The sequence below is a fragment of the Parasteatoda tepidariorum genome, chromosome 2 (genome assembly GCF_043381705.1).
Source record: "Parasteatoda tepidariorum isolate YZ-2023 chromosome 2, CAS_Ptep_4.0, whole genome shotgun sequence".
NCBI lineage: Eukaryota > Metazoa > Arthropoda > Arachnida > Araneae > Theridiidae > Parasteatoda > Parasteatoda tepidariorum.
In genome coordinates, this window is record NC_092205.1 from 47,927,575 (window position 1) to 47,999,663 (window position 72,089).

Below are 72,089 nucleotides of genomic sequence, written 5' to 3' on the forward strand. Positions count from 1 at the left end.
AAGGGGAAAAAAGAAAAATAATAAAAATAATAAGAAACCGGAAAGAAAATCCGAGAAAAGGAAAAATGAATAAACATTTTGTTTTGGTTATATTGATACAATATTAGAAAGCACTCATTTCTGCGGATATAATCATGTGAGCTGATGAAAAGTTTATATCTTTTATTTTCCGGATTTTTCATAATTTTTTTTCCGGTTTCTTATTATTTTTAATTTTATTATTATTTTTCTTTCTCCCCCTTTTCTCGTTCTTTACAATTATTTTTTATAAAAATACTATGAGATTTTACTAGAGTTTTCTAGTTTATTAGCTAGAGTTTCTTAAATTTTAATATTATTTTAAAGTTTGAATTTTTATTTTTTTTTTAAATTTATGCAATATATNACAGCCGACCCAATTTCATGGGTTTACGACTACTTACGTTCAACTCCGTAGCCTTGTAATTTTGAACCAATCCAGAAGACAAGGAAACTCTTGTATCAGTATCCCCAGAGGTGTTGATTTGTTATAGGAACAGGGAGGACTTTGCGACTCGACAGATTTAATGTGCATCAGTCACTATTTACTACACTAAGAGTTTTCAGGGATCGAACCCTCTGAACTCTTGGACACGGGCCTAGTACCCTACAAACCAGGCTATCCCGGTCTCAAAAGTTTGAAATTATGAATTATAAATTAATCATGTTTTTTTTAAATAATTCTTTAGGATTTAAACTTATATTTCTGTTTAAAACTTAATGTTTCTTTCGCACTGCAGAATTTTTTTAGATAAAATGACTGGGAAAAATCCTGCCATCCTGAGTGCAGCACGCTTAAAATCCATTTTTATCGTTAAACTTTATACTGCAGGTAGTTTTCATGGCAATATTTATTAAATTTCAATGATTTAGTACGGAATTGTGATGTATCCGATTTTTTTAGTTCCGTGAAATTTTACGCTAAAACTTTAATTTACGGTAGACAGTAAAGTCATTCAGGGTGCCTGTGCTTTTTACAGTAATTTTATCCAGAATTCCTTACAGTGTAATGATGAAAATAGTGTGAGATTATTTGCTTTTGAAACAAATGATACATTGACAATTCATTTTGCTTGCGAAGGTGTGCAGATTTCTTGTATAATGAGTTGATTTAGAAGAGCGAAACTATTCAAGCAAAACATTAACGAGCTGAAGAATTCTATTTTAAACTAAGAATGATGTACCATTGTTGTTCTTTCAGAAATGGGAAACGGTATCAAAGGATAAAATAAGGATTAACGCGAATAAATTGAAATCTGAGAAACTTTTCAACAGAAGAGCTTAACAAATCGGAATACTTGTCTTTAAAATGCAAAAGTAAATGTTTGGGGGATTTTCAGTGTTAGAAATAATTAGTTAGCTAAAATAAATTCTTGAATAGTTAGCAGGATTTTTTTCTTACTAAGATGTTAAATAAAACAACTCATTTATTCCTTATTCTTGATTAAATGTTTAGAAATGTCATGCATATTGCGTATTTCTTATTGTATATTTATGTTCGTATATACAAACTTGTTAAGAGTATAATAAAATACAATTTTATTTTGAATATGTCTCACTCCAAATAAATAAATAAATAAAAGAAAAAAAAGAAAACAATTCATTTTGACAGATACATGAAAGTGTTTAACACTGTTATCGAGAACAAAAAATTGTAGGTTCGCATAAACATGCATTCACTGTTCTTTACTTTTAAGAAACCCAAACTAAAATTAAAAAACATAGTTAACGAAACATAAAAATTGGTTAACAAAATTATTTTGTTCTTAAAATTTTATATAACCTTTTAAATCCTTTTCAAATAGTACTTCTAGCTAGTTGCGAAAGCTTTATAGGGAACTGAGATTGTTTTGTATTAACTGTACTGTTCAGAATATACCTGCAAACATCTAAGTGAAGTAATAGTTGAAATTCACCATTAATAACTCTCTTTTTATCATCGTAACATTGCGCAATTTTTGTCACATCGACATTTTTTGTCAAATCAACATTCATACTTTTTATTTCACATTACTTAAGGTTAACTATAAATTTGCGAAATTAACAGTTTCGCGCTATTTTAATGTCATTCCAAGCATACACTACACCTATATTTGGGTTTTTAATTATTTTACAATGGTTTGCATTCGCAAAAATATATTTGCGGTTCACTGTTGGTATAAGTAGATTTTGATTGTTAACTATTTACTGATTATTGTCATAACAATAATATATTGACTTTAATTGCTTAATTTATTTCACTTGTGCACAATACGTACTATATATTTTGTTTAGAATCTAGCGTTACTAAAACACAAGAATAATCTAATGTTGTAAAAATTTTAAAAAATTATTTAAACTTTTATTGTAAAATATTTAACTGGATTAGGAGGAAAAGTCTATATTAAAGTGTTAATTTATAATTTGAAAATTACTAAAAGAGATAAATTTATATTTTTTCTCTCAAATTAAACATTATGCTTACTGTAAAATCATTTTCAAAGAAAAAAAAAGCATTTTTTAAGAGATTGATCAGATTGAAAAGCTCTGGAAATTATTTTTATTATTATTTTTTTTTTCAATGACGGGCACTTGGTCAATGGAACAATGTCCCATTGCCAGAACTGCTACTGGAAATGCCATAAATGCCAGAACTGCTACTCTTTTCTCGTTACCCAGTGGGCACCTGTGGTGAGGCCACGGCGGTGGAGCAGCGTCGCCCACGTCACACAACCACAAACCCGTTTATAGGGCAGATCACATTCACACAATCACACACAAAGGAGGAAGGACATAGAACACAGAGAGAAAGTAACATCCATGCCCTGACCAGGATTCGAACCCTCGACCAGCGGCTCCGCAGTCAGGCACGCTAACCACTCCGCCACTAGGTCGGCGCTCTGGAAATTATTGAAATTCGTACTCTAAATTTCACACACTATAACAGATGAGCGTTTGTTATAAGTGTGTGAATTGAGGCCTAGATTGAGAGATCAAACATGTAAATATTTGTTTGAGTTAAAAGCATAGAAAATACACTCTATAACAAAAAAATCGACGCACCAAGAAGGAGTTGTCTGATTGAAACGAAAATTGGTGGATAGGAGCACAATGTACAGAATAGTAAATGATTAAAATTTCAGAACACTTGAATAATTTATTGTAGAGTTACAGTAACAAGTTCAATAAGGTGTTGACCCGCCTCTAGCCTGGATACAAGCTGCCACACGGCGTGGCATAGACCGATAAAGCTCCCGGATGATCTCTTTGCGGTATTTCCTGCCAAATTCGATCCAATTGTCGAACGAGGTCATCATTTGTGGTTTAGCTCGAGATCAAACAATGTAATGAATATTTGCGAGCCTTAAAAACATATAAATGCAAGTATGTGAATTGTGGTCTAGGTCAAGATCCAACAATATAATGAATATTTGTGAGCATTAAAAACATAGAAAAACAAGTACTCGAATTGTGGTCTAGATCAAGATCTAAGAATGTAATAAATATTTAAGAGTATTAGGAAAACAAGTACATGACTTGCGGTCTTGATCAAGATACAATTAGGTAATGAATATGTGTGAACTTTAAAAATGGAGGAACAGTAAAACTTTTAACACAAAGTATGGCCGCTTGCGAAATAGTGAGACTGTTTTTCTTAAACTTTTGGGCAAAACATTGAAAGGCAAATTAGCACAAGAAATTACAGTTGAGGTTGTATGAAAGATTTAGAGTGTTCCAATTAATAGCAATGACAAACGAAAAACAAAAAATAATTCCTGAAATTATACTACTCAGTTATTATTTCAAAATATTATTTCGAGAGCAATCGATTTTGCAAGACGATTTCAGAATCGTCATAAAATATTCATAGAAACTGGCTTTAGTCAACATTTTAATTAAAGAATTTAATAAAATTTTTGATTTTTCGTCAAGTTAATTCATTGCACCTTTGAACAAACTTAAATTTGTGCTTTTTTTTAAATATTCTATAAAACCATATACGTTGTATTTATTTAACTATTTCCAAACATTAAGCATTTTGCATATGTTTTGTCTCATTGCTCTCTGTATTCAAGGTTTGGACTATCAAGTAAATTAATTATCAATTCTTAGCGAAAAAAATAAATCCCGTCTTGTGAAATGACTGTTGTTTACAGCAAGTAAGGCATTCTACAATAAGCGTGTTGACTCAGACATTAATCAGACAGAGAAAAACAAACATAGAAGTAACTGTTTTCGTAATTGTTTACATGGAATAAAAGTGTCGACAACTTTTATCCAGTCAGCATTCATTGCTTTTTTTTGGCAATACAATTTAAAGATGACTTTTCATTACATCACATGTTTTTCGGAGAAATGATTGAAAATTAAATAATGTGCAATGAAACACAGATAAAAAAGTCCAAAGCAATGTGCCTTACTTCTTAATTTTCTTGAGTACTTGATTTTCAATACAAATCTTCTTGATTTTCGTGTACTTGATTTTCAGTGCGAATCATAAAACTTTTCTTTAAAATCTATTTGTAAAAATGTTTCTACAAACATATACAATGTACAAATTATAATTCTGCTCACCAAACCACGTGGTTGCTTCCAATTGGTTACTTGCTATTCGCAAAGAAGACGATCATTGATACACAGACACGTGACCTATGACCACAGTACCAGCTGATCGTTTATAAACAAGATGGCGTGTTCAAATCGAGATAAGTCTTTCCACACAAGTTAAAATCTTCACTAACGTGATATTAATAAAATACAACGCTGTATCGCACATGTGAGGGGATTCAATTATCGACTATGTCAACCTTCATCTATCAAAAGGTACCTCAAAATGGAATCAAGTTAACATGTCATATATACTAGTGAATTGGTATTTAATATTTATAGTGGTAGTTACACCACATTACTCCCCTTCCAGAATTTTAAATGTGATAAAATTCGATGAATGAATACCACTAGTTGATTCATGCTATTTAGTTATTTATACCAATTTTGCTCATTATATTTTTGCTTCCAATGAATAATTAATGATCCAACTTGTGAATTGGTATTTAATATTTATAGTAGTAGTTACGCCACACATGTAACAACTATAATTAATTCTTTCTTATATCCGTCTTTTATTTAACTTAAATTTAGTATTTGTTTATGTATTTTAGTTAGCCGTCATAAATTTTTGTTTCGTGTACCTGGCAACTTCGATGCATAATTAGTTTGTCTAGGTTTTACATAGCTTCGTACCTGTCGTTGTGTTAAGTAAGAAATATATGGTGAAAGAATTAAAATCTCTGTGAAAAAAATAGTGTGTCGGGTACTTACTCAGTAAAATCGGGTACTTGCACTTCAAGAAGAAGAAGATCACGAATATCTACACATGTGACCTATAATGTCAGCACCAGCTGATCGCTTATAAGAAAAATGGTGTGTTAAAGTTGAGATCAGTCTCTTCATATAAATTTGAAAGTAAATTAACGTAAAGTTAATTTAATATAGCACTGTATGGCTTACAAATTTGTTGCATTATAATTCTTTCTTATCTGCGTCTTTACTTAACTTAGATTTATTATTTGTTTATGTAGTTTATTACAAAAATGATATATTACAGTTTTATGTACCTGGCAACTTCGGTGCATAGTTAGTTTATGCTCCACATTGCTTCATGCCTGTTTTTGGGCTATGTAAGAAATATATAATAAAAAAATAGAAATCTTTGTGAAAAAATATAGAGTGTGTCACTTAAGAGAATTGATACTTGGCTGGCTAGGCTTACTCTAAATAGAACGAAAAGAAAGTTTTTAACGTAAACAAATGCCACATTTCAACAATCAATCAGTATTGAGATACCCACACTACATCACTTGCAGGTATCTTGCAGATGCTTGATGGGCTTGGCTTACTTGAAATAGAATGGAAAGAACAGTTGATAAAGTAAACGAATGCCACATTTCCACTACCAATAAGGATCAAAATACTCTTACTATGTCACTTGCAGGCATCCCATTCATCAGTGTTTTTTTCTACTCAAAAATGTTTTTTTAAAGATTATTATATATACAATTATTATAAATACAATTATTATAGTTTAAAGTAAGAACAATTTGTGAAAATGTTGAACATAATTAAATGAAAAATTACATGGATTTTAAAAATAAACAACTGTATTGGAGAAAAAAAAACTTAGTCACAATAAGAAGAAATGAATGAGAAATAATTGTAATAGTTAAGAATATGTAAAAAATGTTATAATAAGCTTATATCATACAACAGTTTAAATGGGATATGGTTTAAATGCACTAAAACTACCAGATCAAACTACCAGACAAACAGTCAAAACTACTAGATTATGGTAGTTTGACTGTATGGTAGTTTTGACCAGATAACTACCAGTACAATTTACAGAGTTTCTGGCACCATTGGAAAATCAAAAATCTCGGTAATTTTTGCCGAAACGTTTTAGTAATAATTTTGGTTGAATTAAGAATGAAATACGCTTTTATAAAATTGGATAAAATTTGATAAGTGTGATAAAATTTAGTAATTTTATCATGATACCTCAGAGCATGGCATGAAATTCATTTATACCATATAGACGGAAAAAGTTTCAAGTGAATAGTTCATATATCGTATATTTTAGTTTTATTATTGGAATTACAATTTTCTTTTTTACCAGAAATGTTATTGCTTTACAATACAGTAATTTTACCAGAATTGTTTTTATTGCTTTAATTTTTATCTCAAGTTCAGAAAAAAAATGAGAACACTTTTTTTAAACTCATAAAATCTTGACTTTTAAATGATAAAATCCCTTCTTGTTTAATTCAAAATCTTCACAAATGTAATCTATTTTTTTCAAGATTTAGCACGTATACTGATTTAGCACGCATTTAAGAAATACCATTTTTCTGATGCTTAAAATTAATTGAAAACTCTAAAAGTTTTCGAATGTTTTGAGAAGAAATATTTTAAATTTTATTTCTAATTTCAAAGGAATCTTATTTGAATCTTAAGCTCTGGTATTTTCATTTCTACACTTGGCGTAAAAAATTAAAATGATGTTAAAGATTATCGAAGAAACTTAATACTCTTCTAAATCAGGCTCTAGATTCTTTTTGAAATTTGTAAAGACATTAACGCAAAAATTAGAAAAAAAGGAACGAAACCATTAAGTATTCCAAGTTTTTATGTTAATGTGTCTTGATATTCTTATCTAAGAATAAAAGAACATTGATCAGAAAAAACTAAGAAAAAGGAAGGAAATTCTTGGGATAACGGCAGCGTGAACATTTGGAAAATAGGAAGCCGCGTCGAATTCTTCCACCATTCTAAGACGTAAAGCCGTTACCTGGGATACGGAATTGGTCTAAGAACAATTTCTGTAGTTTTTTTATTTTGTCTACTCAGACTTTTATTTTCTAATAATTTATAATCTATTTCATGAATTTAAATAAAAACGGACCAAAAGTCTTAAGCTTATATATATATATATATATATATATATATTGATAATGAAACTTTTATCTAAAAAAAACAAACAAATTTAATTGTAAGAGAGTTCATATTTTTGTATAAAGATCTTGATCATTTGTACAGAGCGTAATATAAAAAAACGGACAGCTCTAAGTAACTTTTGATCTAATGATCGGATCTTCACGTTCTAGGATTCAGACTCAAATATTCAAAGAAGTGAGTTTAAGATAAAGAACTTTTTTGTGTGTCTTATTTCGTAATTCAAAATATCGTCTGCACTAATTAATTAGCGTATTTGAGGTCACTCAGTTGAACCATTAAGATTGAGTCCTAGATTGTGAAAATCCGATCATTAGATAAAAAGTTATATAGAATAGTCCGTTCTTTGGAATCTGTACCTTGCAGGTTTTACTTGATTTTCCAATTCTTTATTGTATAAAGTTATTTTAAAACAATTTTATTTGAATCTTTAGCTCTGTTATTTCAATTTCCGCCGGATGTAATTTGTATAGATTTTGGCGAACTTATAAACTTGTAAAGATAATCGCAAACAAAAATAATAATAATGAAAGAAGGAAATCATTAAGTATTTAAAGGTTTTTAAACTAATGGCTTTTGATATTAATATGGGAAAATAAAAGAACTTTGACCTGAAAGAACTAAGTAAGATAGAGAATTTTCTAGGATAACAGCTGCGTGAAATTTGGAAAATTAGAAGACGCGGCAAATTCTTTCATCATTCAAAGATAAAAGCCGTTGCCTGGGATACGAAATTGGTTTGAGAAATTTTTTTTTTGTTTTTTATTAATTGCTACTCATACTTTCATTTTCAAATAATTTATAAATTATTTTATGAACTTGAATGAAAGCATGAAGTTAGTAGATCATAAAGAAAAGTATATTTCTTTTAATTTTTATAATGATTTGCTTATTTGTATAGTTTTATTTCAATTCTTTGTCATTCACTTAAAGTTTAATTTAAATATTTAGTAATTGATTCTTTATGGAAATGTTCTAAAAATCGGACATTCTAGTATACTCTTGAATGTATAGAACAAATTCTAGTAAACTAAAAATTGTACATTCTTTTATAGTTTCCAAAATGTGACATTTTAGTAAATTATTTTGTCAAAACTATACTGCTATTATATTAAAAATAACTGAAATATTTAATTGATGTCTAGTTCATTTAACGATATAAAGACCTGAGCTTCAAAATAAAATTATAGAAGTGTTTTTTGAAATTTGTGAAAACGGAAGTAACAAATTTAAACAACTGGTTTTCAATTTTTTATGTACTTATTCATTTAAACATTTTTTTAAAGTTATGATCTTGTTTTTTAAAAGTGATTCCTATTGTTTTGACAAAAAAAGTAATAAAGAAACATTTTTGTTTCTAATTAATAGCAAAAAGGAAAAAAAACATTTTTAGTATTTTCTAATTAATATATTTATTAAAAACTTTAACTGTTTTCAGTTTATAATATAATCTGGGTTCAACTTGTTATACTTCAATACAGAAATCCCCATTTTGTATACAGTAACAAAAAATATTTCTAATAAAATTTTACATTTTTCTTCATTAAAATGGTGTGCGTGTGTAAGATTTTAAGAAATGATTTTTAAAAACTAATGACTAAATTTCAAAACACCAGTTTTGAGTCGTTTAACGAGGAAATAATTGTTGAAATGATTTTCTGAACACAGCGAATCAAATTCTGGCAAAATTTCCGTACTGAATTGTAATGACATTTCTGGTAAATAACATAAACATAAAACATAATTATGGTCATGAAAACCAAAATATACAATATTTCAACGATTCATTTGTTGACTTTTCTGTTCATATGGTAACAGTTCCTCGGAAATTTTTACTTTTTAAATTATAGTTCTTATTAGCACTCATTTAATAAAAAACATGCAAAACTGAGAAGCAAATTCATCCGAATAAATGGTTTTTGTGCCATGCTTTCCGGTATCACGATGACGCTACCTAATTAAAATTTTTTATCACTTATTACCGAGTGTTTTGGTGTTCCCATAGAGCCAGAAACGCGATAAATTTTACTATACTACTTCTATAGATATTTTACTTCTGGTAGTTTTAACTAGGCCTTTTTTTCCTCAGTGTAGGACTTGGCGAGATTGTAGTGCATAAATAATTTCGATATTGCAGTATGCTAATGACGTTTTCGACACAGTCTTAATATATTCACACAAAAAAATTTGATCATTATAAATTGCTCTATTCTATCACACTTTAAACAAAAACTATTGTTTAAAAAATGTTCACAAATTATATTAATAGTAAGATCACTGCTTAATTCTCTTTAGTTTCAAGTTTTTTCCTTTTCAAATAATGCTTTGTATCCTACTTTGTTTGCTTACTAAATTTCTGCAACATGTTTTCTCTCAGTTTTTAATTAATTTCAAAAATAGAATTATGGGAACTAATTCTCGTAGGTTACAATAATTTTTAAATCTTCGTTTAAGTAGGCTTTTGTGCAATGCTTCATTTATTTATTACATTTTTGCAAGAGGTCTTCTTTTATTTTTAATTATTAATTTTATAATTGCACTCCTTTGATTGCAGCGAAAATTAGCAATCATTTTCATTATGGTACACAAACACTGAGTTAATAATTTTACTCTCATATTTTCATTTTTTCTGAATTTTTTAACAAAATTACCATTTTTTAAATGGAAACACAAAACATTAAATGCTAGTGAAGATGATCGAAATAAATATTTTAATTTCGTCTTTTTTTGCTCAGATTCTAGAAATTTAAAGATACACCGAAGAGCCATTACATTATGACCACCCTGCTAATAACATATAGGACCACCTTTAGCCCTCAGAACTGCTAGCAACCGCCGAGGCATTGATTCCACAAGGTGCTGATAGGTAGTCTGAGGTATCTGGTTCCAAGCGCTCACCAACTGGTCTTGCAAATCCCTCACTTTGTGAGGGGGTAGCGTGGCAGCACGAATTTGGTTTTCCAAGTAGGACCCCAAATGCTCTATTGCATTAAGGTCAGGTGAATTTGGGGGCCAAGACATGACTTGAAAGTCACTGGAATGTTCCTCGACGATTCGACCCTTATGACATAGTGCATTACCCTTTTGATAAACACCATCCCCCGCAGGAAAAACTGCTGCCATGAATAGGTGAACCTGGTCTGCAACTATGTTCAAGTTGATTACAGACGCCAGGGATTGTTCTATGAGGATTATGGGCCCTAATGTGCCCCATGAAAACATTGTTCCTGGGTGAGAAACCATGAAAACCTGGGAGAGCCCATTGTTATAGATGGTGGGTGGTCATAATGTAATGGCTCTTCGGTGTATATTTAAAAGGGTATTTCTAAAATGAAGGAAAAAAAATGAAGTGAAATTAATTGAATATTTGCGTATACTTTTATCCAAATATGTTGATCAAATTTATTTCCCTTTTAGAACGTTACCGCCTTTATAACTTTGTTCTCTAAATTTAAGAATTTTAAGACTATTTTTACTTTTACTGACGAATTTATCTGAAATGTATTAACTTTGAACAGATAAATGACAATCAAACTCTTTATAATTTTCCCTTCTCGATCATTTTTGCCTTTAAAAATTTCCCTTCCATTTGCTACTAAATATGATGCTTGCACTAGTTGTAATCGATGTTAATTGTTACTAAGGATATGTATTAATCGTAAATGTTAATTCTAATCATAAACGAGAGTTTATTTCTGCTTTAGTTTGCTAATTATATTACATAAATGTACAATTAATTGAAAAAGAAAAACTCAGTTACTGTCAATAAATTTTAATCTTTTGATTGGAATTTCATGTACTATAATACAATTCTTAAGAATGTATTAAAATTTAATTATATGTCAAAAATTGGGATACTTTAAAATTTATTGATATGCTAAAACGTATGTAAGATTACAAATTATAACCATTGATCAATTAAAAAAATTAAAACATATTTTTTTGAGTTATAAAACAAGCAATTTTATATATAAATTTAAAATTTAAAAAAAAATGTGTTGAAAAGTTTTTGAGGGGGAAAATTAAAAAATAAGTGTAAAACAGTAAAGATTAATTTTTGAATTATCGTAAAAAATTGCAATAAATACACAATTACTTCAGTGCAAAATAATTTGAGACATTTATTTCTGATAAAAGTTATTTATTTAACAAATTTTTAGAATTTTTTTTAATACGAAGGTTATTTGAAATGGTCTAATTTAATTGTAACTTTTGTGAGAACATTGAATTACAAACTTTAAGGCACCTAAATAATTTTTTTTATTAATCTTCTTTCGTGGAAAAACATTGAAAAACACTGATAATGATTTCATCTAAAAGTATAAACATCTCGACAATCATGCAGTTTTTTTAAAAAAAAGTTACATAATTTTTAAAATATTTGAGTTGTTTGTACTTTCTAAAACCCAAATACTCTCTACGGGAAGATAGAATATATAATTTAAAATTACAGTTTTTTCTCGAGATACTTAAACTGTAAAATTTTTTAAAAATATTCCTTGACAAAAAATATCCTTAAACACTTTCGATGGTTTTACTTTGTGGCAAAAAACTTTTAAATTTTCTTTTTTATAATGTTCATTAATATGAATAAAGTGTGCCGTGGTGACTCAGGGGATACAGTGCTCGCCCACCAATGAGGTGTCTCGGGTTCGATCCCAGGGATGGCTGTTGGATACGAATTCCACACCTGGCTCTCACCTCCTACAGCGCTGACGTAAAAATATCCTCAGTAGTAGATGGATCATGGGTTAGAGTCCCCTCATCGTCAGGCTAACCGTGGGAGGTTTTCGTTGTTTACCTCTCCATGTAACGCCAATGTGGGTTACTTCTACCGAAAGTCCTCCACGAATGCAAATTTCTGAAATTCTTGATCCAGGAGTTCCCTTGTCCTCTGGATTGTGTTCAAAACTACAAGGCATTGGTAGTCGTAAACTCAGAATTAGATCGGCTGTTCATTGCCGGTTATAAAATATAAAATAAAATATGAATTGCATTAGATAATGATAATATAGAGTAATATTCATTTGATTCTTAAAAGAATATTACCATTATTTAGTAACATTGGTTTTTTACATATAATGTTTTTTCGTAATTCATCAAGCAAAAAAAAAATAAATTTTTTTTTGTTTGTTTTATTTTTGAGATCCATACTGGGAAAATATACTAAAACAAATATGCTCAACCTTTTCCCGTTCTTCTCGATTTTCCCTAGGGAGCGAGGTAAGAAAGCATTTCCATGTTTTCTAAATGTTGTCATGACAACCTAAAATGACAGGCAACTGCCAATATTGAAAACAATAGGTGAGTCTTAAATACGCTACGCATCATTTAATAGATAGTAACGTGCTTACTTGAGTTAAACGTCTTAGTTTACACAGCTATTATTTATCAATGTTTTATTCAAATTATATTGTGTTTGTTGTTGAATATCTACTAATAATAATCAATGAAAAAAGTCCTACAGATGCAAAAAACAAAGAAACACCACTTATCAAAATTAACCGTCAAAAAAAAAAAAAAAAAAAAAAAAANTGTAATAAAAATCAGTAAACTAATTTGAAGGGGAAAAAAAAAAAAAAAAAAAAAAAAAAAAAATGGGTTAATTTTTTTTTACTAAATACACAAATGGAACTTCAGGATAGTCTGATGTTTGTTCCCAACTCATGCAAAATCGGCTAACTTTGATAATCCTTTCCTCAATAAATATCGAATTACTTTTTAAAAAACTTTTTATATTTCACTTGTTATAGTGCGTTTTAAAATGCGGGAAGTTATTTGATATCTTTATGCAGAAGTCCTTTTTTAAAAAACTTTCAAATACAACTGAATGACAAAAAAATTCTTTAAATCTTAAATTTTAAATTTTCATTTCAAATCTCAATTTTTTTTAGAAAAAGTGATAAAAAACAACACAAACAAAACAAAAAAGTTTTTGGAAATTGTACGTCAAAATTAGCCATTTAAACTTTTGGGCTGGAATGGAACATAAACCTTTTGGTAATATTTCGGTTTTCAAGATTAGAATTAAATAAATAAATTCATAATTTTTTTTTGCTATCATTTTCTTAAACTAGAAACTGCATTGAGCAAAAGTCACTTACTATTAGTAGATAAAAATAGAAGAAAGCTAGTGTTGACATAGGGTTGATGGGAACATCTGAAATATATCTGTTATTTATCACTCAAAATGTCTAAAAATTTTAGCGAAATAAAAAACTCTTTTGATTTCCTATATGTAATTGCATAATAATACACTCGATTCTTAAGTAAAGAGTTAAAAAATGCAAATTTTTATGGTGGAAAAATAAATTCATAATTTGCTTTTCGAGCACCAGTTTAATTCCATTTTAACTTATACTATTTAATTCACATTATTATTAATAATTTTAAATAATAGGAAATTATGAATGAATATGCTTTTTCTAATGAAAATACTGTTCTGAAGAGTAGAGGTAGCTGGTACAAAGTCTTTGTTCTCAAATTTCACGATTTTAGAATTTGTGCTATATGTTTTTCAAACAAGCTTACAAGCTATTTCCTGGTAATGAGTACCCGATCCTGCATATGTATGGAAACCTAATTTATTTATTTATTGTTATACATATAGATGCAAACTTGTCTGCTCATTATAGTGAGTGATTTGATTTATAATCCCTAGTGAATTTGAAGAATAGATAGACTAAGTTCGAGAAGGATATTACAAAAATGCAGCCAGGATTGTGGCAGAATTCTACTCTGCTTCCTCCTCCTTACAGAGCATTATGTAGAAAGAGCACTATGTTAAGGAGGACGTGTAAAATAAATAAATAAAAAATAATCATTATTATTTCGATCATTTATTTATTTATTGTTACACATGCATATACAGGTTTATGTGCTCATCACTAAGTATCGATTTGAAGTCCTTTTCAAATTAAAGAACAGATTCCAGAAGTTAGAAAATGACATTACAAACATGCATACAGATATCAAAGATACCGATTTCAAAGATGCATCAGTGGTAATGTGTTGGCAGTAGGTGAGAATACCGTCATAACCTTGGTTGCATCTGTGCGATGTCCTTTATAATTTGTGCTATTTGTTCTTCAATTCAAGAGTTTTTTTGCGAAGCACATATGCGTGTGTAACAATAAATAAATAAATATAAATACTGAATAGGCACATCAAAATTTTCCACGGAATTCAAATCCTGTAATTCTACACCTCTTTTTCCAGATGTTGGGTTGACATGATACGTAATTCTAAAGTTACTACAGATTCATTTTAGCCTTGCTCAGGAATTTTCAAAGCACATGTTGTGTATTTACAAATCGCATTTTTTTATAATTTAAAAGTTTATAGACGTTAGCTTAGAGCTTAGATAGAAATAAAAAATTATAAAACCAATGCAATGTTAACAAGCATTCACTAAATAAAATAGTTTTTATAAGACTAAACGTTTTTGCGTTATGTCAATTTATCTTAGAACTGTTAAAATTACTGAGTCTCTTGGTAAAGTTACCTAATTTTTCAAAATTTACTACCAAAAAGTACTTTACTACCAGAAGTGTTTTATTTGTAATTTTACCAAAAATCATTACTAAAACACTGCGGGAAAAATTACGTTATTTTTTAGTGTTTCAATGGAGCCAGAAAATGCGGCAAATTTTAATACATTCTGATAGTTTTAACCATACTTTTTTTCTTATTGTAAAAATCTCTAAAGTAATTCATGTTTTAATGATTAGCCTCATTAATAACAAATGCAGCATTTCTATTTTAAGTTCTAAAAATAGTTTACGCCTTAAATGAAATGAAAAAAAAAAACTGTTTCCATTCAAAATAAGTTTACACAGAACAACACCCACACACAGATAACTCACATTTAGGAAGGCATAATATTACTTCTCACCGAGATTTTGACTTTGCTTTCAACTTTCGCTAGTACGACTACACTTCAAAAAAATGAAGTTAAGAGACCAGAATAAATTGTTTAGAGAATAAGAAAGTTCAAAAAATTCGCACATTTTTGAGATCTTATTAATTAAAATAGTTCTTAGCTTTTCTCCGAAATTTATCGACCGAAGCAAACAATAAGTGAAGTTAAGAGGCTAAAATGAGTTGTTTTCAGAGTATGAGAGCTCTAAAAACTCGTTTATTCTTGAGACTTTACTATTAAAAAATATTTCATACACTTTTCCTTAAAATATATCGTCGAAAAATAATACATAACTTAAAGTGTTTTTTTTAACAACACTTTTATGAAAAATTAGTTTATAGCTCTTGAATATTTTTCCTAAGAGCATTTTTAACAAGTGTTCCTTAGTAAGTGAATTCTATTGTTGTTCAATGTCTTAAAAATTTTTTAATGTAGAAAAAAATTAATAACTTTTTTTTTATCAAAGAAATATTTATCTTAGTTTTTTGATGCGCATTAAAAAATTAATTTTAAGGTGATGCTTTTGAAAAGGTTTTTTTTTCTAATAATCAAGCTATTCCAAATATCTATCTCAAGTGTAAAAAAATGTAATTTAACTTTTCTTCTTTTTTTTTTTTTAGTTTTGTAATGAGTATATTTAAAATTGATAATTACACACTGTTCAAAATATACATTTTCCCAAAACTTCTGCAATTTAATTCATTTTTTTAAAATTTAATTTATTTTTTATCAAAATATAATGTTTTTAGAGGAAAGATTTTGAAACTAAATAAATATGACTTTTCAATTTTATTTTTATAAATTAATTTGCACTAAAAATGTTAAAATAAGTTTTTCTTTAAATATATCGTTGCAAAAGCAGATAACTTATAATTGATAAAATATAATGTTATTTCCAATCGAAATTTGAATGTATCTTTCAAACTCTCTTTAATGTAATTTATTTCAATTAAGTAAAGTTAAGGAACCCCACTGAGAAAAAAGTATGTTCAAAGCTACAAGAATACGGTAAAATTTACCGTGCTACTAGTTCTATTGGAACACCAAAAAGCTTTGTAATTTTTACCGAAGCACTTTGTTAATGATTTTGGTAAAATTAACAATAAAATATGGCTTTATAATATGTGATAAAATTTGGTAAATGAGGTAAAGTTTTGTATTTTTATCATGATACCTTAGAGCAGGGTATGAAAAACCGAATTATTTGGTTAAATTTACTTTTCAGATCGGTGGCTGGGTGGGGCAGTTGGTTTGTCGTCGGCCTTCTGAGTCCAAGCGTGCGGGTTCGATCCCCGGCCCAGACACCGGATTTTCGGGATGCAGAAAATCCTCAGCGGCCATGTCGTATGATTATGCGGCATGTAAAAGATCCCTGGAGTGCCTTATTGGCTCTTGGCATTTCCGGCAAAATTAAATTCCTAGTGCACTTTAGCATCCAAATAGAGTCTCGGTGCTGCCATCTAGTGTGGCAGAAACTAGACGTCCAAATTAACATGACCAACGGTATCTCACCTATTATGGTGGTCCTGAAAGAGTGGATTCCACTTCTGGAGAACGCACTAGGTCTAGGTCTGCTCATCGGCAAGATCGATTGTGCAGCTCATTGGAAATAAAATTAAAAAAACTTTTCAGATTCATAATTTTTATTAAATGTGTGGTTATAAGAACTATGATTTTAAAAACCAGAATTGTTTACCATTATGCAGTTAAACCGTACCATATGAACGAAAAAAATTTCTTAATGCATGGATTACGAGTAAATACCGCATATTTTAGTTTTATTAATCAGGATTATGCTTCTTACTTATTTATTTATTTTTTAATTTGGGGGGGGGGGCAGATATTTTATTATTATACAATACGGAAGAAAATTCTTGTTTTACCAGAATTTTTTGTTAGCTCAGAATAAATTGCTATGAAAGTATGAGAGCTTTAAACACTCCCCCATTATGGAGTCCTCCCTTATTAAAAATATCCTGCTTTTTCCTCGAAATTTATCGATCAAGCTACACTTAGAGCCTAGTTTTTTTTTATTAACCATGCTTTAATTGAAATTTGTTTAAAGGTTCTTGAAAATTAATTTTTTAAACATTTTTGTCAAGTTTTCACTTAAGAAGGAATTCTGTTTTGTTTGTTTTTTTGTTCGAAGTCTACAAATTTTTGTAGAAAAAAGTAATTAATTTTCTGCCAACCAAACATTTATCTTATTCTTGAAATGCTCTCTAGAATAAACTATGACGGGTTGCTTTATATTTATTTAATTAAAATATTAAATTTATTTAATATTTTAATTAAATAAATAATAATAAATATTTTTTTAATTTAATTTATACTATTTTAAAACGAAGAAATAATTAGCTCACATTACTGCTTTTTTTAATTTCTGAGAGATAAAAATATATTATTTATAAATTTTTTCCTTGTTTTTGAAAACCTTTAGGGGACGATTTTCATAGAAAAAGTTTTATGCTCTTATTTCATATGAATCGTATTTGTTTTCTTTGGGGGATATTATGCAATTTTCTTCGAGGAACCAAGAACATTTTGTAAATTTCTTCGTGAAATAACTTCCAAACAGCGAAGTGAATTTTCTATTTAATGAACTTTTCTTTAAGATCCACTTTCCCTATTTTCTAAAATATTTCAAACTTGGGAACGCATTTTATAGGGAAAATGACCTTGAATTAATTTTAGAAGCCACTGCTTTATATAATGCTTTATTGCTTTCTCTAAAAGTTTATTTAGAGAAAGCAGTAAAATCCCTTTCCCTTTTTGTTTGTATTTCAAACAAAAAACTCAGACCAAATCCACAGATTTTATCTGTAGCAATTGAACTTAATAACACATGTGGTAATGTATGTCTAAAATTACTTTTATAATAAATGCAGCTATAATTTTATACATATTTTTTTTTTAATTGAAAATGTATGTAGCATGAAAATGTATGTAGCACTGGATAATATTTTCGCTCACCGTGCAGATTTCTTTTAGGGTTAAGATTTATAAAATAAGTAGTTGATACTAGCTCCTAAGATAATGGTGCATCCTTTGCTATTTTAGTTATGCCTAGTGTTTATCAATTTAAAGCCTGTTTGTGTTGTTTAAGTATTTCAAAAGGTGATTTTCTACTCAACGAATATTTTTTTTCAGTTTGTGTATGATTTCTAAGTGCTGTTCAGTATTAATTTTTTAGTAATTTTCTTCTTCTTACATCTCTAACAGCTAGTTAGAAATGCAAAGCGATTGCTAAAAATGTATGTCTTTCAAACTAATGAGAACAAAATACAACACGAACTTACTGGTCTCACTAAGAAATTACTTTCAATTAATACTAAAAAATCATAAATTTGCTAATTAAAAGTAAAAAAAAAATAATTTTTTTTGTACTTTTTTGGTTTGTTATTTGGTATTGTATACAAGACCTTGGCGATGCAAGAAATTTTTAAAATTTTATACTTAACCGACCAATTTCATACTTTGCAGGTAACACATAGACTACTATTAAAACATAATCAAACGAAATCGTAAGATAAAAAATAATTTATTTTCAAATTATACATTACAAGTAATATACATCTACAATTGATAACAAGCATTCTAAAATGACTAGAAATAAAAGCATGAAGTCTGGATCATTTCCTTTGACCTTATTAAAAAAAAGAGATCAATACAAATGTAATTTTTTTTTGTTTCTAGAGTATTTTTATCACAAAAACAAAAGCCTACATTGTTAAAAGCAACTTTTTAAATAGGATGATCTATGAAAAAGAAAAATGATTTCAAACAACTCAAAACTTGAAGTTTCAGGTGGAAAATTATTTATTTCCGAAACAGCAATTTTACTTCTTAATATTATCTAAAAAACTTTGATAAAAGTATTAGCAAATCATATTTTAATATATTCTGACAAAACTATTTAACTGAAACAAACAATAATTTTTGAATATAATTTCTGTTATTTTTCGGATATTTAAGTTAAATTCAATTACTATTCTTAGAATCAAAACAATATTTTAAATAGAACATGAACAAGCAATTTATTTAAAAGCACAGTTATCTAAAATTATTCGAAAAGCTTATATTCTTAAAATTTTTAACTAATTAATTGTTTGTGTAGTTTTTAAATGTAATTAATTTTTTAGTGTATTAAAATTAATATTCTAATTTTTTAGGTAACTTAATTTAAGTCATACCCATTTAATTATTTAATTAATTTAACAATTTAAGTCATACCCAATTGCCCTGCTCATTCGCTAAATATTTTATACTTAAAAGTTTAACCTAAATATTCTATATGTAATAAGATACCTGCATAATCCTTATAAATATAATTTCTTTTCAGTTTCGTATGATTATGGTGTTTTTCATAATTAAAATTGATAGCACTAAATGAATGATCATTATCTTAATCCTGAATGTTGAAAGGAAAGATATACAGAAGTACAAAAAGCTACTAAATGCGAATAAAAGTCAGCGCAACGTATATCCTAGGTGTAACGAAACTACCAGCCTTTTTATATATTTCAAGAAACTTTGTCAAAGAAGCCAAAAAATCTATAAACGGGATCATAATTTAATGAATCACTACTAATGAAAGTGGGGTTAAATACCTCAAAACCTGTATATTGCCGTTCAAAGCGATATTTAGAAATATCTTCAAGTTTTCTCTTGCAACTATTCTTGATTTTATGATTTTAGTCCCGATTTCCCAAGTGAGGATTCATTTGATTGATTTCGATAGCGTTTTTTAATTTTATTTGTCTACTTTTTTGACTAAAATTCGGGAAAAGTGACAAAGATTGTCCTGTGCAAATTAACAAAAAAGTTATTGCCTGTAGTTTAATTGCAAATGAATATTCAGATTGAAGCTTTAGCATCTTTGTTTGAGGGTTATATTATATATTTTACAAAGGATTAATTTTTTTACGACTACCAATCTATATTTTTTATTTTATTGAATTTTTTTTCAAATTTGAATTTATAACTGCAAGTTAGAAAAAATTGAAACTAATTTTTTTTGCAAAATTTTTCCAAAACTAGTATTTTCCAAAAATATGAAATGACCTGGATTGCTTTTAAAATTTTATGAAAAAAGATTAAATTAAATATTTTGTATTATCTTTTTACAAATTTTGTAAATTCTGAAATATTTAATTGTAAAAAAATGTCACTTTCTTATAATTGAAAATATTTATAATTGCTTCAGTACGCATTTGAAAATGTCACTCAACAGCAATAAATATTATACTTAAAAATGCAATTTGAAGCATTAAGGAGCATAATAAAATTATTCACACTGATACGAAAAAATAGGTATGATGAACAAATAACCAAAATTTATACCTAGAACAGTTTACATTATTTAATATTAATGGAAACAAGACAATGAAATTTTTTTGGTTCAGAAAAACTTAACAAAAAGTAAGGGGAAAAAGGCTATTAGAGACGACAAGAGAAAAATAACTTTCTTAAAAGTAATTAGATTTTTTTCTATTTAATACTTTTTATGCTAAAAAGACATAAAAGATATTGTCTTGAGTTAGGTAAAACGAAATAAAAAAAATAAACTAAGTAAAGGAATAGTGAAAACTAAAAGTATATGCATAAAAATAATTATTTAATTTTAATTTTTAGTGGTATGGATAACGTTATGTCAGTTTTAATTTAGCCTATTAAATACGAACGTTTTGAAAACTAGTAAACATGAACTTAAGGTAAAAATGAATTATTAATAATTCTATTAATCATTAATCGGTTTTGGTATTAAACCAGGTTTTTCAAGTCAAAACCAGCTCGATCCGAAACACTTTTTTTTTAAAAAATAAAATTTATTCCAAAAGTAAACTAATTTTGACAATGAAAGTATCTTTAAAATAATTATTTAAGGAAATCGGATTTTATCCAATTTCCTGCATGAGAAATTCATTTTGTTACATCTGTAACATTTCTGAAAATTGATCTTGCTGGTTTTGAAACCGAGGATCGCAAATATACTTTTATAAATTGAAAAAAAAAATTCAAAATCTATATTAAACTAAATTTCTTCAAATGTTTCATGGATCCACGGTACGTGATGTGCCACGGATGTATAAACTCCTGGTAACAAAGGTCTTGCGCATCCGATTCCAGCAGATACTATGCCAACTACCGTAAAAGAGCCATCTTTCTTAACAACCAATGGACCACCAGAGTCACCCTGAAAGAATGGCGAATCATTAAGAATTTAAACATTTCCTTAAAAAAAGTATTTGTATAATAAATATTGCGAAAAAATTAAAATAAATTGAGCCGATTTTATATCGATACACAGCAAAAAATGTAAGAGATTTTTGAAGTAGATACTGCAATAAAATGATGTTTATAGTAATAAGAAGTCTCGCAGTGGACTGATCATAAAGACACAGTTCCCAGTAGAACACTGAAGTCAAGCATCACTGGCTGCTGTCAGTAAGCGGGTGGATGACCACTTAGATCAGCCTGCGTAGAGACCGGGGGTGCGTGGTAACGGTTCTCGTTAAACTGTTCTACCGTAAAGTGCTCGACTTCGCGTAGGTCATCGGGATACCAAAGCAGGGGTGCCATCCCATCTGCAGATGATCAAAATTGAGATGGCATGTCTTCGGATCATCCTCAGGGATGTATCCCAGACAGTCACCAATAGCCCATTGTGTAGCTCTAGTGCGACGTAAATAAATACCTACCTACCTCCCTAGTAATAAAAAATAAAGTTTATAGTATTATAAAAATAAAGTTCATAGTATTATAAAATGAAGTTCATAATACAAAATGAAGTTTACATTTATTAGTATATATGGGAAGGAGTTAAAGGGGTAAGACAATTAAGCACCAGCAAAGTTACTCATGTCTCTCTCAGCGATAATTCAGTGACTAAGGCAAAATTCAATGATGAGAAAATCGAAATCAAACACCGACAACATGAAATCAGTACCAATAGAACTCTCACCAGCACACTAACAAGACTCCGGACAGGACACTTTAGGGGGATGAAGACTCATGGTGACGGAATAAGGACTTACTGCCTCTGCAAAAATTGCCCAGACATAGAATTAACCCCCGTACATCTTTTCAACCATCCCGCTATACTGGCGCAATTGCAAAAAATAAGTGACAGTCTGTGGGCGGACTTATATGAAGATAATTGCCTTCGAATTTTAGATGTTGTATATAGGACCTTTGATCACATTTAAAATTATTTTCTGTCCATGACACGACACCAAACAACTAACCAACCATGGGAAGGAGTTTTCTTTCAGAGATATTTTGCTCTTATTTACTTTCTGTTAACTTCTTTTTGGTTAAATAAGTTATCTCTGCGCAATCTCTAATCTGTCAATAATTACGCTTATATAAAAAAGTATGGTCAAATCTACCAGAATATGCTAAAATTCTAGTCATCGTGTTTCTGGTTCTATGGGAATATGTACCAGAAATTTTAATAATTTTTGCTGAAGTGTTTTGGTAATTATATTGGTAAAATTAACAATAAAATATGATTTTATAACCTGTGATAAAATTTGATAAATGTAAATTTTGAATATTTTATCTGGATACCCTAGGGCAGGGCATAAAATCCATTTATTCGGTTGAAATTAATACTCAATTTTATATATTTTATTAAATATGTGATAATAAGAACTGTAATTCTTAAAAAGCTAATTTTCGGTAAACTGTTACCGTACGAACGGAAAAATTACCAAATGACGGGTTTTAAACCGTGCATATTTTGACTTTATTATCAAAATTTTGTTCTTTTTTTGTTTTGTTTTTCTAAACAGAAACACCGATACATCACGGTATATCAGAATTTCTTCTTTCCGTGTTGTTATCCGAGTAGTTATAATATTTGGTGATTATTAAAATTTTATGCCATTCTCATAAAAGAAAACTGAGTTAATTATGAACCTACTAGTTGAACCACGAAATTAATTTTAACGGAGACTGGTAAATATTACTGGGTGTACAGTAATGTTAATAAATTATAATCACACTAATTAAAAGTATGAAACAATCATACTTGGTACTGAATGAGATGCCTAGACAATGTGAGATACGTTTAATCATTTTGTATTTCCCGCTCTATTTTCGACATTGCAATACTAGGCTGGATTTCCAATTTTGTTTATATTATATATTATACATAATTCTAGGGAATTAATTATTATAAATGATACATTATTATAAAATTATTAAAAATGGTACACTATTTCAACGTTTATTGAAAAAAATCATAACCGATTAAAGTTTATATTTATTAAGAATCATACAATAAAATCCATTTTCTTTTGTTTAGAAATTCTCTCTAAATTGCTTAACAACTCTTTTCTTTGTTTAAAAATACTCAACATAATGAAAGCATGCCTCAAGATAGGGGAGAGGGGGGCACATGTGAACAAATTTTTTTATTTCTTCACTTTTCGAAAAATATCATCAATTTTTCATAGTAAAAAAGTCCATATGTTTAAATAGTATTTTCTTTGTCTTGTGGAATTTTTTGAGATTTTTCAATAAAATATTTCTTTACTTTATAATATTTTAGAAAAATGACTTCAATTGTTCACATGTGCCCCTATTGGGGGCACATGTGAACAGGCCTGGGGCACATATGAACAAGATTAAAAACACAAAGCAATCATCATATTTCAAAGAAAAAAAATCTTTAATATAACAGATATAGATACGCATTATACTGAGGGGGTTGTAGCTTACTATGTGAATTTAAATTGTACAACAGTACTGTCAATAAGAAAATAATTTTTCAGCTGTACAATAATTTATCCGTAATTGGGTTTTTCGCAACTTCATGTTCCACGGGTGTTGTAATGGGCCTTTTTCTTTCTTCTCTAATACTCTTTCATTTTTTTTTTTTTCATTTTTTCTATCTTTTCATTTGTAGCTTTAACAATTCTATTTTCTCAGGTGTATCAGTTAATATGCGTGATGCGCGATCAACCATTTAATAAAAAAAAAATTTTTTAAAGGAAAAATTAATAAATTAATTATGGAAAATTAAATAATGATAATTTTAAATGCATACATATTTTTTAAACTTATAATATCATGAGGATAATAATCTTAATACTATGTAGGGGCACTTGTGAACTGTTCACATCTGCCCCAGATGTTTTGTTCACAAGTGCCCCCATCATCCTTCTTAAACCTAACTTGAAAAATAAAGAACTTTTAATTGAGTAAAAAAAAAGAATAATTGTCATAAACTTACCTGAATGTTCATATAATGATCTGCAATAGTTAATTTTAGTTTATTAGTTGATTTATATTATGCTTTCACTTGGAGAAGCGAGCGATTATAATATATGCAACACCAGCTGATACAAAGAAATTGTCAGAATAGACCAACAAAATGTCTCATTGTTCTGAAAGTTTTTCAGAGAGGTAGGACTAGTACTGCCATCAATTGAAAATTTTTCGAGATTTTTTATTTCAAATCATATTGGTAAAACATACCATGTTCACATGTGCCCCCTGTTCACATGTGCCCCCCTCTCCCCTATACATCAAGTCATATAAGGGTTTGTCGGGAAGGCATTCGATCAATATATATTTTATTTTAGGATTTTACCTTAGCCTTAGGCTTCGATTTAGTTTAATAGTTTTGTCAATAGTTTCTGAATATATTTGTTCTGTCATCTCAAGATTCCTATATGGATTTCCTTTTGTGAGAATGAAGTTACTCTGTTTTGCTGTTAGTACACTTCTTATGGATTGAGTGATTATATGTTTTTTGAAAGATTTCTCTGATAATTATTGATTTACATAATTTTTTCACAATAAAAGACTCCTGTTGATGTTAAATAAAAGGTAAACTTATATAGTGATTGTTTTAATTTAAAAATAATAGCTAATGTAACAATTTTATGAGTCTTAAAGGCTGCTTTTTAAATATTTTGATGTATGTTGCATTCACTATATATTTGGAAATTTGAATTAAATAAAAATCTTTATTCAATCTAAAGTAAAATCGTATGGATGCGATGTTACTTGTAGTACAACTAAAGTCCGGATACTACAAATTAATAATAATTAAAATTTAAAAATTGTAAGTGTATTGGTGAAGTTATTATGTAATGTTGCAATGTGTTTAGAATGCATTTTATATACATTTATTTCTATGACAAAAATACATCTGAGAAAAGTATACAAGCGATTTTTGTGTCTTGTGTTCTAGAAATTACTGATGATTTCTGAAATCACCTGAAAAAATTAAATAAAAGGATAACGGTTTTGTGCGTGTTGCTATAAAACTAAGAATCATTCTTTATAAGCTTCGAAATTATTTACAATATTTATCAGCAGATGACACTACTAACTAAAAAGTTATCTAACTCAAGACAAAAACAAAAACAAAAGTTATCTAACTCATCTAACCTATTTGATTTTAAAACATTGTAAGATAAATTAAAAAGTTTTAATAAAAAGTTATTTAAAAGCTACGTTGTAACTATAATAAAAACCAACTAGCTATTTTATAAATATAATAATACAGATGAGTTGAATGCTTTAAAATATGATACTTAAAATTGATTAATATTTGAAATGCCGTAATAGATATGTTATGCCATTTTAATATTAACAAGACAAAGTAATTAACAACAGTAATTAACAAAATTTAACAAAACACTACTACACTCAACATGAATTATTTAAAAATAAAGAACTCATAAAATATGTTACTTTTATGAAATATTGAAGTATTTATTACTTCAAAATTCAAAAACATTAAAAAATTGCTGTAATGGAATGCAAATGAAATCCAATAACTAGACCTACTGTATTAATAACAATAGAAATGCTATTATGTTTAAAAAATTATATTGCAATTATATTCTTTTATATAAGATTATAATACGGACTTTTCTTTTCAAAAGCCACTTTTTTAGCCTATTTGATTTTAAAATATTGTAAGATAAATTAAAAAGTTTTATTAAAAAGTTATTTAAAAGCTAAACCAACTAGCTATTTTGAAAATATAATAATACAGAAGAGTTGAGAGCTTTAAAACATGATACTTACAATTGATTAATATTTGAAATGCTATAATAGATATGTTATGCCCTTTTATTATTGACAAGACAAAGTTACAGTAATTAATAAAATACTACTTCACTCAACATGAATTATTTAAGAAAAGAAAAGAACTCATAAAATAGGTCACTTTTATGAAATATTGAAACATTTATTACTTTAAAATTCAAAAACATTAAAAAAGTTGCTGTAATGGAATGCAAACGAAATCTAATATCATAGACCTACTGTATTAATAACAATAGAAATGCAATTATATTTAAAAATTTCTAACAAATTTTGATACACATAAATGAAATCATCAGTGCGTTATGATTGCAACGATGTTAGTAATTACACGAATGTGATTCGTGACTAATTTAATTATTTAACTAAATTAATTTAATTAAGTTTAACATATAGTTCAAAACATTGTTCGCTATATTTCAAATGAATGAATTTCATGCCGTCTTAATAAATTTAGTTTTTCTAATGTTTAACTAACTTAAAATTTAATTACGTTTCATATTTCATTTGAAATCTATTATTTGTTTGAATTTTATGTATGAAATATCAATTTTAATGAGTTTTAAAACATTTTTGTCGAAAGAAATATTTATTACTAATTACTTTATCACAAATAAATGTATCGAGTAATTTTATATCAATATCTCTGTATCATATTACAACTTAAAAGACAATAATGTGTAAAACCAATATAATTATAAATTAATGTATAACATTAGAATAAGCATATATAACATTATAATAAGTATAATTGTCATAATGCGTAGTTAGTATAGTATTAATAATATAATTGCTACTCATTAATGTAAGGAAAAGCACAGAAATTTATTATTATCGATTACTCTTTTATGTGCAAATGATTTGTATTATTTTAGATCAATATATCTTCATTACATAATTTTGAAGCAAATTTATTGCCTAAACGCTAGACTTATTTGAGCCAAATTAAACCATACTGCAGACCGAAGATAAAAAAAAATACTCAGTTGTGTTGCTTGATGCAAGATAATACGACATTTCCAGGGGGGGGGGAGTGTCATGTTAACAGGTAAAAGAAGGTTCTCTCCTCGAAATGAAGCAAAAAGGGAGGTAGTTTTACCCAGAAAGTCCCCTATCTCGAGAAGTATCACGAAAGCGTTTTTTCGTAATTCAAAACTTGAAATCGATTAAAAAAAAAAAAAAAAAAAAANAAAAAAAAAAAAAAAAAAAAAAAAAAAAAAAAAAAAAAAAAAAAAAACCACAGTCACATATTCCACAATTTTTTTAGTCAAATCGAAAATTATTTAGGCTTTCTTAAATGGGCCTAAAATTTAAAGTTTTGATTAAAAAACGTAAATTTTATATTTTTAAATGTATAAACAAAAGTAACTTTTAATTTTCAGGTTTAAAAATTTAAAGTCGTTGCAAAATAATCGCAAAGAAAAAGCTAGCATTTAAAACACTTCCTGAAATTTAGAGGGAAACGTTAATTTTCATTGACAACTAAGCACATTTTCAGTCGTCTATTTATTATTTAGGTTAGGTTATTTCAATACATTTTGCGTTAGTTTAATTTTTCAGTCATATTTCATACGTAATTTTTTTATGTTATTTTGAAATCAACGTTTTTTTTAACTTAAAAACTAAAAGTTCCTCTTTAATTATTTAAAAAAAATTAAAATTTACGTTGTTGGTAAGAAAAAATGGAACTTTGGATTCATTTAGAAAACCTAAATATTTTTAAATTTGACTAAAGTTTTTTTAAAAGCTATATTGATAATATTTTATATACTGATGTTTTGGATTTCTAAAAAGCAATTTTACTATTTGTGCTGCACCGTTATTTAGTGAATATGAACTTGGTCCGAATACTTGACTCAATTCTCTGCCCAGGGCACAAAGATGCACACAAGATACAAAAAATTCAGTATCAAATTGCGGTATAAAGTATAGACACTTTAGTGCATTATCAGTAAACTCAGTTTTACCATATAATCATATAATCCATTTTTGCCGCAAACTATCATGCCCTACTTTTTACAGTAATATTTATTAAAATTGTGATTTTATGGTAATTATTACAGTAAAAATTAGGTATATTAGATTTTTGTTCCGTAACATGAGTTGGTAAAGATGTATTTTACAGTGAAAAGTACCGGCATCCTGAGTGCCGGTACTTTTTAGCGTAATTTGATTCAGAATTTTTTATGATGCACGTAATCTGTTACTTCAATAAATGAAGAATGTGCAGAATTTTTATAATATGATTAAATCATAGCATTTTAACATTAGAGTAATAAAATTTTGAATTAAATATTTTTAAAATTTAAAATTCAACTCTTAAGTTAAACTTACTTGACAAGAGTCCTTTTTCCCCTCTCTGTATCCTGCACATATCTGCCCATCGTGAAATTTCACTCTTTTCTTTGCTTCGTCAAACAGATTTTGGCATTGTGTTCTGTTCATTATAGGAACTTGAACTTTTTGTAGTATCTTTGCTCGTACACCACCTGGAAGGATGAAGCACTTACTTAAATTCTAGAGGAAATGCATTTCATACATTTAAATTTTTTTTGGATCGAATTGCGGTAAAAAGTACCGGCACTCAGGGTGTCCGTACATTTTACTATAAAATCCTCTTTCACTGGAACTTGCAACGGTACAAAAATCTGATATAGAGTATTTTTCACTCTAATTAATTACACTCTAATTAATTATTACGGATAATATTTCACAGTAAAAATGGATTTTAAAGTAAAATAGATTTTTTGAATGATGCATCTGAAGTGCGGATACTTTTACCGTATTTTGATCCGAAGATATTTTTGTATGTATGCGATCTTTCCTTAATACGCGAAACCTCCATTTATCCAAAGAAGATGGTGGACTCAACCAAAAATAATCTAAAACACCAGTGAAGGTGAAATAAGGACGATAATATGAGAAAACAGAAACTTTCTAATGGTTGTAGGGTGAGCATAAATGGAGCTTGAAAAAATTTCTTTTGCTGACTTTTTAATTTAATCGTTGGAATTTTTTTTTTAGTTGAATGTGAATTATTACTTTTATTTGTCTAATGCAATCTTTTTGTCATAAAATTGTCGACAGATAGCAATAATCTAAGATTTTAGCAATTGGAGATTAAGTGGATGCTATATCGCGGGCGAAACCTTTCATGGCAAATTAAAATAGTTAATTATTTACAAACCCATATTTTTTGTATATTATTTCTGTTGTTAATTAACATTTACAATCATTAAGTAATTTATAAGCAAGTCTATTATAAAAAACTTCTTCCACTGTTCATAAATTTTTGTATTTTTAAATAATTGTGAATTTTTTCACTTTAATGCCACAACTTTAATAATAATTAAAAAAAGCGATGTCAAATATAAATTGATAAGAGTTTTGCTACTGAAATGAGAATAATTAATCTCGATAGCTAAAAGGAATTTTTAAAATCACTTTAAATTATCATAAGTTAAAATATTTATTTTATTTGATAAATGTTCAAATATTTTACAAAATTAAATAAATGTAGCTTTATCTTTATTCCTAAGTCATTATTTTTATTTGTTCACTAAAAATGCAAAGACTTAGCTTTCATTTTAATGAAACTTAATTATATTTTGTAGATATTTATAATATTTAAAGTATTATTCCTAAAGTATAAAGTATAATATTTAAAGTAATACTATTCAAAGTTTTTAAATATAATTTATACCAATAGCTTAAAAATTTTAATCAAACCTTTGCTAAATAAAGTTAATGCATATTAAATTAAAAATCAACTTCTGGATAAAAAAATATTTTTCAAATTTTAACATTAATTATGTTTCATTTCACTATTTTTATTTTAATAATTGTATCTGATAATAGAATATTCTGTGCTTCAAGATTTTCAGAAAATTTTACTAAACTGCAATTTTTAATGACAATTATTTATATACAAATATATTATATAAGAATAATTTCGTAAATATCAATGATTAAACATAATAATAATACATTTAATGACTTAAAAATACAGTTTGAAGTAACTTTTGTTTAAAATTTTGTTTAAAGAGCTTTTAGGGATTAACTTTGTGTGATTAACATTTCCGATACTTTTAAAACTAGGTAGTATTATAATAAATAATGGAATATAGGTATGCAATATTGCATAAATATGCTTCATTAATTGAAAATAATATGAAATATAGTAAATTACTCAAAAATTTATAAGTTAAATAAGCATCTAATTTTTTAGATACAATGAACTGGAAATGTTTCTGTTAAATACTCAAGGAATAACTTCTATTAGCAACATAAAATGTTCTCGACATATTTAAATGTTGAAAGCTTCAATGTATAACTATTATGCAAATACTTAACAAATCACCGAATTTAAACAATCTTTGCCTACATTTAGTACGAAAAAATATAACATAGATGTTAAATTTAATTTAATATTATTAAGAAAAATTAGAATTACACGTAATTAATAATTTAAACTATCTGTAATTTGAAACGTAATAAAATTTATGTCTTAATTTGTTTTAAAAATTAATTTGTAATACAAAATATTGTGTGAAATGAAACGTACAGTTTTTAAAGGGCAAACGCTGTAAAGGGAAGATATTGCGAAGCAAATAGAATAAATATTATATAGCTTAAGTTTCTCCGTTTCTCATTTGTTAGTAAATTAGTTATAATTAAATAGAAATTTTTTAAACATAAGGTGAGCTTAAACATTCCAATAACCAACGAAAAGTTTTTTTTTCTTTTAAGTTTATGGAATATATGGAATTAAAATTTTTATTAATAAAATATTATTTGAAACGTATGTAAGAATATATAATAAAATAAAAGTTTCCATTTGAAATCGGCAATTAATTGGCTGAGCTGGACCTTTAAGAGGCTTTTTCCTTTTTAATCTTGGATTTTAGATTAAATTTTTAATTTGCTCTTTTCTTTCTCACTTAACACCTTTTCGAAAAGATTAAATTTTTTTTCCAATGCCCACCTGGAGAATGACCTTTCGACATACAGAGAATGAAGGAACATCCATGCCCTGCCCGGGATTTGAACCTTGAGCCAAGGCCAGTTCCCTGATCCCTACACAGGCCAGTCGGCAAAAGATTAAAAATAAAGGTGACGTTTTGTTAGATTAGGAGAAGTAGTGAATGATTATTTTAAGAACTTTCAGTAATTTTTTCTTTCAGAAATGTAAAGCAATAAAATTATGCTGTTTGTTGTTTCGAGTAATTAATTTAAAACGGCACATTTGTCTGTTTTCATATTGCTTATTATAATTTAGTTTTATTATAGTTTAAACTAATGAAAACCGGTTTGGATACTGCTGATAGTTTTTTTAAGCATAATTTACGCAAAAACAATGCTGACTGCAGAATTATATTTTAATAATTTTATCAGAAAAAATGAATGAAGAATCTAAATTACCTCATACCTTGTAACAAAAATTATGATTAAATGACAACCTTGTATTTCACATGATGCGATAAGCACTGGCTTATAAATAACATATTTTTATTTATCCTATTTTTAGAAATTATTCTTTTTATTCAGTCTATTTATAAAAATTAAATAAAAAGAATTAGAAGCATATTCAGAATTTTCCTATCCCTTTGATAGTCGAGTTCGATATAGAGCAAAAAAAAAAAAAAAAAAAACCTCTTAGAATCCAATCACAGTTTCAATCGAAATAAACGCGAGAAAGTATAACAAATAAAGAAAAGAACAAATTCATTATTTAAACACAATATTCACATAGATATAAGCTCATAGGAAGTGTTACCGTTTTCTTGCAGAAATCCCCAACCCATTATCGTTCCTTGTTGACCAGAGAAGTCTTCTTCGTGGTCAGGTAGACAAGCTGGCCATACGTAACTTTCGTAACCAATGGGCTTCATGAGTTTCAACAAAGCTATATCATTATTATACCTTCTTGGCTGGTATAGTTTGGGATGCTTGAATATCTTCTCAACACGGTAGTCTGATTCAGAATGATTTGTTTCTGCTTGACTTAAATCATACTCACCAACTCTTACAGTGAAATGTTTTGCTGAATAGCTAGAATAGAGAGAAAAAAAATGCAATTTTCTCTTAAGGGAATATAAAAGATAATATATATTGATTTTTTTCATTGTATTCTATATTTTTGTATCGAGATTAGGGAAAAATACAACTTTCTCTTAAAAGCATATCAAAGATAATATATAATGATTTTTTTAATGCATTCTATATTTTAGTATGGAAATTTTGAAAAAAATGCGCAATTTTCTTTTAAAAGAACGTAAAAGATAATCAGCAATGTTTTTTTTATTGTGTTCTATATTTTTGTATCAAGATTCGAGAAAAAAAGCAATTTTCTTTTAAAGGAATATAAAAGATACTGTATAATGTTTTTTGCTTTATGGTATTTAATATTTTTGTATCAGAATGCTGAGAAATTTTCAATTTTCTTTTAGCGGATGTAGCGTATCTACCACTACTAAATTACAACTACAATTCACTAGTATATAAGACATACATGTTAACTCGACTCTATGTTGGGGTACCTTTTCATAGATGACGGTTGACATTGTCGATTACTCTCCCCTCCCCACATTGGTGACCCGGACGTGATGTGAACACGCCTACCTTGGCAGTAACGCCCACTTCTATCTGAACACGCTTACTTCGATGGATGGTACACATTGAACAGTTGACTTGCTACTAGTGACTGCGACGTTATGCACCTCCTCGCACTGTTGCTACTCAGTCTCGTCTCGATCACACACATCGTCAACCTGCATATACCCGACTGCTAAAGGCAACACAGGAGCGACTACGACCTTGATCTTAATACAGCTCTCATGACTAATGTTCAAAAACCCGGTCACCTTAATCCAGCTCTCCCGGTCTGTCACAAATACAACAACTAGTGGCATCCATGCATCGAATTCTATCACAGCTATAATTCTGGTGGGGGAGTACTGTAACGTATCTACCACTACTAAATTACAACTACAATTCACTAGTATATAAGACATGTTAACTCGACTCTATGTTGGGATACCTTTTCATAGATGACGGTAAACATTGTCGATTACTCTTCCCCCCCCCCCCACACACACGGATGTAAAAGATAATAATAATGATAGGGATTTTTTTATGGTATTCTGCATTTTTGTATAAGGATTATGGAAAAAATTTTTTTTATTGGTGTATATTAGATAATATATAATGATTTTTTTATTGTATTATCCATTTTTGTACAAGGATTACGGATATGACTTATTGATGTGATTCTCTGAAACGAATAAGAAGTGCTAGAATATGGTTACATGTTATTTTAAAAGGGAATGCATATACATACAGGGAATACTTAAGTCAGAGGATGGCATCTTGGAGCCAATTTTTCAACTTTTTATTATTTTATACAAAAGTAACAATTCTAAAAACTTAGAAATGCTTTTAGGAATAACATTATACGTTTTATATTAATATAATTTTTTACGAACGAATTCTGATATACACTTTTAAGAAAAATTTCAGAAAGAAGAATGGATCAAAGGTGCAACAGGTGTTGTATCTTGAGCAACCACATGTTATATTTTGAACCATTGGATGCTACTTTTTATAACATTCATTTCTTGCTTTTTTTTAAAACTAATTAGCTCATTGAATTTGTATATTCATGCACTTAAATATATGCAATTTGGATTCTCATGAAATTCAATTCAATGCAATTTTGTAAGAAGTAGAATATAAGTTTACTTTAATATAATTTTGGGTGAACGAATTCTTTTATACACTTCAGAAAAAAAATTGAGAAAGAAGAATCTTACAAAGGTACAACATGGTGTAAAACTCAAATTCCACACCCGATCCAATGATCTTCTGCTGCCTGGCATTTGAGAGGGAAGATTTGAAACAAAGATCCATTTCCTTGCATTTTCTAAACGTATAGAGACTCATTGAACTGTTCAGCTTATTCACTAGACCAGTTAAGATAAGCATCAACAACAATGCAACATGGTGTTGTACTTTGAACGATTACATTTTGCATTTTGCACCATTGGATGTCACACTTATATAACATTTTTAAGGTTTGTTTTCTTTTGAACTAATTGGTTGTTGGAATGTTGATATTTATGCAATTAAAATTTGTTTTCATGTAACTTGCATAAATTGAAAAAAATCATATTCATAATACTGAAGAATATTTTATTGGAATCTTTAAAAATAAAGTATAGCTTTCCATGAAAATAAAAAGTTTTATTTATTGGTAATAGCATAATTTAATGGGAAATTTTTTTTTTGTGTTAACAGTATCTGTTGCATATACCGTGTACAAACCGAATCAATAAAACCCACACTATAAATAATAAACACAGAATTAATAACAGGCAGAACTATCAATTAAAGGTGCTATAAAGATACTAGGCCAAAGTACACAAAGATGCACATTTTGTTTGAGTTTGTTGGTCTTGATGCAAATGAATAATTTGCCTAAATTATTATTTTCAAATACTTTAATTGCTTATGTATTGGAAAAAAAATGTCAAATTAATAATTTCATATGCACTTAAGTTGTCACCTATGTTACTTGATTTGCATGAATGAGCAGAAAATGCTATCCTTCATTTGTCACATCATATTTTGTTTTTCATAAAAATTTTAGTGTGTAGTCAATCGTTGTTTTGTTGTAGTGATTTTAAAAGTCAATTGTGTAGTTTTTAAGTTAAGAACGTGTGCCACATGTAACTGTACGAACGTACGTAATTTACGAACCTTCGTAAGGAATTATATAAAGAATATAAGCTAAGTTGAACTACGTGAAGTAAACAAGTAGTCATAAACAATTTTCATGAGTCAAATAGCATCGGGTAAGACCCTATCATATCCGACTGCCAAGGTGGTGGGTTTAATAATTAAAGATAATAAATAAATAAGGAGTTATCAGTTGTTGAATTTATTTAAAATATTACCTACAGATACTAACTAATAATTACCTACTAATAATTACCTACAGAATAAATAAAACAACAGAATAAATCGGTGCTGTCAAAACTAAAATTTTTATAAAATTGGCATCGATAAGCAAGTAGCCTTTATCTTTAATTCATTCCCAAATAACATCGCCATTGTTTGCAGAGAGTTAAATGTAATTTCTGATAAATGACAGACTTTATCTAGTAAAAAAAAAAGCATGTCCTGGTTTAATATATCTCTCGAATTCGTTTAACTTCCTTCCACCATACGATTTTTGGTTTACATGAATTACTGAAAAAAAAGCGAAGAAACAATATTTCAGGAAAAAAAGTTATTATTATTTTTTGATAAAATGTAAGGATTTCCCTGGTGTTTCATTATGCATATTACAAAATTTTCTTACTTGAAAAATTTGTTGTGAACATCTATTTATTCCATAGTTTACATTGTAATTGTACCGTATTTAAAATTTTTAAATTCCTTGTAACTTTTAATTCGATAAATTAAGTATTCACAGATAATTATTTGATACAAGGCTTAAAACAAACAAATTAAAACTTCTATACCTTTTTTAGCTCCTTTAATCATAACTAAAGATATATTTGTACAATACAACTTATTTTGTAATTTAATCTGAGACAAAAATAGTTCTTCCTTACTAATCCTTGCGATGTAATTAGAGAATAGTTAGTTGTTAACTAATGATGAATAACTGATCATTTATTCAATACTAACGCAAACCAGACATTTTATATCTATTTATTGTAGCTTATAAGACCAGAAATACTTTCAGTGTAGTTAAAAAGGTAAAAATTGTTGAATAAAGAGAATCAAAGTATACATGTTTGTAATTAGTATTCTATCAACTACATATGTGTTCTTAGATCCATTATAATTAGTATTCTACGAACCATAAAATTAATTTAAGTCACATTTTTGGGATCCTTGATGTGTTTACATCCAGAATTTACACAATTTATATGAACTATAACTAATTATTTACACAAATAAACAAAGTCTGAATTTGTATGGTTTTATAAAAATTAAGATATTTTTTCCAATTAATAATAAAAAATTACTGTTTTTAAAAATAATTGTTTTCAAAAAAATATAGATTGAATGTTTTTGTTTTCAACATTGTACTGATAAACTATACAGTTAAATGAAATGGAAAATATTGTAAGTTTAAAGCGCAAAAATATTCCATTGAAATTTCCATTTAAATTTTATATTCTAAGCTTTAGAAACGGAGCATATTGGCAGTCTTAATTTTTAAATTGACTTAATAACTGAATACTTTAACAAGTTTATTATTTGATGTTATAAAGTGTTGAGGAATCTTCTAGAAAATTCATCATAATTTAATTGTCTTATGCTAGTATGACTGTAATAAAAATTACGAAAGAATGAAAATTTGATTCTATTATGATGTATTTTAATAGTACTACATTCATAACCAAACTCATTTCCTTGTAAAATACATATTTCGAAATTGAATACATATTTAATGATCACGCTCAATTAAATGGACGCTCAATTAAATTACGTTCAATTGAAATTAAATGTCAGTTAGGCCATAATCTAGTTATAGCTTTGCTCATGCATTTTTTTTAATTTCTTCTCACTAGCTCCACAGGCTTTTAATGTAAATAAAATTCCGTTACATTACAGAAAATGTTTGGCAACAAAGTTGCTAGAGATCATCCGCATGCTACGGAAGAAAAAAAAGCTTAGACGGAAGTTTTCTGAAACAGAACATTACAGGAAATATTTGTACGCAGCAGATAATTTTAGAAAGTCATTGTATGGTCCTCGCAATGCGGCATAGAAATTTGGTATGAAGGTATATTCTTTGTTTTGCCCAGTTACAGGTTTGTAAAATTTTTATTAATGTTTTAAATATTTCATTTTTTGTGTGATTTTATGCGATTTTTCAAGGAATTGAAAACCATCACGCTTGAAAGAAAGGTCGAATTTTTTTTTCTTCTCATTATTAAGTTTAGACGATCCGAAGGGTACCCGGAGCCTTCCAGTCATGAAGCAAATTTATTGACCACCATAAAGGCCAGTCGGTATGTACTTTTATGCATCAAGTTATTTGTTGCCGATTTTTTACTAAAGCTTTTCATATTCAGAACCGAAAAAATCTGTCCTCAACAAATGAAGTCTGCATCAATTATTATAGATTTTTATTTGTTAATAAAAATGCCTCTCCTTACAAATAGCTATGTAGTTCAACAGTAAATTTTTATATGTTTAGAGATGAGGAATTTTCAGTTGGGAAGTTACAGAATTACTGCGTTTTTTTAACGGAACTTTTTTTTACAGAGTTGGTAGTCTTTCTTTTCAACACAGCTCCACTGCACTCTCAAATCGGAAATCTTTTCTAAGTTCTTGATTTTCTCTTTCTTGACTACCTCTTTTTTCTATTGCTATGAAGCTTACCTTTCATGGTTTTATTTAGTATTTCTGTTTCATTCATTCTTTCGCGGCGAGTTTCTTTTTGGTTTTATAAATCTCAAGATATTTTCTTGCTCAATAAACTTTTTAATTTCTGGATTCTGCACAGGCCATTTACTTCTATAGGTTCCTGGATTTTGCTCATAAAACAGCGTTCATAACTTTTGAACAGATTTTGATCTCTCTTAGTCAAGATCTATGTTTTTGATTCGCACGTAACTATTTTTCTAATAAAACTATTGTACAGTGTGCTAAAAAAGAAGTACCAAAAGAAAAACTTTCCATCGGAGGGAAGTATCCAGTTCGGATATTCGCACAATAAGACTTAATTCTGATGGTTCTAGGGTCGAGCCTTAAATGTTAGTGTAGACGATAATTAGTAAATTAATTAGGGCAGACGATAATTAATAATTTAATTAGTGCAGACGATAATTAATAAATTAATTGGTGCAGACGATACGAAATCTGACACAGAAATTCTCTGAATAAACATACCTTTTTTCTTGACAGATTTGTATTTCTGACTTAAAAGGGAAAGTCTCAATCTCGAAAATGTAGTTAAAATAGTTTGGTCAGGAGTGTAGTCAAAAGTTTGAACTGCTTATTTTAATTTAACTTTTCCGAGTATTTCGCTATAACTCCAGAGCTCAAGGAATCAAAGCATTTTTCCTCACAATTGTAAAATTATCCAAAAATAATTTATCCAAAGATAATACAATGCAAAGATAATTTTTATTAATTAATTATTATTTTTTATTATTTCATTTAATGATAGTCGAAAATAAGTAAGGTTTAAGGTAAGGTAAGTAAATCAAAAATAAGAATGTAAAAATTGAAAGGTTTACAAGTTTTTACATTACTTTAAAGAGCGTAAATTTAAATGGCAAAACACAATATTTTAATGAAATTAGTCAAATGCTCTAAAAACTATGAACCTCTAAATGATGACAGAACCTCTAAATGATGACAAAGAATCTCCAAATGATAGCTCAAAGACTATTCGACTGATTTCGTTAAAAATACGTTCATTTATTTAAAGTTGTTCAAGATGTTTCCCTCTTTTGCGCACTACACATCTACATTTTACAAGTCTTTGAAATTAGTGTACATTCCAATATTTTATGATAGATATAGAATGCTTTGTTTCTATTTTGTATTTGTTTATTTATACAATCATGTCTCTCACATAATTTAGTTTAATAAAAGTGTTTTCAAATTTGAAGTTTTGTAGCTGAATTTTGTATTGGTCTTATTTATTCAAATCTTAACATTATTATGCACTTAGTTTATTTCGGAATATTTTATTTGAGTTATCTATTAATTATTTCGTTATTTTTATTATACTATTATATTTTTTTAAAGAAAAAACATAGCATTAATTTAAAAAACGCCAAAAAGATTTTGTCTGAAATCAATTTAGTTATTTTATATTTTTCACAAGTTTCAGAATTAGGCAAGATCAAACGCTTTTTTGACACTAAAATTTTCGCAAATTGCATTTATGCAATAAAAGTTTTTTGTATTTAAATACTTTTGAAGTCTTGATACATAATCTAGTTAAAGGAAAAATTTGTTAATCTCATGCAAATATTCATTTTTTATGATTCGAATATTTTGTAGTTTTATAAAAGTGTACAAATGTAATTGATGTTAAAAACATATTTAAAAATTTTTTTTGCACTTGCTTCAAAAGGTTTAATCTCTTGTTTATTTTTTTAATAAAAATCTTTCAATTTAGTAGTTACATTATCTTTTTAAAGAACAATTATTAAACAAAGATAGAGTGACTTTCTTTAAGTAGATATTTAAGAATTAAGTAATAAGAAAGATAGTCTGATTATTTAATTTTTAATAAATATTCTTATAAATTGCTTTAACTTTACAGTTTTTAAAATGTAACTAAAATTTTATTGAAGGAGTTATTCCTTTCTTTCTTACAAAGTATGTAAGTTTTATCAGAATAAATTTAAAATATTACCATGAAGCAAACGTATTAGTTTTTTTCGAATTTTTTAATTTGATTATTAATCACAGTAAGTTAAGTGTAAGCTTTGTTTAATTTGTAATATCTCTTATTGGATAAAATAATAGTTAAGTTTTAATAGTTTACGATAAAAATGCCTTAAAATTATAATGTTTACTTTTTACATTGACGATTACCAGATTAATTTCAATTGTCAGATTATTATCAATGAACTTGAACAATATTTTGATTAGAAAGTTGATTTTCGTGTGTAGATTTTCTTTTCTCATTTTTCACAGAAATTTGGAAACCCTATAAACCAATAAGTATGATTACATTGTTAAGACATTTAAGAAAAATTGTACCATCATAATTATTTTTCTTCATAACTTTAGTGAAATTTTGTTATGAATGAAAAAAAAAACATTTTCAGTTTATCAGTAATTCTCAATGCTCATAACTATTTAACACCTTCGGTTTATTATGTCGGTTTATCATTTACTGCCAAATACGATTCATTACAAAACTAAGAGTTTTTTATTTATTTTTCCACACATGCACAGTATAATGGAACTACCGTAAATGCTTGTAATATGTGCAGTTTTTAAAAATTTTTAAAAATTTTTTAAGTAAATTATTTTGTAATTAATTTTTAAATTGCTCGAAAAATATTGTGTGATTCCATTCAGTACTTAAAAAGTTATGACAAAAAAAGATAATTTAATGAAGTTAGTTTCTTATGAAAAGGTTCAAATATCTATAAATATTCACTCTAGGTTTACGAAATTTTATACAGTTATTAAAAGTAACAACTAAAGTAATTAAGACAAGTTACAAACTTGTTGCTTGAATTTTTGGCATAAAGTGCTTAAAAATACTTGCTTTCATTCGTAATTTATTGTCGGTCTCCCCAATCTCTGAAAGCTGTAAATCTTATTGCTAAGTATGAAAAATTGCATAAACTAACATCTCTTAAGTAATAAAATAATCTTTTTGCTATTTGCTGAGAAATTTAAAAAAAAAAGCCTGAAAACTCAAAGTGTCTCTTCCATTAATGTAGGGTAGTGTATTAATAAATTTTGTTGATATTTCGTGCCAAGCTCTGTTAGTAATTAAGTAAAGGCTTCAACTCAGTCATAGACTCAAAGAAAATTTTAAATTTTTTCATTGAAAAAAGTGGTTTTTTTTTAAAAAAATTATTAACTTTGAAAGATAATTTTTCGTAATTATTGTAGAATAATGTATTTACATACCTTGTTACACAATGTGCTGCAGTTAAAACCCATAATTTCTTTAAGATGACACCACCACAGTGGTGTTGACCATATGCGCTTCCTCCTAAACGTAGAGATACCTGAAATAAACGTAAAAAAAAGTGCTTTTAATTGATAAGCTATCATCACCTCACGAAGCATAAGTGGTCTTAATTACGTTTAAAACCTGTTTTTTTTTTAATATTTAACTCGTGTGAAATTAAATATGAAGTGAGTAATTACTGATTGGATATTAATGTTTCACAAGTGACTCTTCGATTCTTAGCATTAAAACTTTCAAGAATTACGAAATATACGCTTACACTGTTAAAATTTTAATTCTAAAATTATTGTAAAACACCCGGCAACAGTCTGTTTATCCATGCGATTAACCGTAAAGTTTACGGGGAAAAACATTTTTTTTTATTTACGGGTTTGAAACCGTTTTTAACTAGTACGGTTATAAGACAAAGAATATAAAAATATATGTTTTTTAACCACTTACAACTAGCATGTTTTCAAAATTGTAAAAAAGAATCTTAAATGGATATAGGAACTAGGCTTTTCGTTAGTCAATGAGCATTGGATAGGTCAGAACAATGGGCACTCTTCATGCGTTGAAGGGAATGGATGAAATATTGTGGTGTCAACGCTGGGACTCAAACCTCATGTCTGCTGGTCATGAGACTAACAAATCAGCCTTTTTGGTTGTAATATGTTTGAGTTGCAAGGAACTAAGCGTCTCTATTAGGTGGGTTTGGTTGGTGCGGTTGCTCTGGTTGTTTAACCGTACTAGGTGAAAACAGTTAATAAACAGTTTTTCTCAGTTATTTTCTCAGTAACCATGAAATTCCACTTGTGAGTAACCAATGCTTTGATACAGTTTTTTTCCTATTAACTTTTCGATTTTTAGCATTTAATGATTACATTGATTTTTTAGATTCTATTTTTATTTACTTATTGAAACCATGAAATTCTATTTGTGAGTAACCAATGCTTTTATACAGTTTTTTTCTATTAACTTCACGATTTTTAGAATTTAATGATTACATTGATTTTCAAGATTTTATTTTCGTTTACTTATTGAAACCATGAAATTCAATTTGTGAGTAACCAATGTTTAGATACAGTTTCTTGTCTATTAACTTTTCGATTTTTAGCAGCTAATGATTACATTGATTTTCAAGATTCTATATTTATTTACTTATTGAAACCATGAAATTCCACTTGTGAGTTACCAATGTTTTGATACCGTTTTTTTTTCTATTAACTTTTCGATTTTTAGCATTTAATGATTGCATTGATATTTAAGATTCTATATTTATTTACTTATTGAAACCATGAAATTCTATTTGTGAGTAACCAATGCTTTCATACAGTTTTTTTCCTATTAACTTTTCTATTTTTAACATTTAATGATTGCATTGATATTTAAGATTTTATTTATATTTACTCCTTGAAGCCATGAAATGACGCTTGTGAGTGACTAATGGTTTGATGTAGTTTTTTCATATAACTCTTCAATATTTAACATTAAATCATGATGTTATGTTTTTAATATTCTGTTTTTGTAATTAGGAGCAAATGGAATAGTTAGAGAAAAAGAAGAAAAATAAAATGTAAATAAATAATGAATAATGATGGAATTTAAAAATTTAGTTTCTCTAAATAAAGTTTACATTATTATTCTTTCATGGATAAATATCGTTACATTTCACTTTCATCATTCTTTTCTGTAATCTAGTGGGATTGGTACCTCGGTCTTGGTTTTTACTTTATTTTATAACCGTCGTTGAACAGCCGACCCAATTTTTGGGTTTACGACTGCTTTGGATGTTCAACTCCTTAGACTCGTAATTTTGAACCCAATCCAGAAGACAAAGGAACTCGTGGATCAAGTATTGGGATAAATTGCCTTCGTGGAGAACTTTCGATGGGACTAACCCACATTTGCTTTACATGGAGAGGAAGACCTCGAGAACCTCCCACGGTTAGCCTGACGGCAAGGGGACTCTAACCCATGATCCGTCTACCACTGATAATATTTCACACCAGCTCTGTGGTCGGTGCAAGCCGGATGCGGAATTCGTATCGACCAGCCATCGCCGGGATCAAACCCCGGTTCACCTCATTGGAAAGCGAACGCTCTATCCCCTGAGCCATCTCGGCTTAATCGGTCTTGGTCATGAATCACAATAATGACCACCCTTCTAAACATTGTAAAAAGAATTCCGTTGTTTATTGTACTTTTTTTTTCTAATGAATACAGCATTATCTATTTAGAAATCTAAAATTGGGAGGAAATTCTTAAAGCGATTACATCGACAGTAAAAATAAAATAACTCAAAGATGAGATTATAAAAATTTAATTTTCGACAAAAATTGTATGTTCGACAAAAATTTTAACACTTTGTAAAAACATTTTAAAAGCATAGAGATTCAGCTTGGAAATATTTAATTGCGTGTATTTCTGTAATATGAATTTTAACCTTTGAGCCATAGGGATACAATGTATCATGCTGTCGAGTTATATGTACTATTGAGAATCTAACTCAAATGATAAATATCATATGATCATATGACATATTGTTAGAATTTACAATAAATCATATGATAAATTTTGATCAATGAGTCGTACTTAGATTCAAACACTTTCTTATTGTTCAATTACTTTCAATTATCGAAGAAAAATGATTTTAAAAAAATTTAAAAAAACGGAGAAAGGGGATGATTATAAATGAAAATAAAAGAGAAATATTTTAAAACTGTAAGTCCCACTCCCCATAATTCACTTTAGCAATGATTCGTCAGATTTTGATAACTTGTATTCTTTAATTAAATAACACTTAGAGTCTTTTAGCAACTAAAAAATTTCTCCAAAAGATTATTAAAAAATACGTAATAGATGGAGGTTATGCGAAACTCTATTTAATTGCATTAAAATATTGTTCTTTCAACCAAATTAGGAAATGTTTTCTCTTTTGAACTAAAATCATTTTCCTCGGTATATTGAGAAATATCTTTAGCGATGGAATTCAGTTCCAATACATAAAATATTTTTTTAAAATTGAATTCAATATCTTCTAGAGCGTACGTGTTTTCTTTTACTATAAACCGTATTTCCCGCGTAAGTACAAATAAAATAAAAGCTTCTGATTTAATACTAGAAGTTGCAATCGTCCTACTTTTCAAGCAATACGCGGGGTAAAATTTGTCGAAACATGAATGTCTTTTTATTCCATAAAAACAGAAACATATATATAAAAAAATTATGTTTATTGGTATTAAGAATCGAATGTCGAGTATTGTTTTTGATCCAGTCATATATTTCAGGAATTATATATATTATTTTTCTTTAATTTATTGATATAAGTTTTTTTAGAGATATAACTGTTGATTTATTTTCCAAATATTTTCAAGCTATTTTTGTCACTTAAATATTTTAATACAATGAATTTTTAAGTAATAGTCACAAACATGTCTAAACTTGTTTACTTAACTTAATGAAAAATGGAGTTCCTTAAATCCAATGATTTTTACAAAGGTCAACTTCCGATAATGTCTGTGGTTTAAGCAAGGGTATGTACAACAGAACTAAAATTTAGAGCACTGGTTGTTGTTGCTTATGCTGCAAGCCAATACCAACAAGCCAGCTTGAAATCAAGCAAATTTTTAGAGTGCGTTTCTTGTTTTTTTCAGGGGCACCGTCTATGATAAAGAATACGACATCAGCCACACACACGTCATAGCCTGTTTTAAAAGGAGGACCTACTCATACTCCATTCATTCATTCACACATCATAATTTTGACCTAAACCAGAGAATGATCGATTTCCAATTCAGTACCCTACAGGTATTGATTTGTTACGGGAACTTGGAGGACTTTGTGACAACGACAGATTTAACGTGCACCAGTCACCATTAACCATTAACGTGCACCAGTCATTCTTCGGAAGGTGGGATTCGAACTCCCATTTTTACAGAACTAAGCCTAAAGTCCTACCAACCAGGCTATCTATGCCCTGATGGCGTACTAGTACATTGAGCTGATAAAAGACGTTGATCAAAGTTTTGAAAAGATAAAAAATTTCAATAGAAGAGCGAAAAAAATATCATTATGAGTGATCAAATTAAGATAAGAAAAATTTGAGTTTAACTTTAGACTGTCAATTATTTATTACAAATTAATTTATACGCTGTTAGAAATTTCTCCGAAGAAATGGTTATATAACAATTTATTTAATTACAAAACAGTCAAATGATCATGAATAAGATGATATTCAAACTGTTAGCTGCGAAAATATTTTTTATTACCTATTTTCACTTAAAACAATTAAACAACCAGAATTTTTTCGCACCAACTGGACTCGCTTAATGAAACTACTCTGCTGGACAATTGCTAAGGACGGATAACACTATCATCCATAGCAACCACAAAATGAAAGGAATCAAAATGTGAAAAATTAGAATAAGTGCCCGGAATAGTAAGAAGAGGTATGCGTATGCAAATTTTTTTTCCACGTCTGTTCATCACGTGATAGCGCTGATAAGAGCTTTAAAGGTTTTGACGCATGTGGAGAGTTGTTGTTTCAAGTCAAAGTTTTACAGGAAAGATTTAGTTGACGAACTTGAAATTTTCGGCATGTCTTTCCGATATCACTTAGATGATTTTAAGCGTGGCCGAATTATTGGAAAGATCGAAGAAGGGCGGAAAATAACAGATGTTGCCAGGGAGTTCGACATCGCTCACAGCGTTGTTTCACGGCAGTGGGAATCATTTAAAACTACTGGAATGTGTAGTAGGCGGCACGGGGGAGGTCGTGTTAGAGGTACGACGCCTGCAGAAAACAGATACCTCGTCCTATCAGCAAAAAGGAACATGCACACCACAGCTCAGCAGGTGGCAAATCAGTTTCTTGCTGCCACAGGAAAGCAGATCTCCCGAAAAACTGTTGCCAGACGTTTGAGGGGAGGAGAACTATACCCCCGCAGACCTGGTGTGCGTCCCATTGACCAGACAGCACCGTACTGTCCGTTTGCAATGGTGTCGTGAGCATCACAATTGGACTGAACAGGACTGGGCATGAGTATTATTCTCAGATGAGAGTAGCTTCAGTCTGTCATCGGATTGTAGACGCCAACTGATCTGGCGCGAGAGTGGTACTGGTTATCGTCCAGAAAATATCCAGGAAAGGGACCGATATCCGACATGCAGTGCCATGGTGTGGGCCGGCATCATGATCAATGGCCGCACGCGCCTACATGTGGCTGCGAATGGGACTATGACGGGCCAACGATACATTGATGAAGTTCTACTTCCTCATGTTCGTCTTTTCTGTGGTGCTGTCGGTGATAAATTTGTTTTTATGGATGACAACGCAACATGTCATCGAACACTCGCTGTTCAGGATTGTCTAGACAGCGAGGGTATTCAACGCCTCGTATGGCCATCACGTTCTCCAGATCTAAACCCCTTTGAAAATGTTTGGGATGCTTTGGGGAGGCAACTTGCTGGTCGAAACTATCATCCGATAAACAAGAACACCCTCATCCGTGCACTGACAGAGGAATGGGATAAATTGCCTCAACAGCTGCTGGATAATGTTGTGCAAAGTATGATACGACGTGTAGAATGTTGCATCACACTCCACGGTGGACATATCACGTACTGACACCTTTCTTCAAGTTGCCTGCTGACATTTAGATGCATTGTTCCATTTTTCCGTACGCAGCATCAAATGAACATTTTTTTTCTTTCAGATGTTTCATAGCTTTTGTACTTTCCAGAACAATGAATATTCTTTATTCTAATGTCTGAACAGTGTGGTAACTATATTTTATCCTACTAGGCCTCATGTCTCGCTTAATGTTATGCTGCATTGCAATTTGTGATCCGTCCTTAGCAATTGTCCAGCAGTTTTATTAGCGGGTGGGGGAATATTATACTCGAAAAGGCAAATCTGTCAATCCAATGACTAACAGAACGAGAATTTCAGTCCCCACTTTGACACCACAATATATTATCCATACCTTTCAACACATGAAGAGTTTCCAGTATCCTGCACTCCCCAATTTGTGACCCTTGTGAAAAACCTAGCTGCAATCTCCAGTTAAATTTCTTTTTCCGGCTTTGAAACCATGCTAGTTGTAAATGGTTATAAAAAACCTATAAATTTTGTTCCTATGGTTTTATAACCATATTAGTTGTAAACGGTTTCAAAACCTCAAAGGTAAAGTTTTTTTATCAAGCTTAAATTTAGCAGTCAATTGGATGGACATACTTCTGCCGATTACCATAATTTTAAAATGAAAAATATAACAGTGTATGGCACTGGATAAATTAATGTTATCAATTATTTTAAGGTGGTCAAACACACTCTCAAAGTAAGTTGAGTGAAGTTTTAGCATGCAAGAAAAAATAATTTTTTCTAAGTGATTCTTAAAATTTTTCGCTATAATTATAATTCATTCGCTTTCAGGTCATTTATAAATTTAGTTGGAATATTCACTTCCAATATTTTAATATTTGTTTACAAAAACTGTACAACAATTTCCTTTAAGTGTAATTTGTTATTGTAAACAATTTAATTGCAGTTATTATTTACATCAATTTCTCGTATTCTTGTGCGCAATGCCGGAGCTTTTAGAATTTATTACAACTGTTGTCTTAAAATAAAGCGCAGCAACAAAATAATAATGAAAATGCATAAAAAGGGTAGTCAACATTATTATTTACTTTTTTAAAAAAAAAAATTTCTTTGTCAAATTTTGCACGAATTCGACTAGTTTTATCACAGATTAGTTACAAATATATATGAAAATTAAGCATTTAACGTTAGATCAAAGTTTTTTATTTCGTAAAAAATAAACTAAAGTTAAATGACTACTTACCATAAAAGGAAATTCACCATCAAAAGCATCTTCACCACCGACTATTCGTCCGTTTCGTACAGTCTGCTTTCCACATTCAAACCCTAAAAACATTTAAGTTTTGCAAACATAGTATCTGCAGCAGTTTACATAAAAAAATCACATTTTATTATGTTTCAATAAAATGTTTATAAAGATTTCAATACTCAAGAAAATAATCGCACCAAAAAAGAGATGCTTGAAAGGGACAGTTATAATACCAGTCCCAAAAGTAGGTTTAAGAAATATAGGAAAGTAAATACCTAGAGGAGGTAAGTACAAGATTTAGAGGAAATAGTAGACATATAGGATGTATGGTAAGTATAAGACCTACAAGAAAGCAAAAAAATAATATTTCAGAAGATCTTACTTTTTTTTTCTCAATTTATACAGTCATATGTATCAATCATATGTTTTATGTCTAGAACCATGGGCTTATCAAGTGGGATTATCCAATTTGAATCTAAGAAGCATATTTTCCATATTTCTTATTGAAAGTTATTTTGTAAAAGTTATTTTTAACCGTTAAAAACAATAGAAAACATTCCGCAATAGTCAATTTTCTAGCCAAGAGGTTATATAGAGAAAGGAATCAGAATTTCGTAGCCAATGGCCTTGTACTGCTCTAGCCTCTTTTATTTCTCTAACTTGCTGGTACACACTGATCTCAAACTAGGTGGGATATGGGCCACCACCGGGAATTGAACCCCATCTTTCACAATGAAAACTTAGTGTCTTAAACCCTATGTCTTCTCACTACATTTTATGCACAGAAAGAATGGCGGAGGACTTGTGAGGTGAAAAATTTTACGGCACTTTGAATCGTTTATTATATTTGCTTATTTCCCGAAATTCTTACATAAAAAAGCTTTGGTTAGCCTATTGTATAATATTGAATAATGTTATATCAATGTTTGAATGTCCAAATATGTTATATATCAAAAATAAATTACTATTACATAAGAAATAAAACAGTTTTATAAATAATAAAATTATATTATATTTTAATTATTTGAATAGTAAGCCTATTCCTGTGCAAATTTAAATTATTAGACAGATTTTGATAGCGCTTCTAAATATTTGTACTTAAAGAAATGGTTAAAAAAGTGCATTTAATTAACATTTAAATAATAGTGTGGTAAAGTAAATTAAAGTGGTTTATAAATTCATGTTGATAACGATTTCTTTGAATTTACAGTTATGAATAAATGGACCAATAAGCTGTTGAGGTGTCTTTTACCTGATTTCTTATTTGTGGTAATGCTCTGTTTTCTAATATTATTATTCGACCTAGATGTGGTTTTGTGGCTACAGGACTTGGAAGTTATTTTTCCTGTCTCTTTCATAATCAGACTCCATAGCTTGTATCATTTCCTGATTAATTTTCTTGAAACGATTGTTAGCATTTCTAAGAAAAATTAATTGCTTTTATATCGCATTTATGCTGATGTAATATGAAGCAAAGTTTAATTTTTTTTTCCCTTAGAGATTGTGATTTTTGTTTTTAAAACTAGCTAGATGCAAGTTTTTAGAAATAAATTCTTTTTGAGATTAAATAAAATAATAATTAAAAAAATGTGTTTTTCCTAATAAAAACAGTTATTTGGAAGGTGTTAACTGTAGTGAGTTATAATAGAATTATTAACGTTCTGTAATTTCTGTTCTGCAAAAAAAGTATTTTTCCAAATAAAAATTATCCTAATAAAAACAGTATTTGGAAGCTGTTAACTATAGTGAGTTATAATAGAGTTATTAACGTTCTGTAATTTTTGTTCTATGAAAAAAGTCTTTTTCCTAATAAAAACAGTTATTTGGAAGCTGTTAACTGTAGTGAGTTATAATAGAATTATTAACGTTCTGTAATTTCTGTTCTGTAAAAAATGTATTTTTCCTAATAAAAATTATCCTAATAAAAACAGTTATTTGGAAGCTGTTAACTATAATGAGTTATAATAGAATTATTAACATTCTGTAATTTTTGTTCTATAAAACTAAGTTTAATTTATTGTTCCTTTCAGAACAAAATGTATTGTCCGATCGCTTCAAAATTGTCATTTTAATTATTTATAACCAAAATTTATTTTTCCGTAATAAAACACGAAATTTTTTTTCTTTTTAAATAAATTTAAACGGATAATTTTATTGAATTCCTTAAAATAAAGTTTATGCAAGAAATTTGCAGTTAAATTATCAAAATTTGTTAAAAAAAACTGGCAATAAATTTATAGTTAAATTATTGTTTCATAGTTCTTCAAAACTTTATAATATGGAATACATTGTCAAAGTCAATGCACGCATTCCTTTTAGTAGAAATATTTCGTAGAATATACATATATTTATTGCATTTATTAATTAAAAATATCATGAAACTATTTCTCTAAGACTTTGAACTTTTGATTTCATTACTAGTAAGGTGAGTAAATTATCAGCCGGCTTTAAATCCTACTTTACTAGTGCTAAAGATTTACTCTTACTTGATACTGTTTACTACAATTAAATACTTTGTGGTATATTTACCTTAACAGTTTGTTATTTAAAGCATAAAATGTTTTAAACAAGCACATTATTCATTTAGCAAAGTTGTTTTAGATTTATTATTATTATACGTTACAGAAAAACAATTTTTCTTTTAATCTCATCATTTAAGAATGTTTTTTTTTAAAGAGGGCATATTTTTGCAAGTAACGTGACAGAATTAATGTATATTAACGGCAATTTACGAAATTTCATCATTGTATACAATGACAAATACTTTTTAGGAAAAAAATATGACAGTATTGTTCAGCAGATGTAAATTGCGAAAAAAGAAACAACACATTTATTGTTTTCGACTAATTTTTTATCTGCTTAAAAATATTGCTGGATTTAACTATTTGGGTAAGTATTAATGATACCCGATTAATCAAAACAGTGTAAGGAATATCGGACAATGGTCTTTTGTTAGGTGACCAGATTTAAAAGCAATGATTTGAGTACAAACCATCGGGGCGTCCTCAAAATGTTTTACGATTTAAGAACTCTATACATGTATGCAAATTATTGATTTATCTGTGCAACAAAAATTTTATTTTAAAAATTAATAACCAATATCTGATGCAGAACCATCTTCAAGAAACTTGATTTCCATACTAAGCAGTTTTGAAACATCATATAATATTCTACAAAATCAAAATTCGCTAAAATTATTTTTAGGCGATTAATGTGTTTTCATCTGACAGTTTTAGCATGGTGCTTTTTTGCTTTTCGTTTGTATTCGCTCTAAGACAAAACTTTATTGTTAAGAAAAAAAACATAGTCTGTATTTCTCAATTTTTTTTAATATTTACATGCAGTAGAAAAATTGCATGATTTTGAAAAAATTTGAGGACGTATGCTATAATTTGGTGTCCTTTTCTGTCCTCGACGAAATTTAACGCTTTTAAGGACAGTCAAAGAAACTCGAGCACTGTTCTCCACATTTGAGTGTATTAAAAATATGTCAGTGTTAGGAATATCAGACAATGGATCATACTTCCCTGCTTAGCCAATGAATTCAATTAATATGAGTAGTACATGGTGATTACTTACATTTTTTGACTTTCTAATGAAAGAAATCAAAATTAAACATGAACCTACTTGTTGCACCAAGAATTTACTTTTAACTAATACCAATAAAACATAAGATTACTAATTAAAAGTATGAAATAACCATACTTCATACTTCGTTGGTGTATCATTTGAAATGACATACTATGCTTATGCAAAAAGTAAAATGTTTCATTGTTTCATGTTTTGCCAGTAGATATAATAAATATACATATTTTTATTGTTACCAAAACTAGTGTTAGCTATTTGCCTTTAAAAGAAAATTGCTTGGTCATTCATCGTTCAAAAAACTCTTATCTCTCTCATTTACTAAATTTTTAGAATATATACCATATCAACGAATTTCTGGAATAATTAGCTATCTAGTCATTATGCAAGACAGATAAACTCTGATATTTTTAAAGTAGTAAACGAGCATGGCTAATTACAACTCTTTCCCACATCTATCTCATAGGCTTTATTAATATCATTAATGTTAAGGAATGAGACCATTAACTGAATATTTTGTTTACCATTCCTAATTATTCAGTGCAGTAATATGTACAAAAATTTCATTCCTTTTTATGGCAGGTTTTCTACATCATTCCGAAGAAAAATATGATTTGCAAACTTGCCCGTTAATTCCGACAACACTGCCTCTATCATGACTTTTGTCATGAAAATCACGCAACCACAACCACCACGACTCTCTTAGACGGCAACGAGTAGTTGTGTGAGTACTTAACCCCTTTTATATCGTCAGTAAATGAAATAAGTTCACTTGATAGATTAGATATGTTTTTGATAATATGAAATTAAAGTAGAATTACTATTATTTAGGCTCTTAGAAAAAATTCTTACGCATTTAAAATGTGCCAATTAAAATATAAACAAATAATGAATATAAACAAAAATGTAATATAAACAATCATTAATTATCAATTTTTAGTAATAATTATTATATATTAATAATATAAAAAATAATCTACCATAAATTTGGCACATTTTAAATCTTTCATTTATTTAAAATGTACAAAATAAAATTATTTATAACTATTAAATGTAATAAAATGTACGAACAAAATAACGTATTTATTAATAAAAAATAAATTTAATCACATTCTCAACAATGATTTTTAAAAATATATTTTCAACTTTTTTTTAAATTTCATTCAATTATAATTTTAATTTAATTTTATCTTTATTACTTTATTTTAACTATTAAATGGTTTAGCTGTTAAGATTTTAATAGTAAGCGTAGTTTTCCTTGAACGAAATCGAGAAAACCCAGAAGAAGCTTTTTTGTGTAAAAAGTGTAGCACATTCTTAATCACATTCTATGCAAACGATTTTGCGAAATATATTTTTCATTTTTTTTAAATTTCAGTTATTTATAATTTTAATTATAATTTATTATTATTTTTTGCTTAAACTATGCTTCAGCTTTTAAGATCCTTATGATAAGTAAAGTCTTCGTTAAACGTAATAGAACGTTACGAGCCGGCAGAATTTTTTTTTTATGTCAGGAAGTGCATTTTTGAATATTAAAGTCAAATTCAGTTTTTAATTGTATTGCTTTTGTACCAAAATAGCAACTTAAGAAAAAAAGAAGAAAAAAAAAAGAAAGAAACTCGATACAAGAGAACATCCAAAATATTTCAAAGATATACGCTACATAAATATTTATCCGACAAAGGTCAAAATCAAGAAAGGAAAAAAAAAGAAGAATGAAAAAGAAGAAAAAGAAAATCAACTTTATAAAAAATATCAAGTTCACTCGAAACGCACTCACCTTCAATCCTCAAAGCATTAACCACAAACAACAGAGTCCAGAGAAGAGCATGCCCAAATATACGATCCATTTGTAAGCCAATACTTAAACAACTGAGAAGATTCCTCAACAAGATAGCGAAAGAGAAAGTGATTCATTTTTATAAGTATCTCACCAGAAACCCGATGGTCCAAGGATTCTACGACCTAGTAAACCTTGGATAGTAACTCACTTGAAAAGATGCGGGTTTAGGATGATGCCCTTGACCATATTACTACCACACCTGCAGAGTAGTCATCTGCAGACCTTGCTGAGTTGGTGACGGAGAATATCGAAAGCGTGATTTATTGTCGCCTTTTCCAACGGGAAATTAACGAATTTCCGATTGTTTATTTAACGTATCAGCCTCATTTGTGTCAATGCCATTGTCGAGATTGTTTTTAATTATTTAATTTTGAAAAGGAAGGGAAAGAACAATGAACGTAAAATTGATAAAAAGTCAATGAATGAAGATGGATATTGACACGGAGAAAAAGGTTTAGTGATTATGTTTTATTGTTTATATTTAATGAATATAGGTAGCTTAATACAAATCTTATTAATTTTTTTTACTAACAAGATTGAATAAAAAATGTCAAATAAATTATTTTCGGTAATTATGTAGAGGGTTTACTACATTGTCTAGGGTTTTGATTACAAGATATTTTGTTGCTCCTATTGCTTCTTAATGCAAATTTTATTAAATTTTTAATTAACAGAGATCGTAAAAAATAACAAATAATTTTTTCGGTACATATGTAGGGGGTTTAGTATATTGTCTAGGGTTTGGAGTACAAGGTATTTTATAGCTCTTTTTATTTTGTACTTCAATGTAAAAAATTTGAATCAAATTACTGTATAAAGTACCGACACTTTGGGTACATAATCCGTAAAATTCATTTTCACAGTAAAATTATTATACTATTTTCTTGCAATAATATATTTTAGTTTGAGGGATCAATTGATTTTACGGTAATTATTACTGTAAAAATTAACATATTCCTGATTTACATTGGAAAACATATTCCGGATTTACATTAGATAACATACTCCGGTAAAACTGGATTTTATGGTAAAAAATACCAGCACACTTAGTGCTGGTGCTTTTTAGCTTGATTCTTATTTTTTTACAGTGCAGGATTACATTTAATTAAATTGCGTAAAAAATTTCCAATATTTGAAACCCAAAATATTTTTCAAATTTTTAACCATAAATTGCACTGAAATAAAATTAATTTTGTCTGGACTTTTAAGAATAAAATTTAGCGAGAGTGAAAAGGGCAAAAAAAAAGAAAAGAAATAAAAGAAACATGTAACTCTAATATCAAAAAACGTTAAATTATTCCTAGAACAGAAAGAGATTGGCTGTTTTTGAAGAGGCTGTAAATTGTTTTGGATCTATCTAAGAAATTAGTTTAATAAAAGAATGTAGTTTTAAATTGCCCTTTTTTATTTTTTTATTGCACTAAAATACCTCTTTATTTAAGTCATTGGTGATTCTACTAATTATTTACAGAAAGCCCGGTTGTTCACTGACAAATTTAATAGTGTAACTTAAGTTATAGGAGAAGAAAACCTTTATAAAAGTACCTGAAGCACTGTTAAAATTTCAGGAGAAAATTTCGGTAAAAAGTACAGGTAGTTTTTAGAGGTACAGATGCTGGTAATTTTTGCCTTGAGATCCTTTTTTACCGGAACCTATAATGGAACAGAAATTCTGATATACCATAATTTTAATAGTACTAATTACTATAATAATTACCATAAAATCACTGAATCACTCTAATTAAATAAATATTACTGCAAAATTTACGGTTTAATATTTTACGAGAAAACTTGGATTTTGTGGTAAAATAGATAAATATTTTTTACTAAAATATATTTTACGGATGAAGCCTCTAAAGTGTCTGCAATTTATACCGTAATTTGATCCAGAATTATTTGCATCAAAGACGATAAAAATTTCAGTGATAAATTATATTATAAAGACAAGTGATAAGATTCTTAAATAATTTTATATCGGGACATCATTCAGACAACACTTAGTATACAGAAATCTCTTATTACTCTATCCATCATTTCATTCTAGCACAGTTTACACCGTAAAAAATTCCAGATCAAATTGCGGTATAAAGAGCTGATATTTTGGGTGCATCATTAGTAAAATCCAATTTTAGTGTAAAATAGCATACCGTAAATTTTACAGTAATATTTATTTAATTAGAGTGACTCAATGATTTTACGGTAATTGTTACTGTAAAAATTACGTTGCATCAGAAATTTTGTTTCGTAACATGCTCCGGTGAAAATGGATTTTTCGTTAAAACGCAATTTGATCAAACCGGGTATTCACCGTAATTTGATCTGGAGCTTTTTCCAGTTTAAAGCTCGTGAAAGACAAATGTAAAACTGGTATTCATCTGGTTTACTTGGTTATTCATCTGGTTATTCATCTGGTATGTATTCTCCAGCATTTTTATGTTTTATCTTGACACCTGCATTGATTTACAGTTATCAAATCTGTTGCTTCAAGTTTTGAATCCAATCCAGAAAACAAGGGAACTTCTGGATCAAAAGTTGGGACTAACTGGCTTTCTAAGAGAATTTTTTGATGGAAACCTTTATTTGTGGTATATGAAAGGAAAACCTCGAAAACTTAACCATCTACTACTGGAGGTATTTTACACCTGCTCTAGGATGAAAAGATAGATAAACATGTTTGGAGATTTACGGTAATATTTTGCTTGATTATCTGACACACACATAGCATACCTTATTGCCATATTCGACAACAGAAATTGTTTTCTTCATCATACTCTACCACATTTTAAACTTTGCCAAATTAAATGAAACGCCCTGCAAAACATATTACAAGTATGTTTTACTACGCATAAAATTATTCTCCCAATTTTAACTTAAAGTAAACTAGTTTATACGTTTTATTTGTAAAAGCTTATAAGAATAGCAAAAAAATATTGCTTCTTTTTTTAATGCCCATTTTTAGATAAAAAATAAGGAATGGAATTTTTTTTGCATATAAGCACTGTAAAAAAATTTTTATCGTCCGAAACAAAAAAAATCTTTTGAGGATTTTATTTAAGGGATCAATGTATTTTAAAAAGCAAATTTTTAAAAATTTCTGCACTTGTGTTTGCTAAAAAGCATGCATAAAAAATAAAATTCTACTTCTTTCTCTTTGTCTGTAGTTCAAAACATATGAGCTTTAATCATAAGCACTCATGAAAAAATGTTGACAATCATTTTAAAAACAACAAGAAATGTCGTATTTAAAGTGAAGTAAAATCTGATCTTGAGATAAACGAACTTAAGGACTTCAAATCAATAGTCTATCCTCTGTTATCACCGTGCACAAAAACTACTATAACTCTGTAAATAATTTGAGTACAGAAAAGGCAAAGTATTTTTAAAACTAAGAGTAAAGGAATTCTAAATTTATAATAAACTCAATTTCGAAACTTTTTCCAAAATCATATTTTAGCATTAGTCAGATACTTTAAATAAGTATTATTGTTTGATAATTTAGGAAACAGTATAAATTATAAAAACAAAGAGCTTGGCAGACAAAAAATAAAATTACAAACAATATTAAAATATATAATTGCGAAAAGTCACTATTAACAAACTATCTTTCTAAATTTTTTAGTATATTTCACGATAATTAATATGTTACTAAGATTTTATAACAAGTTCCAAAAAGCAATTTCAGATTTTGAAAATTAAAAAAGCATTTTTCAAACATAACTACAATACCAAAAGAAAAATTATTCTGTTTCGCTATTACCTTTACAGATATTATGATTCAAATAAAAAACGCAATTATTTGAAATAGAAAGAGCTCATTAAAAGTTAAAAAAAAAACGAAGATAACTTTTATAATTATAATCAAGACATTTTTTAAAATAGAAGATAATCGATTTTCGTTCTTCTCTTACATAGTTCCGCTTCTATAATATATTGAAAAATGGTTCATACTCGCTTCTTTAAAATTTAAATTGAAGAACAAGTTGATAAAAAGAAGTTTATCATTTAAGTTTCGTCTCTAATTGAAAATTTAATGCAATGGCTTGCAAAAAGTGTTATTTTTTTAAGAATCATGTTAGCGATATGATGTGGTTATACATCGAGAAAAAAAATTATGGTTAAAACTACCTAAATATGCTAAAATATACAGTGTTTCTTTTTTTATGAGATCACCGAAATCTCGGTTATTTTACTGAAGTGCTTCGGTAATAATTTTTGCAAAATTAACAATAAAATATGGTTTTATAATAGGTGATAAAATTTGGTAAATGCGATAAAATTTGGTAAATTTATCATGAAACCATTTATTTACATTTCAGTTTTGTATTTTTACTCAATGTGTGATAATAAGAACTAGAATTTAGAAAACCTGAATTTCCGATAAATAGTTCCCATATGAACGGAGGAATTACCAAACTAATCGAATGGTTGAAATACATCTAAAATTTGGTAAATGAGATAAAATTTGGTAAATGTATCATGAAACATGGTATGAAACCATTTATTTACATTTCAGTTTTGTATTTTTACTAAATGTGTGATAATAAGAACTAGAATTCAGAAAACCAAAATTTCCGATAAATAGTTCCCATATGAACGGAAGAATTACCAAATTAATCGAATGGTTGAAATACATCTAAAATTTGGTAAATGTGATAAAATTTGGTAAATTTATCATGAAACATGGTATGAAACTATTTATTTACATTTCAGTTTTGTATTTTTACTAAATGTGTGATAATAAGAACTAGAATTTAGAAAACCAGAATTTCCGATAAATAGTTCCCATATGAACGGAAGGATTAACTAATTAATCGAATGGTTAAATTTCGCAAATCTTTGTTTTATCAACCAAAATTATGAGCTTTTTAGAAGACCTTACAAAACGGTCATTTTACCAGAATTGTTTTCTTCGTGTTCATACTAATGACGATTATAATTTAGAAAAGGAATCAATTGCTTCTATTTAAATTCAATATAAATTAAAATTATGAATATTAATCAATTTAAATTTTAAAGATATATAGAAAATCACTTTCGTTTTTTCTCTTCAGTTACTGAGTTAATTATATTTACTTTGCTTTTCTATCATAATAGATATAACTCCTATCTAAATATAGAAAATGACGTCATTTTAGCTCCTTTGCGATTCGATCACGATTAGTTCTTACGTCATTGAATACTCTAAGGATTTATCCGTGGAAGAAATAAGAACACAATGTACGTTTAACTAATTTTCGTATTTCTATTTTATTAATTTTGTGACATCCTGATACTGTTCAGATACTGAATATTAAATGATTTTCCGAAATGCTATAGAATAAATTACATTTAGAATACGTATAAAATACAGGGTGATAACAAAATAACGAAGATGTGTGTTATCCTTGGTGGCTTAAAATTTAGTACATTAAGTAAGATTATTATAAATCTTATATATATTTATTGAAGATCATGAAAAAAAAATTTAATTTTGAAAAAGTTAAATTATAAATAAAACTATCTAAAGAAATCCTTATGTTTAAGAAACAATGGAGGTAAACTTAGATAACACTTCAACTTTCTTTACTACATATGGTAATTAAATTTCTTTTTTAAACCCTTTTTTTTGGTTTCAATTATATTTAGAGACACTATCAAAATTCATAATTTAAATTTGTGCTTTAATAGGCTTACTATTCAAGTAAATAGACAATAATTTAAAAATTTAAAGGGGATCATTTTATTATTTGCATAATAATTTTATTCTGTACTAAAGAGTTTTTTTTTAAATTATGACATATTTTGACATAAAACATTAATATAATATTGTTTAATATTATACTGTAGACTATCCAAAATTTGTCTACTTTAAGGGATTAGCATATTTGAAATCCCCCCCATGAACCATTTAGTTTGAAGCCTAGCGAGTGAAAATTCGAACATTAAATCAATTACTATTTAGGATGTTTTTTTTTTGTTTATACAGTATTTCTGATCTGTTTCGATCATATTTCGCCATATTTCGTATCATATTCTGATCATGTTTCGAGACAGTTTTTAATGAAAATTTTTTTAATTGATCACTGATTTATCTCCAAGCGCTTCAAATTACAATCAAATTTGACATGGGCATGCACTACTCTGTAGCTAGTTTTAATTAATTAATTTATTTATTTATTAGTTATTATTATTTATTTTTATTTATTTTTATTTATTATTAATTATTTAGGTTAGTTTATTTTTTGCGCACTCTACTAAGTAACAAATCTTATTTAAATAACAAATTCACCATGATATCCATTTTTTCAAATTTGAAAAATGCCCGAAAACACCGAAGATCTAAAAGTGCGAACATATAAGAGCGGTAATTAAATCCAGTATCACTTGTGCAATAGGAGCTTGCATTTATATGTTGTCCTGATTTTTGATTGTACGATTTTTAACTTGTAAGTAATTCTACTTATTTAAAAAGGTGGACCAACTTGTCACAGTATGTGGTTGATGTTGGGCAATTCCATATGTGACGGAATGACATTTTGACTTGCATGATGACAATTAATTGAAGTTTCTATGCATCTAATTTCAAATAAACATGATTTTTTCTCATGCATATCATTATTATTGGTATAATGTGATTCATAAACTAAAAAAAAAGAATTTTGTATTTTTTTTATTTTTAATTTTATGAACTTTTTACTTGTGTGACGGAATGACATTTTGGCAACCAAGCTTTCGGCATGCCGCTTAGAACTGGTAGTTTCTGTGAATTTTGCAACTATTATTTTCCTGAACTATTTTTTACTTTTAGTATAATGTGTAAGCAATGTAAATTGTGAATTTGGAAAATTAACCTCAGGTTGGCTAGCAGTTATTAACATCTATTTGCTGTGACGGAATGACCGTGACGGAATGACAAAAAGTTTAGTGGAAGAAAGTCTTCATTTAAAAAATGTTTTATTAATATGTAAATGATAAACAGAATGTAACAGATAAACAGAATTAATATTTACGTAAGAATCAGTTAAAATTTCAACAATTTGAAAATTAGGTTGTCTCAGAAGAGGTTTTATATCTAACTTGCCAATGTCACATCTTATCTTCGTTCTCAGGAAATTTATGCATAAATCAATTTTTGTCCCATGTTCTTTAAATACTTTAACATCTAAATCGTCTTTGTTTATCAAAGTAATTTGCGCTGCATATAAATGTGCCTTCTTTTTTTTCGCAGTATGGGACAATGATTAAAGAGCCGACCGCATACTCCTCAATCATATTTTCCATTTCCTCTTCAAAACAGTGGCTTTTCAAATCATACACTTGGTTTTGGTTAAAATTAGAAAGCATTCCAATTTTGATGATTCGCTTCTCAACTACATGAGCATCTAGTGCAGGTCTCTTGTTCCTGGCAATGCTAATGTAGCAAGTGTCTAGCTGAAGTCATTCTCTTTTGCCCTCTCTTAAATAGAATAGCTGGACAAAAACAAAACTTCAACGATTTGTTGCTTCGACTTTATGAAATCATAAAATTCTTTTACATATTATGTGCCGTTTTACAGCAGCCAACATCTTGTTTGGCCTTTTAGAACAACATCACAATTACATGGTATTTATAGGTGCATGTGCTGTGAGGTATTAATGAAATACACTTAACAAAAATGAGAATAAGAACAAAAATGAGATAAGACACACTTTACATCAATATATGCTTCTTTATGAAAAGCCTCTTTTAAGGCCATAAGTATATATTGCATCTGCACTCTTCGTTACTCTGTCAGAGTTTGTATTATGACTGAATCCTTCATACTTGGGGGCTTGTAACTAACATCATCTTGACAGTAAAATTTTTTTAACCAAATTAAACAGCTCATCAACATTACTTTTCTCACTTAGTTTCTTTTGAGTTCGATGTTAAATACTTCTCACATAAAGACTGAATTAATTTTTTTACCTCTATTGGTGATTTTGGAAGTGAGTGTACAATTTTTTTTATGGTGAGTGTACAATTTTTTTTTATGGCTTTACCAAGACTCTGCAGGAATTTGTATAGGGAATTTAAATTATTTGTATGTGAAGAGATTGGTAGAATTTGATTTTTTCTTTGTTTACACAATCTCTGCACAACAGCGTTTGCACTTCTGAGTTTTTTAAGTCCAACTTTTGTCGCGGAAGCTTTCTTCTCTGCCTTTCTTTCTCTGTTTTTTTTCTTCATCATATCATGGGGATCTTGGTCTTTTTCAACATTTTATCTGTCTTTCAACAGCTGTTTTAGCCATTAGGTTAATTGAAAAAAAAATAATTCCCTAGTTTTTGACTAAGCTTCTCAAGGACTCGTTTTGTCATTCCATCGCCGAAGATGTGTCATTCCGTCACGCTAATTATTGGAAGTTAATAATCAAATGCATAGAATTTTACAATTTCTCATTGATTCTTATGCCACATCTGCTTTATATTCCAAAATATACACATTTTCATTCAAAAACGCAGTTGCTATTTAAAAAAATATACTAAAACATGTGACGGAATGACACAAAAAAAAGTTACTTTTATTTAATATATTAAACTTAAAATGACTTAAAGGCTATGTTTTAAATGTTTAAATTTTGTACTATATGCATATTTTTATCAAAATATTGCAAAAGAAAGATACATTTCTTTTATTTTATAAGTATTTTTCAAGAAAACAATTTGAGCACAAATGTGAAGAATTCACTTGTCAGCCATGTGATTACTTTAGAATGCTGCCAGATTCAAAAAACTTAAAATTATCAAAAATTAAACAGTAATATGTAGACTTTGGCTATTTTTGAACATATTTTTAAAATTAAAATATGCAATTCATAAAAAAAAAATTTCACCTAAAAGTTGACACTTTCGTGGAATTGCCCTGTTATGATAATATGAATATCTAAGATTTGAATTGATACAAAAACTCTTTTTTTTTTTCAAATACGTGAATTATAAAAAAATAGTTATGTTTTACCTGAAAATCACATAAAAATCTTTTATTTGCTATAATTTAATCATCTGATTTATAAATAATTTTACCATTAAGGCTTTGAATTAATTTTATTTATTTGTTTTCCTCAAATTAAAGTATACACTGTAAAACATTTCGAATCAAATTTCGGTAAAACTTCACGAAGCATAAAATCTGATATACCGTAATTTTTACAGTAATATTCACTCTAAAAATCCCTGAATCACTTTAATTAAAAAATAGTACAGTAAAAAGTAAATTAAAAATTTCACAGTAAAAATATACTTTTGCTTGAAGTAGAGTAGGTGGAAACCAAGATTAAATAACGAATTATTATTGTTAAAGCAACTTGAAAATATGTGTTAATTTTATTTATAATTGCTCTTTTGAAATGTAACATAATGTAAAATCCAGAAAAATACTAACCATCAACTATAAAGTGAAATTACATTAGCGTTTCATGTAAATCTTCATTTTTACATAGATATATCTTTTAAAGAAATGTATTAAAACAAATTTTCATGTCCTTCGCCACTTAGGATATATTGTTGCAACTGCAGTACAATTTACTATATTAGAAGAAATTTTTCTCGAGAAAGATATATACATATACATCATCAAATGAGATGAAAGTTCAAAAAAAAAAAAAAAAAATCATGAAGCAAAAAATTTTTTCCGAAATTAAATTCTTTAAACTATTTTGATCCCTTCAAACATTTAATTAAAAAAAAAAGAAAAAAAAACATTAACTTTTTTCAATTGTAAGTTTTTCCAGTTACTTAAGTTTTAAAACATTTTTAATGAAAACCGTCGAATCAGTCATACAATCACTCTCTCTTGAATTTTTTATAAAACGAAAAAAAGGGTATTCAATATTGTTTGACTAAATATTTTAAAAATGATTAATTTGTAGGGTGAGTTGTTACCGACAATGTCAACCTTCATCTATGAAAAGGTACCCCACCGTAGAATCGAGTTAACATGTCTTATATACTAGTGAATTGGAATTTTATTTTTGTAGTGGTAGATACACTATAGTACTCCCCCACCAGAATTATATCTGTGATAGAATTCGATGAATGGATGCTACTAGTTGATTCATTGCTGTTTTGTGAGAAGCCGGGAGAGCTGTATTAAGATCACGATCGTGGTCGCTCCTGTGTTGCCTTTAGCAGTCGAGTGAATACGTTGTGTATGATTGAAACTGTGCAGCGCTAGGAGGTGGATGATGTTGCAGTCACAAGTAGCAAGTCAATTGTTCAATGCGGACCATCCATCGAAGTAGGCGTGTTCATATCGCAGTGGGTGTTTCTATCAAGGAAGGCGTGTTCGCAACACGGTCGGGTCACCAATGTAGGGTGAGTTGCTACCGACAATGCCAACCGTCATCTATGAAATTTATAATGCTTCTACCACGTGGTTTTTACGTGTGTTATTTTAAATTAATTTTTTACTTTTGACAAGGAGGAAGCATTGCTATTAGAATCCAAGTCTGGCCGGCCAGGTGGCCGAGTGGTTAGCGTGCCTGACTAATAAGCCAATGGTCGAATTCAGCTCTGAGCATGGATGTTTCTCTCTCGTGTGTGATGTGTGAATGTGGCCCACTTTATGAACGGGTTTGTGGCAGTGTGACGTGGGCAATGTTACTCGCCTCCGTGACTTTGGTTCGCAGGTGCCCACTAGGTAACACGAAATGAGTAACACCTCTGGCATCTTCTAACGCGAAACCAATGAGTTTCAGTGCCTGCCATTCGAAAAAAAAAAGAATCCAAGTCTGAATTTATTCCTATTTAATATTGAATTTGGAAATTAGGAAATATTTTAAGTTATGCATTTTGATGTTTCCATTCTTACTTATCATTACTTTTTAAAGAGATGATAATAAAAACTTTTAAGTCCAAGAGTTTTTGACTGTCATTTGAAACAGTTTAGAATAGCATATAACTTTTATAGAGATTTACACTGAAAGAAAGTAACTAAAATTTTTTACAACTTATGAACAACGTAAGAGGAAAAAAAAAAATTCCAATTCTCATAGATATTTTAGGCTAATTGTGGGTGTTTTAAATAAAACAATTTAATCATATAGTTTTATTCATTCTGGATTTCACGCAGGGGACGTTCATGGCTTAAAGATGTTCTGTTATCAAAACTTTACCTTTTCTGAAATCATTTTTCGATATTTTTTGTGCTTTCTCTTTATTTCATAAGAGTGAGCTACTATAGTTTCAAACGTATTTACACTTAAATATGATTACTTTTTAAGTAAAGTCAGCCGCAGACATTTTTTCAAAATAAAACCCGAAAGCCACGATGGCTAAGGGTACAGAGCGCTTGATTTCCGAAGAGGTGACCTAAGTTCAAAGCCCAGCGATGAATTGCGGATGAGAATTCCGCTCGCATCCACCATAGTGTTGACATAAAATATTCATACCTGGTCTTATTACAAATATATTCTTCGCTGAGTTGCCCCAGTTAAGCATTTCTACTAATGATGGCAATTATTTTCTTGCTCTTTTCCTTTTCTTTTTTCTTCCTTTTGTGCATTAAATTAGGGGGCGTGCTTTTTCGTTAATTTCAATTTAGTTGAGAAGTTGCAGTGTGTTGAGTTCTTCGGTTTGAGGAATTATTCATTTTTAGGTAAGTTTCTCAACATTGTTTCCTTTTGTATTAGTTTAAGTATTATACTTATGCATTTGTTTCTGTATTCTTTTTTTCTCTCTACCTGGACTTCTGACAAAACCCTTGGGGTACGGCGAGAACAAACTTAGACATTTGTCGTGTTCTCTCATTAGAAAAGCTTTTGCATTCAAGACTTCAGGGGCTGTTACCCTCTTATGACGTCATCCTCAGTTGTCATTTTTAAATTTTTCATTTTCTCACTGCTTATTTCTTTATATATTCTATTGGTTACAAATTTATTTCTTAATTTTTACAGAGAAAACTTGCTTCCATATGGTAAAAATCCTTTGTTGCTACAGATTTGCTTCTTTTTTTTTTACATTTTTTTTTTGTATGATAAAAAACTATTCTAACAACGGATTTTCTTTGTAACTCTTAAGGTAAAAGCTGATTCGGTGAAAGTTTATGTATCGTAAAAACTATTTTGAATACGGATTTATTTAGTTACTTTTACGGAAAAAACTTGTTCTTGTATAGTAAAAAATCCGTAAGGCTACGGATTTACATTATAAATTTCCTGGTTTTGCCCAACCAACTCAGCTACCAGTTTTAAACCATGAATTTTTCGGAATTTGTCTATAACGTACTTTAATTTGTCATTGTTTCTAATATTTTTCAAAACAGTAACATAGTATAATAGAGTATAATTGCTGACCCAATTCTGAGTTTATAATTAACTGCGTTCAATTTCATAGTCTTGTAATTTCGAACTCAACCCAGAAAACAAAGAAACTCCTAGATCCAACATTGATACAAGCTAGTCTTAGTGGTGGAATTTTGAGAACTAACTCCCATTTGCTTTGCATGGAGAGGAAAACTCCCACAGTAAGTCCGACGACAAGGGGATTCTTAGCCAGGATCCATCGACACGTGGGAATTATTTACATCTACACTGTGTTCACAGAATTCGTATCAATCAGCCATCGCTGGTATTCGAACCTAGGGGGCAACTCATTGGGAAGCGAGCACTTTATCCCCTGAGCCACCGCGATTCATATATAGCTGGTTGGACAAAAAATTAGCCAATTATTTTATAACCTGTAACTTCACATTTTGTCTTGATAACCACCTGGAATCGGTTATTAAACGAATCAACAAGATTTTGTGGATACATCACATAAATATTAAGTTACTCGTTGAAACGCACAAATCCACTAAATAGCGGAGATTCAGATTTCGGCATTTTCCCCCTTGTTTAGACAGATTATGTATGGGATTCAAGTCAGGTGATTTTGCAGGCCAATAGAAATGTAATTAGGCGTATGAGGGTCATAAAACCAGCTTTATATTCTTCCGGTCCGATGAAATTTGCTGTTAATCACGTTAAAAAATCAGGGATACTTCAGCATCCTGACGATATTGAAAGACAACATGATGATCTATTATGTTAAAATAAATATGCTCAATGAGGTAAGTGGTCCATAATAAGGAAATATAACAACCGGCTTGAACCTACTTTCATGATTTCAGTAGTGGTGACTTCTTTTTGTCTAGTGACCTTTTAGTATTTGGATAATAGTTTATGTAGTTGTTAATGTAATGATTCTTATAGTTAAAAAATTCAGTTATTAAATTAAGTTAGAAAACGCCAATAATATCTATTTATGTGTCTTTTCGCTGCTTGTGATGGAATATGCATTATTTATCAAATATTTTACATCAAATATATCACAAAATGCTAATGAAATATCAAATAATATCCATTAAAAATTACTCTTCAGTTAAAATCCTTTTATTAGGCAAAATGTTTTTACAAAACAGAAAATGTATAATGGAATACAGTAGGTACGATTTGTGAAATACACATATCTGTGGCATACCTTAGAACACTCTAAGGTTAGGGATAAATAATTCTAATTGGTTAGGGATAAATGATAGTCTAAAAGCTTTGTTAGTGATGATATTGTTTAAAATTTGTGTTAAATTCAAACAGTGAATCATATTTCAACTGTATTTTACATTGCAAGTGTAACATTTAAGACAAAGTGTAAGTGCATATAATAAAAAATATTTTTTTTTCTAAACCTGATTCTTAAAAACTCTTTAAATATTGATATGATTTCTGTGTGGATGTACTAATTATTTAAATCTCATGATTTCTTTGAATTGTATGATTAATCCAAGTGAGATGGAAGGGGACGGATGTATAGATGCCGGGTAACAGAGGTCTTGCACAGCCTATTCCTGCTGAAAGAACACCGACGACAGTAAAACGACCTTTTCTTCTTACAACTAACGGTCCTCCAGAATCTCCCTGTAATATTCAATTGTATGGTGTATGAAAATACATAGTAATGGTCAAAATAAGGATATAATAACGAAGTTAATCAAAAGGAAGCTATTGGTATTTCAATCCAGTAAAGCAATATTCTTTTGAAAGACAGAATCAGCATAAAAAATATGCATTTTCTCTTACAGAATTTATATATATCTAGTCTTTATATATACTACCTATATATACAATCTTCAAAATTTGTAAAATTTATGAAATGTAAGCTTATTTTATGAAAAACTTCAAAATATTATGTCTATTGTCATGTAAACTTTTGAAAAGTTCACTGTGAAAAAAAGTGTGTTTAAAACTACCTGAATGTGGTAAAATTGACAATGTTTTTGGCTCTATGGGTTCACCAAAGTTTTTGGTAAGTTCTACCGATGAGCTTTGTTAATGATTTTTCTGAAATTAACAATGCGTTAAAATTTAGTAAGTTTATCACGATAACTTAGAGCAAGGTATAAAAATCAGAATCATTAACAAACATATTCGGTAAATATAATTTTCAGTTTTGTATTATTTACTAAATGTGTGGTAATAAGCACTTTAATTTTGAAAATCAGAATTTCTAGTAAATCGTTATCATATGAATGAAAAACATGCTGAATGAACGGTTTAAATAACTTTTATTTTGGTTTTCTTAACAAGAATTATAGCTTTTTCTTTCTTTTTTTTTTAATACCAGAAATGTCGTTACCTTAAAGTATGGCAATTTTACCACATTTTTTTTTCTCCGTGTTTATATATTCTTAAGTAAAATCCTTTAAAACCATATATATTTTTACGAAAAGCTTATAAAAAATACTTTAATTTTCATAAAAAACTTATATAATTGTTAATGAATTACATAAAAATATACATTTTTTAAGTCGTAAACTATGGTAATTGGTAATTTAGTAGACATATACTTTGTTAAAATGTAATAAATGATATTGTTTAAATGTACGTTCGTTTTTATTCGCAAAAATCATTCGTGCACAAATTACTTATTGAAATTTAATCTTCTTTCAAAAGGTTATAAGTTAAAGCTTGTTTCAGCTCCGATATTTGTATACTGGTTTTTGCCCTTTGGAAAATATATATTTAATGCGTGATCTTGAATTCTCTCTGTTTAAAAATTGATTTTGTTTTGAAAACACTTTTTTAAATGTAGTAAGTTCTTTTCCCCGTATATTTGTTTTGTCATTAAAAATATTTACTTAGGAGGTTGCTTTCTTTGTAATGTAAAAGTTTTTTGAAAATTAAATACGTTCAATTGTTTTAGGCTATTTACTTCTGAAATATATATATGGGAGAAGCCTGTGAGTCAATAATTTTGTTAAACTCAATAAATAACCATACATTAAACTTTTGCTTCGTTGCGACTATTTTGTTTGGAGAAATAACACATTAAATGAAAATCTGAAATTAGTAAAAATAAGCTACAATATATAAAAAGGTTGTACAAGCAATATTCAGCAAGGAACTATTATATCGAATATTTTTCCTTAGCTGTACCTAATAAATTTTTTCATTATTTAATGCTTATTATTTAATATAAATAAACTCGCGTTGCCTCTAGAAATATTTTGTTTATTCTTTTCATCTCTTTTGAATAAGATTATTAAATATATGCTTAAAAAATCTTTATTAAATTTTCAAATTTATGCTGTTTTTTACATGGCATCTTTACTTTTTATCTGTTTATTAATACTAAATAATAAGCATTAAATAATGAAAAAATTTATTAGGTACAGCTAAGGAAAAATACTCGATATAATAGTTTCTTGCTGAATATTGTTTGTACAACTTTTTTTCATATTGTAGCTTATTTTTAATAATTTCAGATTTGCATTTAATGTGTTATTTCTCAAAAAAAATAGTCGTAACGAAGCAAAAGTTTAATGTATGGTTATTTATTGAGGTTAACAAAATTATTGACCCGCAGGCTATGCTTATTAATATTAATATTTTGCTTATGCTAATATTAATAATATCTCAGCATGCTTATTATTTAATATTAATAAACAGATGAAAAGTAAAGATGCCATGTAAAGATGCCATATTCATTCAATTATTTTTATTGAAATGAAGCAAGCAAAAACACAACTTTCTAACCACTCACACTCATTTATGCTACCAATCGCAACCTGACTCGTATCTCGTAGGTCACGAACCTATACATAACCATCTTTCCTGACATAATCGAACAGAAATAATCAAAAACGTAACATATACATAAATTATAAGCACAGGGTATCAAATATTTAAAGCTACTGTAACATTTCCTTTAAGTGTTGCTAGTGACAGTTGGGCTAAGAGAAACTTTTCAAAAAGCATCGTGATGACGTCAGAATGGATTGTTCTTAAGCAAGTTCCAAAGTTTATGCTTTTAAGCAACATAACTTTAATAAATTCGAATTTCCTTTTTTATTTTAAAGATAATTTTTACTTTTTTTATTTTAATTGACATAGCAACGTTTCTTTTTTTTAATATTTATATATGAAGCAGATAAAAGAAAAAAAAATGGTTGTTAAAATGATTGCCGTGTTACAAAATGCAAACGATTTAAAATTTTAACTGTAATTATAACAAAAGTTTTTCTTTAAAAACTAAAACGATTTTGAATGTTCATTAAGTTTCTTAAAGTTTATTATAATATTATGATTCTGCAAGTTCAACATATGAAACTAAGTAAATCCTGTAAAATATTCTTCGAAATAAAAAAAAGGGGAATTCGTCATTTAAACTATGATTTTAATCTATTTTCTACTATATAACTGGTATTTATTGATATAGTTCACCATTTTCGTTATGATTTTAACTCCCATTTGCTGAAACAACCTTTTTGAGAAAAAGCTATTCAGATATCCATTATTGACAGAAAAAGAAGGTAAATGAATTTTATATTTTTCAATTTTGTGGCATTGTAGTTTTCCGTAACTAATAAGTATTAGAAAAGTATTACCTCAATAAAGCAAAGATGTTATTAATTTATTTCCTGAACTGCGTCATAATTATAAATTATTAAGGGATCTTAATGATAGTAAAAAAAAATTTGTCAAGAAATTGACTTTTTTTTTCATTTTGTATAAGAGTAAAACTCTTTGTTGAAAGTTATAATTCAAAAGTTTTAATGTGATTTTGATATGCGGAACACCAAGTGTAAGTGATTAGATATTAGTTGTAATCAACAAAAAATTGGTTTTTCAACGTATTCTAAATCAGCAGAAAATATGCACCTCGCCTGTAAAGTTGGCTTCAAAACTCGTTTGTTTTAAACTCTCTAAAAACCTCATGGTTTCACTGAAAAAAATCAGCAGTCATTTTGTTTTATGCTATAGTTTTTTTTAACCATGTTTAAATTATTGAGAAAGTTATTTTTGGCAAAAATTGTGCATTAAATAATACACAAATAATTAAAATAAATATTTGCATTTATTTAGGATTTAAAAATTTAGGGACAGTAAGAAAATGTAGGGGAGAGTTGGCTGCGAGCAGGCACTTTGATTGATTGAAAATTAGTTTCGTCTTGTAGCGGACAAACTCTGAATTACATTTTAGACAAGAAGAAGGATTTACCTATTTTTTTACTATCTCGACTCTCTGATGTTCTCTTGTTTTTAAACAATCCTTATTTATTGGTCATTATAGCTGTAAAAATTATTTTTAAACCAGCTTATTTTAAGTTCATGCCCCAATCAACTATAAGGATTTAGTTCAATAGTTTTTGTTTTGCTAACCTCTACTCTGCTATACAGGGTAAAACTAACCTCTGTTCTCGGGAAAATTAAAACCGTGTACTACCCGACCATACTGTTCCCCTTAATGTGTGCCTATGCTGGGCCCATGAAATCTGCAGTGTAGAGGATGGAGAACATAACTTTATAAAGGCAAAGCAATGGTTTCACTGGCCCCAGTAAAAATTTATTGCGAACCCCTTCCTCAAGGCACAAAAAGCCTTAGATTTTGGTGCATTTCCTGAAGATACTTCACATCATTTGTAAATTATATGCATAATTTTTTTCAATAATTTTTGTCAAAATACAAATGTCTGCTACTTTTTCACTGAAATTCTTGCAGCTCTAAATTTTACAAAGTATTAACATGTGTACCCGATTTTACCGGAACCGGGTGATATGACATCATTATGACAAAATGGCATATTATGACAAAATGGCTGGCATATGACAAAAAAATAATTTATAAAAAAAGTAGTACATCAATGAGTTCTCAGGAATGATATATAAATTTTAGCTACCCGGTCTTATCCCAGTTTCTCCTATATAGTTAGGAGGCAGATTGATTGAATGTGGAGTTTTATGGCTCAGGATCCAAAGGAGGATATGCTGCGCCTACCCGTTTAGGAGACGTAAAAAGATTATTGTCATAGTACTGAAATTAGGTACCTAATACCTATTATCTATCTATAAGTATAGCGTGCAAAATAAGGAAACGGAAAACCCTGAAAAACTTTTGATCTAGAGTGATCGGATCTTCGCATTCTAGAAGTCAATCTTAATGGTTTGAGGGGTAAGCTAAAATATGCTAATTAATTAGTGCCGATGATATTTTAAGTTACGAAACAAGACACGAAAATGTACTTTCTCTGTATACGCATACCTTTCTTTTCAATGGATTTGTCCAAAGCTTAGACCTCTAAATGTTAGTTTCACTAATTGCATATTTCATTACATCTCGAGAACTGTTTAAACGAATTTAAAATTTGTGAACAAA

The 72,089-nt window shown here is 28.5% G+C and overlaps 2 protein-coding genes across 2 annotated transcripts in view; both read right to left on the reverse strand.

The window, feature by feature from the left end:
* Window positions 1-18,951: 18,951 nt before the first annotated feature.
* On the reverse strand, window positions 18,952-53,641 carry LOC107437907 (trypsin-1-like). The gene is made up of 6 exons (XM_016050045.3): window positions 53,397-53,641; window positions 48,023-48,105; window positions 41,132-41,232; window positions 32,274-32,548; window positions 28,832-28,986; window positions 18,952-21,623 (listed from the first exon to the last, which is right to left on the reverse strand). Exons 1-6 carry the CDS (start codon window positions 53,464-53,466, stop codon window positions 21,462-21,464), a joined length of 846 nt encoding a protein of 281 aa, XP_015905531.1. The 5' UTR covers window positions 53,467-53,641; the 3' UTR covers window positions 18,952-21,461.
* A 13,166-nt stretch (window positions 53,642-66,807) lies between these two features.
* LOC107437908 (trypsin-1) overlaps window positions 66,808-72,089 on the reverse strand; it is a 30,358-nt gene continuing 25,076 nt past the window's right edge. Inside the window, exon 6 of the mRNA XM_016050046.3 lies at window positions 66,808-67,351. Within this exon, the coding sequence (XP_015905532.1) occupies window positions 67,181-67,351 (171 nt within the window). The 3' untranslated portion in view covers window positions 66,808-67,180. The remainder of the gene's footprint in view (window positions 67,352-72,089) is intronic.

What these genes read in the sequence shown, in the direction of transcription:
- LOC107437907 (XM_016050045.3), bottom strand. Translation starts at nt 53,466, where the DNA reads ATGGATCGTATATTTGGGCATGCTCTTCTCTGGACTCTGTTGTTTGTG. An exon ending in TAATGCTTTGAGGATTGAAG is followed by an intron (nt 48,106 to 53,396) that starts GTGAGTGCGTTT and finishes AAATGTTTTTAG; the next exon opens with GGTTTGAATGTGGAAAGCAG. An exon ending in GGGATTTCTGCAAGAAAACG is followed by an intron (nt 28,987 to 32,273) that starts GTAACACTTCCT and finishes TCATCCTTCCAG; the next exon opens with GTGGTGTACGAGCAAAGATA.